This window comes from Pristiophorus japonicus, chromosome 19 (genome assembly GCF_044704955.1).
Source record: "Pristiophorus japonicus isolate sPriJap1 chromosome 19, sPriJap1.hap1, whole genome shotgun sequence".
Lineage (NCBI taxonomy): Eukaryota > Metazoa > Chordata > Chondrichthyes > Pristiophoridae > Pristiophorus > Pristiophorus japonicus.
Window position 1 is genome coordinate 11,170,847 of NC_091995.1, and position 70,649 is coordinate 11,241,495.

At 47.0% G+C, this 70,649-nt stretch overlaps 4 protein-coding genes across 4 annotated transcripts; all 4 read right to left on the bottom strand.

The window, feature by feature from the left end:
- Positions 1-3,080: 3,080 nt before the first annotated feature.
- On the bottom strand, positions 3,081-10,963 carry LOC139230112 (tumor necrosis factor-like). Its single transcript, XM_070861955.1, has 4 exons — positions 10,787-10,963; positions 8,721-8,802; positions 8,043-8,108; positions 3,081-3,493 (listed from the first exon to the last, which is right to left on the bottom strand). Exons 1-4 carry the CDS (start codon positions 10,961-10,963, stop codon positions 3,081-3,083), a joined length of 738 nt encoding a protein of 245 aa, XP_070718056.1.
- Positions 10,964-26,278: 15,315 nt separating this feature from the next.
- Positions 26,279-28,992, bottom strand: LOC139230113 (tumor necrosis factor-like). The gene is made up of 3 exons (XM_070861956.1): positions 28,759-28,992; positions 27,458-27,542; positions 26,279-26,868 (listed from the first exon to the last, which is right to left on the bottom strand). The coding sequence occupies exons 1-3, from the start codon at positions 28,990-28,992 to the stop codon at positions 26,456-26,458; spliced, it is 732 nt and encodes a 243-aa protein (XP_070718057.1). The 3' UTR covers positions 26,279-26,455.
- A 20,620-nt stretch (positions 28,993-49,612) lies between these two features.
- Positions 49,613-52,195, bottom strand: LOC139230353 (tumor necrosis factor-like). The gene is made up of 3 exons (XM_070862181.1): positions 51,962-52,195; positions 50,647-50,731; positions 49,613-50,058 (listed from the first exon to the last, which is right to left on the bottom strand). The coding sequence occupies exons 1-3, from the start codon at positions 52,193-52,195 to the stop codon at positions 49,646-49,648; spliced, it is 732 nt and encodes a 243-aa protein (XP_070718282.1). The 3' UTR covers positions 49,613-49,645.
- Positions 52,196-65,046: 12,851 nt separating this feature from the next.
- Positions 65,047-67,602, bottom strand: LOC139230114 (tumor necrosis factor-like). The gene is made up of 4 exons (XM_070861957.1): positions 67,426-67,602; positions 66,871-66,934; positions 66,037-66,102; positions 65,047-65,459 (listed from the first exon to the last, which is right to left on the bottom strand). The coding sequence occupies exons 1-4, from the start codon at positions 67,600-67,602 to the stop codon at positions 65,047-65,049; spliced, it is 720 nt and encodes a 239-aa protein (XP_070718058.1).
- Positions 67,603-70,649: the final 3,047 nt, after the last annotated feature.

Sequence of the window (70,649 nt, forward strand, 5' to 3'; positions counted from 1 at the left end):
CTCCTAGCCCAGGCCGAGTGGCCTCCAGGTGTGTTGTCCCACTCCTAGCCTAGGCCGAGTGGCCTCCCGGTGTGTTGTCCCACTCCTAGCCCAGGCCGAGTGGTCTCCAGGTGTGTTGTCCCACTCCTAGCCCAGGCCGAGTGGCCTCCCGGTGTGTTGTCCCACTCCTAGCCCAGGCCGAGTGGTCTCCAGGTGTGTTGTCCCACTCCTAGCCCAGGCCGAGTGGCCTCCAGGTGTGTTGTCCCACTCCTAGCCCAGGCCGAGTGGCCTCCCGGTGTGTTGTCCCACTCCTAGCCTAGGCCGAGTGGCCTCCCGGTGTGTTGTCCCACCCCTAGCCCAGGCCGAGTGGCCTCCAGGTGTGTTGTCCCACTCCTAGCCCAGGCCGAGTGGCCTCCCGGTGTGTTGTCCCACTCCTAGCCTAGGCCGAGTGGCCTCCCGGTGTGTTGTCCCACTCCTAGCCCAGGCCGAGTGGTCTCCAGGTGTGTTGTCCCACTCCTAGCCCAGGCCGAGTGGCCTCCCGGTGTGTTGTCCCACTCCTAGCCCAGGCCGAGTGGTCTCCAGGTGTGTTGTCCCACTACTAGCCCAGGCCGAGTGGTCTCCCAGTGTGTTGTCCCACTCCTAGCCCAGGCCGAGTGGCCTCCAGGTGTGTTGTCCCACTCCTAGCCCAGGCCGAGTGGCCTCCAGGTGTGTTGTCCCACTCCTAGCCCAGGCCGAGTGGCCTCCAGGTGTGTTGTCCCACTCCTAGCCCAGACCGAGTGGTCTCCAGGTGTGTTGTCCCACTACTAGCCCAGGCCGAGTGGTCTCCAGGTGTGTTGTCCCACTACTAGCCCAGGCCGAGTGGCCTCCAGGTGTGTTGTCCCACTCCTAGCCCAGGCTGAGTGGCCTCCCGCTCCGACCCGCTGCCTTCGCGAACTGAGTGCAGAAAGGTGAATTGCAGTTTTATGATGAAGGTAGGACTTCAAATGTTTATTTCTTATAGAATTGTTGGTAGTTTTTGTTTGCAAGTGTTGCTAAGGATAAGGCTTGGTTGGTTCAAGTCCAGGTCCCGCTCAGCTTCCCACCCCTATCCCAGGCTGAATGGCCTCCGATGTACCTACCTGCGCCAATTTCTTTAACTCTCTGCAAGGGTTTTCTCAAGTGGCCACATACACTGGCCTAAGTAGAAATGGAGCAACTATTAGCTGGCCAAAGTTGCCTAAATGGCCAGAACTGGTGTCGGTGGCTGGTAACACCCCCTTTTGAAAAAAAAAACTAATCTAAAAAAACATTTTCAAAACTGAGATTGATAGAGTTTTGTTAGATGAAGATGTTCAGCGTTACTGAACCAAGGAGTGAGCTCGAATAGGGATTGTCTGTGTTTACTCCCGCTGTGTTTCCAGAGGAGAAACTTAATCAAACCTTAAGCTCAATACGAAACATAGAAACAGGAGGGGGCCATTCAGCCCCTCGAGCCTGTTCTGCCATTCGATTACCATATGGGCTGAATGGCCTCTTTCTGTGCTGTAAATTTCTATGATTCTATGATCATGGCTGATCTGTATCGTAACTATCTCTCCGCCTTGGCTCCATATCCCTTAATACACTTGCCCAACATTCTCAGTGAAACTGACTCTATCAGTCAATTTTCAATTGACCCCCAACCTCATCGAGTTTTTGGGGAGAGAGTTCCAGATTTACACTACTGTGTGTGAAGAAGTGCTTCCTGACATCAACCCTGAATAGCCTGGCTCTAATTTTAAGGTGAGGCCCTCTTGTTCCAGACTCCCCCCACCCCCTCCCCTCACCCACCAGAAGAGTTTCTCTCTATGTACCCTATCAACTCCTGTTAGTCACCTTAAACACCTCAATTAGATCATCCTTGGATCTTTGATATTCGAGGGACTATCGATGCATTAGTATATGTGGTAGCTTTAGTTTTCCCATAACATGTATTTGCAAGCAATACCTAGAGAAAACAGCTGAACAGGTACCAACAGATAAATAACACATAAAACCATTCCAGATAAAGAATAATTTAAACACATAATTATAGTAAATGGTAATGTGAGGCACATAATTCTATGGGTGTAAAATAGTCAACAGCTTAACCAGTTTTGATAGCTTTTTGATTGATCTGTTCCCTGAGAAGGACCAGTTTAAATAACACTGGTCATAAATTAAATCGGGGTCTCCTTAAAGGAGAACAATCAGTTTATGCAGAGTGGGATTATCATCCCGGGGCCCCGTTAACATGCCGACCGCAGCACGTCCCAAAGTGCTTTACAGCCAATGTCTTATTAGGCTGGGGCCTAGGTGCAAATGGTGAATGAATAGTGTTGGATCCCCCTGCACTAACCCAATCAATTTTACATGTTCAATATCTGTATAGCCTTGAAATGACTGTTTACCATAAGCCTGCGTGAACATTCAATACCGCCACAGCACCTTACCCAACCTGCTCCCACAGAGGCCTAAACGGATTTATTTTGAGCCGGTTGATTCTTGCATTGAAAGCAAATAAAATAAAGCACTTGCATTTACGTAGCGCCTTTCACGACCTAAGGATGTCCCAAAGCACTTTACAGCCAATTAAGTACTTTTGAAATGTAGTCACTGTTGTAATGTGGGAAACGCGGCAGACAATTTGTGCACAGCAAGCTCCCGCAAACAACAATATGATAATGACCAGGTTATCTGTTCTTTAGTGACATTGGTTGAAGGATAAATATTGGCCTCAGGAGACTGGGGATAACTCCATTGCTTTTGTTCCAAACAGTGCCATGGGATCTTTTAGGTCCACCTGAGACAGCAGACAGGACCTCAGTTTAACATCTCATCCTAAAGACGTCACCTCCGACAGTGCAGTAAGGCAGTGCATGAAGCAATGTCATAAACTTTCATATACAAATGTCGCAAACAACAATATTTGGGTTGGATAGCATTTAAATAGCAAGACAGAGCTAAATTATTGGAGAGATTAGTCGCTTTGTCCACTTAGTGCCGGATGGACAATGTGCCCTGAACAGTTCCCACTGTATTTCAGTTTGAAATTCTCCATCAGTCATTGTTGTTGGCCATTCGCTGGAAGTAACTCGGGTTCCTCACAAAGCGAATATTCCAAAGAAGCTCTTTCCTTGGGAGGCGTCCACATATCCCACAGACTTCTCACTCACCCTGGAGAAGATCTGATCTCCTGCTTCAAACTCAAAGACAGCTCCCTGGTAGGAGGTCTTGTACCAGGTTTCTGTGCGTGGACCATATTGGCAGGCGGACTTGATGGCTTTCAGGAGCAAAGCTTCCTCCGGATAGCTCGGTGAGAACTTGACGAGTTCGTGGCTCAGGAAGATGCTGTTGCCCTGGCAGTCCCCGCTGTAGAAGACCACCTGGGTGTAGACAAAGTACTGACCGGGGGTCTTGATAATGAATCTGTTGTCCCTGAACTCCACCCTCTCGACGAAGGTGGAGTCTACCAGATCCTGCCAAATCACCTTCTCTCCTTTTAAGGTCTTAGATGCTGAGAGGAGGTGAGAGAGACAGAGGGAACATTGTAAGAATGGATTAAGTTACATGGTTGGTTAATATTCTTCCTGTTACAACATTTTCTCAAAGGATGTTGTCATGTATGCACCTGTGAATATGCTCATAGGTTTATGGAGCTGTTGCAGGTGGCCATTAACTGGTCTAGGTAGCGGGCGGTCGAGGGGGCCGTTCAGCATGAATGCCTACGTCTCTTCCACGGCTACGTTCGCGCCAGGGCGTCCCTGGAGATGGAGCACTCGGTGTCCACCGGTACGCTCGCGGCCTTCCGCGAGAGGTGATCGCCGGAGGGACTGGAGTGCATCATCACCCCCGGCAACCAAATTTGAATTTGATTTAATGTTTTAAAGTTTAATTTGTTTTAATTGCCGGGTTTTAGTGTCCCCCTCCCCTTTTATAGGGGGCACTTGTAAATTAGATGATTTTAATGCCCACAAAAAAAATCACAAAAAACCCCCCCAAATAAACCACAAAAAAAAACAAAATAAAAAGAGGGCAGTTAAAAGTGTCTGGAGTGTCCCCCAGATTGGGGGGCATTCGATCTAATGTTTATTGTGTGCCCCCCCCCCCCCAAAAGAGTTATAGAGCTGTTGCAGGTGGCCATTAACTGGTCCAGGTAGCGGGCGGTCGAGGGGGTCGTTCAGCACAAATGCCTACGTCTCTTCCACGGCTACTTTCGCGCCAGGGCGTCCCTGGAGATGGAGCATGCGGTGTCCACCGGTACACTTGTGGCCTTCTGCAAGAGGTGGTCGCAGGAGGGACTGGAGTGCTTCATCACCCCGGCAACCAAATTTTACTTTTAAGGTTCACTTGTTTAAGGTTCATAAGGTTTTATTGTTAATTTGTGTGTTCTAGTGCCCCTTTAATGAGGGGGCACTCGGCTTTATCCGTTAACCAAAATAGTTGTAGAGCAGTTGCATTGTGAGTGGCTTAGCCAGTCATGTGATGTTCACAAGCCTCAATAAAACCCCAATCAGTTGGGTCTAGGTCATCCATGATGAGGTATGCGGTTGTGAGCCTGGTGGATGAGCTGGTAATGTGTAGTGTGATTGTTAAACCTTTGTTAATAAAACCAATTAATTCTTGATAGCAATGTGTTGCTATGAATTCTTAAGCAAAGAACCCATGAAGCAAATACATTACAGATGTGCTGCCACATTTGTATCTGTTTTATATTAAGGTCTCTTTCATGGCTCTTTCGAAACTATTCTGGCCCCTACTGCCAAAATGCAAGAGCTTTCCATTTCCAATGCAAGCTATCTTAGGTCTCCTCAAAACAAAACTGGCAACTTGTGCTAAATAATGGGCTATTTTCTGCCACGAACAATTGGATTAAGGCCACCCAATCTCATTTCACATTGGTTCCTTAAAGGCAGCATAGGAAAAGAAAGAAAGACTTGGATTTATACAGTGCCTTTCATGAACATCGGATGTCCCAAAGTGATTTACAGCAAATGAAGTACTTTTTTGGAGTGTGGGAATGTGGGAAATGCGGCAGCAATTTGCGCACAGCAAGCTCCAAGCCGACAGCAATGCGATAATGACCAGATAATCTGATCTTGTTATATTAATTGAGGGATAAATATTGGCCAGGACACCGGTGATAATCCGATAATTATGAGGTAATTGCATTTGGTGAGGTCTAACAAGGCACAGGAATACACATTAAATGGTATGATGCTGAAAAATGTAGAGGAACAAAGGGTCCTTGGAGTACAGGTCCACAGATCCCTGAAGGTAGAAGGCCAGGTAGGTAAAGTGATTAAGAAGGCATGGAATGCTTGCCTTTATTAGTCGAGGCATGGAATACAAGAGCAAGGAGGTTATACTTCAACTACATAAAACACTGGTTAGGCCGCAGCTGGAGTACTGCGTGCAGATCTGGTCACCACGTTGCAGGAAAGATCTGATTGCACTGGAAAGGGTGCAGAGGAGATTTACAAGACTATTGCCTGGACTGGATAATTTTGGCTATGAGGAAAAATTGGAGATGCTGGGTCTGTTTTCTTTGGAACAGAGGAGGCTGAGGGGAGACCTGATTGAGGTGTATAAAATTATGAGGGGCCTGGATAGAGTGGATAGGACGGACCTGTTTCCCTTGGCAGAGGGGTCATTAACCAGGGAGCATCGATTTAAAGTAATTGGGGGGAGGTACAGAGGAGATATGGGGGGAAATTGCATTACCCAGAGGGTGGTGGGGGTCTGGAACTCACTGCCTGAAGGGGTGGTAGAGGCAGAAACCCTCACCACATTTATAAAATACTTGGATGTGCACTTGAAGTGCCGTAACCTACAGGGCTGTGGACCAAGAGCTGGAAAGTGAGATTAGGCTGGATAGCTGTTGGTCGGCTGGCGCGGACACAATGGGCCGAAATGACCTCCTTCCGTGCTGTAAATTTCTAATATGATTCTATGATAGCTCCCGCACTCTTCTTCAAAATAGTGCCATGGGATCCTTTACATCCACTTGAGAGAGCAGACGGGGCCTCGGTTTAACGTTTCATCCGAAAGACGGCACCTCCGACAGTGCAGCGCTCCCTCAGTCCTGCGCTGAAAGAGGAAATCAGAGTTGCACCCCAGACCTGACGCAACAATGCGTAAAACAGCGGGCCATCCAGCACCCCCAGGCTTTTCAGGGTATTTTCCCAACCCTGACCTCCCTTTCAGTATACCTCATCCATGTGCCATTTGTGGTCAATATACGAGTGCGGATAGGAAAATAGTTTGGAGACTGACGGGTAGATTTCCCTATTCCTACATCGTGGCTTATTGGGTTCCCTGGGCATAGAATATACAGGAGCTACATGGACAGAACTGTAGAGGTTCATAGCACTGAAGGGGACCATTCGGCCCATCGTTTCGGTGTCGGCTCTTTGCTAGAGTAAACTAACAACAATAAGTAGTATTTATATAGCGCCTTTCACAGGAGTATTATGAGATTACAAATTTGACACCGAGACGCATAAGTAGAAATTAGCGCAGGTGACCAACAGCTTGGTCAAAGAGGTAGGTTTTAAGGAGCGTCTTGAAGGAGGAAAGAGAGGTAGAGAGGCGGAGAGGTTTAGGCAGATAGTTCCACAGCTTGGGGCCCAGGCAACACCGATGGTTGAGTGATTATAATCAGGGATGCTCAAGAGGGCAGAATTAGAGGAGCGCAGACATCTCGGGGGAAGGGTTGTGGGAATGGAGGAGAATACAGAGATAGGGAGATGCGAGGCCTTGGAGGGATTTGAAAATAAGGATAAGAATTTTTAAATCGAGGCGTTGCTGAACCAGAATCCAATGTAGGTCAGAGAGCACAGGGGTGAGGGGTGAGCGGGACTTGGTGTGAGTTAGGACATGGGCAGCCAAGTTTTGGATCACCTGTAGTTTACATAGGGTAGAATGTGGGAGGCCGGCCAGGAGCGCATTGGACTTGTCATGTCCAGAGGTAACAAGGGTGTGGATGAGGGCTTCAGCAGCGGATGAGCTGAGGCAAGGGCGGAGACGGGCAATTTTATGGAGATGGAAGTAGGTGGTCTTAGTTATGCTGCGGATATGTGGTTGAAAGCTCATTTCAGGGTCAAATATGACACCAAGGTTATGAACCAAGCTAACTCCGTCCGCCCCATTCTCTCCCCATAGCTTCTGCACCAATTCCATTTTTTAATTAAGAGATGCAACGGTCTCTATTGCCTGTGGGAAATCATTCCATGCTCCATTGACCAATGGATTACAGAAGTTCTTCGAACCTCTCTCACTCAATGTCAATTTTACACTGATGATCCCTCATTTCTGACTTCCCATTTCGGCCTGTGAAAACCCTGCAGAATTTAATGATCTACAACCTCTAAATTAGCAGCTGACTTGTCCGGAGATGGTTCACCCTCTGATGTGCCCGAGCCTCCCAATGCAGTAGAGCTGGACCTCAGCTTCCCATGTGCCCCACAGTAACGAGACTGAGATAGGAAATGCAACCTGTGGCTAGCATTCCAATACACCATGTGACAAGCTGATGTTATCTGTGAGAAAAATCTTCCTTATATTCCTTCATCAGATAAGGACTTACATAGGAATAAGAGGAGGCCATTCAGCACGATGAGTCTGTCCCTTCAATTGGATCACGGTTGATCTGTACCTTAACTCCATCCACCAGTCTTGGTGCCATAACCCTTAATGCACTTGCCTAACAAAACTCTATCAATCTCAGTTTTGACATTTTTAATTGCCCCCACCCCAGCCTCAACAGGGTGGGTGGAGAGAGGCCCAGATTTCTGTTACCCTTTGTGTGAAGAAGTGCTTCCTGACATCACCCCCTGAACGGCCTGGCTCTCATTTTAAGGTTCTGCCCCCTTGTTCTGAACTCCGTTCTCCCCTCCACCCCACCCCCCACCTCACCAGAGGAAATAGTTTCTCTCTATCTACCCGATTTGCTTCAGTTCAAATACGTTGACGATTATTGGCTAAAATGCACACCTTAGCCAGCAAAATAAATCCTCCATTGATAACTTTTGAAAAGCCCATTAATATTAAGAATAGCCTCTTACCTGTCAGGTGAGCTGCTATTTTCCCCCTCGGGTCGTTTCCCAACTGCTTCATGAGACGAGGCAGACCTGGAAAAGAAAAGCCGGACTCTCAGTCGCTATCAAGGTGCACATGGACCGAAAATGACTGATAACGAGAGAGGGAGAGAGAGAGAGAGAGAGATAAAGAGAGATAGAGAGAGAAATGAATAGAGATAGAGATCGAAAAAGAAAGAGAGAGAGAGACAGAGGGAGAGAGAGAGAGACAGAGAGACAGAGAGAGAGAGAGAGAGTGAGAGCGATAGATAGATAGAGAGAGAGAGATAGAGCGACAGAGACAGAGAGAGAGAGACAGAGAGAGAGATAAAAATAGAGAGTAAGAGAGCGATAGAGAGAGAGACAGAAAGAGAGAGAGAGAAAAAGAGAGAGAGAGCAAGAGAGATTGTTAGAGAGCTAGAGAGAATTAGAAAGTGATTGATAAAGGGTGAGAGAGCAAGATCGATAGATAGAGATAGATAGATAGATAGATAGATAGATAGATAGATAGATAGATAGATAGATAGATAGATAGATAGAGAGAATTAGAGAGTGATTGATAGAGAAAGGGGGAGTGAGAGAAATAGATAGATAGATAGATGGAATTAGAGAATAATTGATAGAGAAAGGGGAAGAGAAAGATAGATTGATAGAGAGAGCACTCACTTGTGTTAACAGAAACTGTTGTTACAGTTGAATGATTCATTAAGTCCTGTGATTGGCTAATCTCTGAGTTCAATGATACTTCCTGAAGAGGAAAGAAATTAAAATGTGAAATTCACCGCAAATTTCCACGTAACACAAGGCGACCCTCTGTACAAGCTTTAAGCCAGATCTACAAGCAGATTATCTGCACCACACAGAGGGCCCAAGTTTCGGCCTCAGTTGCTCCTGATTTTTTAGAGCAACTGGTGTAGAACGGAGTATCTTAGAAATTCAAATTCTCAGCATTTAGTTTGCTCCAGTTCTAGTCAGTTAGAACAGTTTCACTTTGGAACAGAATTTTTTTTTCAAAAGGGGGCGTGTCCGGCCACTTAAGCCTGTTTTCAAAGTTTCGGCAGTGAAAACTTACTCCAAACTAACTTAGAATGGAGTAAGTGAAGATTTTTGTACGTTCGAAAAAACCTTGTCTACACTTTAGAAAATCAGGCGTAGGTTACAAATTAGGCGTAGGGAATGGGGGGGGTTTAAAGGGAAGTTTACAAACATTAAACACTTCAGTTTTACAAATAAAGAGCCATCATCAATAATAAATGATAAATACATCAATAAATCAACCAATAAATCAATCAAAAAAAATTAATAAAAAATATATTTTTTTAAATCAATAAATAAAATATTTTCTACTTACCGACTGCAGCACTGGGAGTCCTCCAACAGCATGCTGGGACGGTCCCCCCAATGTGTCTCTGTCAGTGTCTCTATCTCTCTATCTGTCTGTGTCTCTCACTCTCTGTCTGTCAGTGTCTGTGTTTCTGACAGCGAGGGGAGGGGCAGAAGGGTGGGGGAGGGGGAGAAGGGGAGGGTGGGGGAGGGGGAGAAGGGAGGGAGGGAGGGTGGAGGGGGTACAAGGGGGAGAGGGGGAGAAGGAGAGAGGATGTAGGGCGGGAGGGAAGGGGAGAGGATGTAGGGAGGGAGGGAAGGAGGGAGGGAACGAGGGAGGAGGGAGGGAGGGAGAGACGGAAGCAGAGAGGGAAGGAGAGGGGGGGAGGGAGGGAAGGAGAGGGAGGGAGGGAAGGGGAGGGAGGGAAGGAGAGGTGGGGGAGGGAGAGAAGGAGGCTGAACGGCCGGGCCCAAGACCTCGGGCTAGATTTACAGGTAGGTGGCATCGGGTCTCGGAGGTCCGGAGGAGGAAGGGTGAGAGAGAGTCGCGGAGGTCCGGGGGGGGGGGGCGGAGAGAGAGAGTCGCGGAGGTCCGGGGGAGAGAGAGAGTCGCGGAGGTCCCGGGGGGGGGGAAGGGAGAGAGTCGCGGAGGTCGGGTCGCCGGTGGGGGGGGGAAGAGTCGCGGAGGTCGGGTCGCCGGGGGGGGGGGGGGGGCCGGAGGGAAGCGGGAGTCGAGTCGGTGTCGGGAGGAAGCAGGAGCTGGGCGTGGGAGCCTTATTCACGCATCCCCAGTGAGGCCATTCAGCCAGGGCGAGGGGTTGCATGCTTCGGGCCCCTCCCACACAGTTTTGGGCGTCTGGAGCTACTGCACACGCGCGCCCACTGTAGCGTGCATGTGCAGAGGTCCCGGCACTGCTTTCAGCGCAGGGACCTGGCTCCGCCCCCAACAGCTCGTGCTGCGCCGCACCTGGCTGCAGAAGACCTGCAGGGAGCCGGAGAATCTGGAAGTTTTTTTTAGGCGCACTTTCTGGCGCGAAAAGTGGGCGTCCAGGTCCGGGCTGCGCCGTTATAGGCGCGTCCCGAAACTTGGGTCCAGAGACACTGGTGCATCCCAGACTCTGACTGACTCACATTATCATGATTGACAGTAGATAAAGAGTTCATCAGATAACCGACATCTGTTTTTTTTCCATTGTATCTGTAAATCAAATGTAAATCAAATGCCCCCTTATTAAAGGAGCACTAGCACTGACAGTTTAAACAAATTAAACTTTAAACCTTAAACGGTGAAATTAAAATTTGGTTGCCCGGGGTGATGATGCACTCCAGTCCCTCCGGCACCCGACTGCAGTTAGCTAACTCGCACGGAGACAGCTGAGTAATATCACGCCCTGAACACGGTTACACACCTGGTTTGAAGGTGGAACTCCCAGCTGACAGAGTAACAGGTAGGAAGATACAGCCAGCAAGCCCAGAACAGCCACCGCACACAGAGACTGCCAGAAACAGCTCCTCTTGGAGTCTGTCCGCCTGCCGACAGCCTCTCCTCCATTCTCAAGGTCCAGCGGCATCTTCTTAACACTCATGGTCTCAGGAGTCAGTTGCGGCTGTGTCAGGAGCAGATGTGTGTCTTATCCCCCAATCCTCTTGCTCTCACTTGTATGTGGGTCTGTGTCTGTATATACCACATGATTCTGGAAGAACCCATGAGTAGGTGTTAGGCAATCGGAAAAGAGAATACCAACCTAGCATTTGGAAAGTGTCGAGCTCCCCCACCTCCACATACAGGAAGTGAAAGCCCAGCCTCAGATCCCACACTGAATGAACAAGGCCCCCAAAATCTGCACTCTCGCACTTTTTGTATGGCAGGGAAACCCAGACATTGCAGGCTAGATGATAAACGAAACACTGCCACTTCAGCAATGTTCTGCTGGCAGACGGTACGGGGGTGTGTGTGGGGTAGAGGCAGAGTCTAACAACAGGAGAAAAAGGTGACAGGTCACCGCATGGTTGACAGCGTGTGACCAGATTGTGTGACGAGGCTACGGACCAAGAGCTGGAAAATGGAATCAGGCTGGATAGCTCTTTGTTGGCCGGCACGTATACGAAAGGCCGAAATGACCTCCTTCTGTGCAGGGCCGGAGGAAGGGCCTGGTGGGCCTGGCAAACTGATCCAAATGGGCCGATAGTTATGTTTGCTCATGTTCATTACATTACATATATGATTCTGATTCTGAGTATGAAAATATAGACCAGTATATTCAACAATGAAAGCATATATATCAAATGCATAAATTTAATAATAAATTACTACGGTGGACTTATACTATAATATATTATATATTAACATATATTTTATATATTAAACATACTATATAAAAACAGTTAACTAATAGCACAGATAAATAGTAAAGATCTTGGCCCCTAGTTTCACCACGATTATACGCCTTTTTGGGCGTCCAAACGTTTTTTGGCGTCAAATCCTCAGTTCCCAATTTTCACCAAAGTTTGCACATCGGCGTGGAACATGTGCGCCAGTTTGAAATTTTTTGGAGCAGACACGAGTGAAAACAGGCTCGGATACTGTTTTTGAGCAATTAGGCGATTTTGGCCGTCCACGATTTTATACAGTGAATGTAAGGAAATCGGCACGGCGCACAAAAGGATACTGGGGCCGGGCAAAAGAAGACAAAATAAAGTAAAAGTACATGGATTTTTTTTTAGAACAGGGTACTCTGAAAATAACTCAGAAAGTAACTTCTGAGTTTTTGGAGCGAGACAATTTAATAAAGAAGTTTTTCGGAGGGAGGGAATCTGAAATAATTTTGCTGGGTTAGGGTTTGGGTGGTTCTTTTTGACCCAAATCGCGACTGTCCATCCCGACACAATCATTGCTGGCTGGGCTCCAGGCACGGGTCGGGGGAGTGCCGGCTGTGCAGGGTCGCGGGCTCGGCCGGACACCAGCACCAGAGCCCGGGGAGAATCACTGTAATCAGCATCCGAAACGGAACGTTTTGTGCACAGGCAGGGCAGCAAGCTAGAAATCACCATTTGTCACAGGTGACCCAAGACAGTCACTGTACAAACAAACGCACCGCAGATCAGGGCGTAGTCCAATCTAGGGCGTCACCCAGCCTTGTGCAGCATAATGGAGAGGAGAGGTATCGGTGATTTATCTGCATAATAACAATAATAATGGGTGCAATTTTTAGCATGCCTGAGGTGATAAGGGTGTTGGCCATACATGGCATGCACATGCAGAGGCGACGCATAATTTGATGCAGATATCGGGGAGACAGTTTGATGGTGAGGAGGCTTTACCCTCAGCGAGTCTATAGGGAGAGGCGCTCATACCTGCAATTAAGTGAGGCAGACTGCGTTTGCAGGCTGTGATTCAGAAAGGAGGTCATCACGGAGATGTGCCAACTAATCAGGGCAGACATACGGGCAAGAAGTGGAAGGAGGACCGCCCTACGGGTAGAAGTAAAGGTAACAGCGGCACTTGCCTTCTATGCTACGGGATCATTTCAAGCTTCAACTGGGGACGTATGCTTGATCTCGCAACACGCCACACATTGCTGCATGCCCCAGGTGACTGCTGCACTGTATGCCAAAAGGGAACAGTTCTTCACTTTCCCTATGACCACGCAGGCAATGAGAGACATGGCTGTGGGGTTCTCCAGAATTGCTGTCTTCCCCCGGGTACAGGGTGCCATTGACTGTATCCACATCGTCTTCAGAGCACCCTTGCAAGATTCCGAAGTTTACCGCAACAGGAAAGGGTCCCACTCCCTAAAATGTGCAGCTGGTGTGTGCGACAATCTGCAGCGGATCATGGCAATGGATGACAAATATCCCGGTAGCATCCACGATGCTTTCACCCGCTGTGAGAGCGTTATATCTGCGATGTTTCAGGAGCTGCCAGAAGGGCAGAGCTGGTTGCTCGGAGACAAAGGTTACGGGCTCGCCACCTGACTTATGACCCCCCCCCCCCCCCCCCCCTGCCTTCGCAATCCCCGCACTGAGACAGAGCATCAGTACAATATGTCCCACATAACAACATGGGGCATCATAGAGCAGACAATTGGCGTTTTAAAGCAGTGTTTCCGATGCCTGGACCACTCTGCAGGCTACCTGCACTATTCCGCTCACCAGGTCGTTCAGTTCACTGTCATGTGCTGCATGCTGCACAACTTGGCCATTATGAGGGGACATTTGATGACCACGATGCAGTCGATAAGATTGTTGTTCAAAAGTACCACACCGTCAATGGGCACAACTGTGAAGTCAGGAAGGCACTGTCCCGCGAAGAGATGCAGAATTTTGAGAGGGAGAGGGAACTCTGGCAACTTTGGCCGAGGCAGATTTAATGCCGGAAGCGGTAACTTTGGCGGTCGCGGTGGTGGAGGAGGAAACTTCGGAAACAGAGGTACCTTTGGAGGTGGCTCACGAGGTGGTGGTGGCGGCAGAGGAGGTGATAATTACGGAGGGTGCGGTGACCGATACAACGGATTTGACGGTGGCTACGGCGGGGGCAGCAGCTATGGCGGTGGTAGCCGGGGGAGGCAGCCCGACCTACGGCAACCAGGGAGGCGGCGGCGGCGGATACGGTGGCGGTGGCGGAGGCGGCGGCTACAATGATGGCTACAACGGTGGATTTGGTGGTGGTGGTGGTGGCAACTTTGGAGGTGGCAACTACAATGACTTTGGAAACTATCCCAACCAGCAGTCCTCTAACTATGGACCGATGAAGAGCAGCGGCGGCAGTGGTGGTGGTGGGGGAGGCGGCTATGGAAGAGGCAGAGAGGTTGTTTCCACTGGTCGGGGAGACTAGAACTAGGGGGCACAGCCTCAAAATACAGGGGAGCCAATTTAAAACCGAGTTGAGAAGGAATTCCTTCTCCCAGAGGGTTGTGAATCTGTGGAATTCTCTGCCCAAGGAAGCAGTTGAGGCTAGCTCATTGAATGTATTCAAGTCACAGATAGATAGATTTTTAACCAATAAGGGAATTAAGGGTTACGGGGAGCGGGCGGGTAAGTGGAGCTGAGTCCACGGCCAGATCAGCCATGATCTTGTTGAATGGCGGAGCAGGCTCGAGGGGCTAGATGGCCGACTCCTGTTCCTAATTCTTATGTTCTTATGTAGGTACTGGATATTGAAGATCCTCCTGAGAGGAGAAGGAGGGATGAGGATTCGGAGGATGCTGACAATGAGGAGGAGGAGGAGGACCAGCAGCAGGAGAAGGAATCACCTCAAGCCGCAGGACGATGGCGGAGGAGGGGACCTCTAGCCATTGCTAGAGACTTGTGTCAGTGGCTAATCCGTGAGCGTTTTTCTGCCTGAAGGCTAAACGGCGGCACGTTTGATTATAGTGTCGCACCATGCTGACTATTTACACCTGTTTGCACTTTTAATAATGTTGTGTTGGTTTATGTTGGTTAAATTCACACAATAATTAACTGATTCTGGTTAAATTAAAAGAATAGGTTTATTTGACATTTGTACATTTATACTTAACTTTAATAAAACATTTAATTTTTCAATGAAGAAATATCAAACTTTAAAATTTTCCATTAACATGTATCAAACTTTAAACTTCTCGCAAACTTTAACATTTTCATTTAACAAAATTTGATTGTATCAAACTTTAACAAAACAAGTAGCAGCAAGATACAAGTATCTCTCCTCCCCCTTATTCAACGACCACTAGCGCGCAGTGCCCCTCTTGCCCACCCTGGTGCCTCCACCCTTAACCCCTTCTGTTAGCGCAGCAGACTTCCTCAGCCCCCTGGTGAGCCCAAAGTTATATTTTTTTATTTTTCGTTGGTGGGGTTGGACAAGGGCAGACCTAGTAGACACCTTTCTGGAAGGCCCAGGTTTGTCTTCGTCTTCTTTTTCAAGCTGTGGACTACCCTGTGGCACAGTCCCTGAGGGTGGTCTGAGGGTGATTTGAGTGGCACCAGTTGATGCTGTCAATTGGTGGTGTTGGATGACAACCTGGGTGTTGTTCCCTTATTGCAGCAGCGACCTGCAAATTTCCGTCGCATATGTCAGAAAATTTCCCCATCAGCTGTCCCGACAGTGCCTCAAGTGCATCCACCATTCCCTCCCTAATCTGCCCTGCCAGTGGTGATCCTATTCCTCCCGACAATGTTGCTACTTCTCCTGACAGTCCCACAATTTCTAGCCTCACCTCACCCATGGTGTCCAGGAGCGACCTGGTTCACTGCATACTCTCCCCACTCATCCCGATGAGCTGTACCGTGTCTACCTGTGCTTGTGGTTCAGCTCTCATTTTCACCCTCCTTCGCCATCTCCCACCTGTGCCTTGCTCCTTGACCCTATTGGGCATCCCTCTCACAGGTGTGTATTGCTGGACCACACTGGGACACACATCCTGATCCATGGGCTCCACCGACTGCAGGTCTAATATGACCATCTGATCAGTGTGGGGGGATCTTCATGCTGACCTTCATCCAGATCTTCCTGCCCAAAATCAGGAAACAATTCTGGACTCTCTCCTGGATGTCCTTTGGGTGCTACTTCTGCCGGTCCTTCTGGATCAACTTCTGCATCTTCCTGACGCGCAGCTGCTGTAAAAAAAAAAAAAATCGGAAAGATCCATTAAAGCCTAGCTAGTCCACGCAGTAATTAGCCAACCCACAGTGCAAATTGCAGGGCCTACCCCATCTCTTTGACCTGGGCCCGGTGTCCACTTTGGTGGTGGATCTTCTCCGGTGAGCTTTAATTGGATCAGAGATCCTCTGTTCCAGCTGGCTCAGTTGCAGCTTACTTGGTGGACCTCTACCAGGACGATCCCTGTGGTACCTGATCTTTGCATTCTTCAACTGTAAAGATGAAAATGGAACTTTTTAAGGGCGGGTCCTTCCGCTGTGGTGGCCACACACACACACATTTTCAAATATAATTGTTATGTATGTAAACATTACCAATGTTTAAGACTTGTCACCAGGGGACGCACCTGTGGGAGACCTAAGGGTCACCTGCACACCCTGGGCAAGCAGGTATAAAAGGCAGTCTACCATGCTGCTTCCTCAGTCTGGAGTTACATTAAAGAGACCAAGGTCACAACAGTTTGAGCTTACAATATACAGTCTTGTGGAGTTATTCTGAACATAACAGTAATTGCAGTGCATACTTGAACTAATTGTCCTAGGTCCTGCCATGTCTTTTTCAGCTGCCCGCCGATTCTCCGACTGATGGCGACGGCATTGTGCTCTACAGCAACATCATCCCAACATTGAGCCATTGCAGAAGCTTTGACTTTTTTTCGTTTTTCCCCGAGTTGCCAGCAAATCCCATTTCCTCTCAATCATATCTGCCAGGGATACCACTTCATGTGGGAGAAATCGAACGGCCCTTCCTTCTCCTCCTTCGAATTCCTCTTCCACTTCCCTCTCAGCCGTGTTTTGCAGGTTTTAATGCTCAAAATTGCAAAAAGATCTAGCCAGCAGGATCCGATCACAAAAGGAAAAACGATCGGATCACAAAGGGCTTTTTAAATATGTCTGATCCAGACCAGGAAGTTTCTTTTCTCGCGTATGCACAGAGAGTTTTTAGCACAGACTTGAAACTCCGCCCCATCGCCCCATCGCCCCCGCCACCCCCCCCCCCCACTCCCTCCGCCAGACAACTTTGGAGAGTGCGGCGCCAAATTCAAATATTTGTTTGCCGAAAGTCCTGATTTTGCTTTGTGGCGTAAACGTACAAAAAAAAATCGTACGTTAACATGTGCAGGCGCCAAAAATGCAGCAAGTGGAAAATAGGGGCCCTTGTCTCTGCAAAAATAGGTATGTACACGTTAGGCCAATAGACAATATTTTCCTCGGTCTTGTTTTTCCTCTCTTATTGTCTATCCTATTCAGCCTATTTGGGAGGCCTGATATTTTTTGTCCGACGTTTATTTGGTGGACTGATGTGCTTTTGTGCCTGGGGCTGCAGCCCCATCCGCCCCATGGTTAATCCACCCCTGGTTCCGTGCTGTAATTTCTATGATTCCATGATTCTATGAAGACAGCTGCCAGGCTTTGAGTGCGCTCCTCAAATGGTCTCAGGCCGGCCAGAATTAGAGGAGCGCAGAGATCTCGGAGGCTTATAGAATCATAGAATCATAGAAATTTACAGCACAGAAGGAGGTCATTTCGGTCCATCGTGTCCGTGCCGGCTGACCAAGAGCTATCCAGCCTAATCCCACTTCCCAGCTCTTGTTCGGTAGCCCTGTTATGGCACTTCAAGTGTACATCCAAGTATTTTTAAATGTGATGAGGATTTCTGTCTCTACCATCCTTTCAGGCAATGGGTTCCCTCTGGGTGAAGAAATTTCCCCTCAAATCTCCTCTAAACATTCTACCAAATACTTTAAAATCTATGCCCCCTGGTTTTGACCTCTCTACTAAGGGAAATAGGTCCTTCTTATCCACTCTATCCAGGCCCCTCTTAATTTTATACACCTCAATAAGGTTTTCCCTCAGCCTCCTCTGTTCCAAAGGAAACAAACCCAGCCTATCCAATCTGTCCTCATAGCTTAGATTCTCCACTCCCGACAACATCCTTGTAAATCTCCTCTGTACCCTCTTTAGTGCAATTACATCGTTCCTGTAATGTGGTGACCAGAACTGCATGCAGTACTTCAACTGTGGCCTAACTAGTGTTTTATACAGTTCAAGCATAACCTCCCTGTTCTTGTATTCTATGCCTCGGCTAATAAAGGCAATCATTCCATATGCCTTCTTAACCACCTTATCTACCTGGCCTGCTACCTTCAGGGATCTGTGGACATGCACTCCAAGGTCCCTTTGTTCATCTACACTTCTCAGCGTCCTACCATTTAATGTGTATTCCCTTTCCTTGTTAGCTCTCCCCAAATACATTACCTCACACTTCTCCAGACTGAATTTCATTTGCCACTGTTCTGCCCACCTGACCAGTTTATTGATATCTTCCTGCAGTCTACAGCTTTCTTCTTCATTATCAACCACATGGCTGATTGTAGTATCATCTGCAAACTTCTTAATCATACCCCTTACATTCTAGTCTCGTATTAGTATTAGGCAGTCTCTCGTATCAAGGATGACTTGCTTCCACACCAAAAAGGGATAAGTTCACAGGTGTTTCAATGAGGGCCCTGACATTCCAGATCCCGAACTACATCCTGAAGGGTGGAAGATGCCTGTGCATGGATTCTTTCAATGTGGGGTGGCCGTTGCACACCAGCCACCACACGGGCTTGATAGAGCTTGGTCTTGGTTCAGTGGCAAGGATTAACCAAGATGACTGGAGACCAGCTCTGCTGCATGGACCTAGTGTGCACACATACTCCTACTGTTCATAGATCGCAGTGTGGGCTGGCCCGTGCTGCCCCTGGGCCCTTGCCTCTTCTAAGCCCCTAGCCCTTGCCTCTCCTGGTCCCTGATCATTCAACGCACCTCCGCCACGATCTCTCGCTGCTCCTCCGCCCTGACCTCCCCGCTCCTCTGGATCCTGCACATGCTCCAATTGGCGAGCTGGGTTTCAGTGATGTCACCCAGTTGCCCTCCTCAAAGCTGTCACCTTCCTGGAAAGGCTCTCACTGCCATCACCATTCTAGTCTAGATCATTGATTTATACCACAAAAAGCAAGGGACTAGTACTGAGCCCTGTGGAACCACATTGGAAATAGCCTTCCAGTCACAAAAACACCCAGCAACCATTATCCTTTGCTTCATGCCTCTGAGCCAATTTTGGATCCAACTTGCCACTTCAAACTGGATCCCATGTGCTTTTATTTTCATGACCAGTCTGCCATGTGGGACCTTATTAAAAACCTTGCTAAAATCCATATACACTACATCAAATGCTTTACCCTCATCGATCCTCCTCCAAAAATTCAATCAAGTCAGATATTACACAGGCTTGTATGGCTGGCAGGAGTTAAAGGGACAGGGAGGGGCGAGGCCATGGAGGGATTTGAAAACCAGGATGAGAATTTCAAAATCAAGGCATTGCCAGACCGGGAGCCAATGTAGGTCGGCGAGCACAGGGTTGATGTGTGACCGGGACTTGGTGCGAGTTAGGACATGGGCAGCCGAGTTTTGGATGAGCTCCATTTAGAGAGGGTGCAAGGTGGGATTACGGCCAGGTGCTTTGTAATAATCATGTCTTGAGGTAACAAAGGTATGGATGAGAGTTTCAGGAGCAGATGAGCTGAGATAGATGCGGAGACGGGCGATGTTACAGAGCTGGATGGAAATAGTTTTGGTGATGAAGTGGAAATGCGGTCGGAAGCTCATCTCGTGACACCAAGATTGCAAACGGTCTAGCAAGCTTCCGATGGTGGCCAGGAAGATGGATGGAGTCAATGGCCCGGGAATGGAGTTTGTGGAGGGGACCGAAGGCCGTGGTTTTCCTACAATTTAGTTGGAGGGAATTTACTTTTTCAGGAGCGTCTTAAAGGAGGAGAGAGAAGGAGCGAGGCGGAGAGGTTTAGGGAGGGAGTTCCAGAGCTTAGATCCTAGGCAGTTGAAGGCACGGCCGCCGATGATGGAAGGATGCTGCTACCTCTGTATGATGGGAAAAACTTATTATGGGATGTCTAGTTTGGCTATCCATTCGACGGCCTCCTGAGACGCCGAGTGGAGAAATGAGGTGCCTCCCGCTACAGATCTCAGTGGACAAGTTGACGTGATGTATTCCGTGGTCTGGGACTCATGGCCAAAGTCTCCCTTCCGGTTGTCCCTCATCCTCCACTCGCGAACAGGTAGCCGCCTCGTCCATGCCCTGTGCAGATTGAGTCGAGCGCTGCCCACTGTCCTCGAGGGAGGTCAGAGCCAGGGACCTCACTGTTGGGTCAGTAATGAGGTGCAGGTTATTTATGTTGCAAGCATCCCACGCTTCCTCCATCTGGATAGTGGGTTGACAGCAGCTGCATCAACATTGATGCCATTCCGCAAAATGTCCGGCGCAAATTTAAAAGCTGTCGTGGTGGGTTTTTCTAGTTTTCCTGAAAGGGAAAGTCGATGTTAGTCATGACTTTTTCCATCCCGCTGTAAAGGGTTAATATTTCCACAGAAACCAATCGTCACAAAAGCCACCTCTATTAATGGCTTCGTTTCTGTAAAACGCAGGATATCTTCAAACAAAGGCCTCGCTCTCGAAGCCAGACTTGTCAAGGGTTGCACGGAATCGGACGGTTAATTGTGTTCGATAGTTAATGGCTTCTTTCCTGTAAAACACAGAGACCAGTTTCTGGGATGGCTTCTTTCCTGTAAAACGCAGGATATCTTCAAACAAAGGCCTCGCTCTCGAAGCCAGACTTGTCAAGGGTTGCACGGAATCAACTGGTTAATTGTGTTCGAGAGTTAATCGATTCTTTCCTGTAAAACATGGATACCAGTTTCTGTAAACGGCACTATACAGAGACCTTAGGCACGAACTTAGTGGCCTTACCACTTGCTGCCGCCGGCTGCCACCGAGTTTTTTCGGCACTCTCCCCTCGGTGCCAGTTTCCATTCGGCCTCCCGCTGGCGGGAGGGGGGAAACCCCTGCCGACGGCCGCTGGCACGCAAGCTGGGTAAGTGACCTCCCGCCCGCCGAGCTGATAGGTTCCTCCGGGCGGGAGTCAGTGGCAGCAGGAGGCAGGTCTAACCCTGACGGTAAGTAAGAAGACCTGCAAAAAAAGGTTAGTGAACCTCTTTTATTTTTTTTCCGGCAATTTATGTGTATGGGGTCCCCTGAAGGTGTTCCAGTGGGGGGGGGGGGGTGTTTGTATCATTTTTTATCTTATTGTGTTCCCCCCCTCGCTGGGCCCGACTCAATCCTCAGCGGAACTTTGGCGAGGATCGCATTTGCCGCCGAGATTGGGAGCTCCCGCCCGCTGCCGCCCAGATTCGCGGCGTAAGTCGGTTTTTTGCCACCGGGCGGTATTTCAAGGACTTTTTTTTCGCGAAACTCCTGCCCAAAGTACCGTCAGGTATCACGGCGGTCTTTTGGGCAGCACTTGGGTGGAACTTGGCTTCCACCAAGCTCAGGCCCTCGTCTTTAGTGTCAGATATGTTAATGAGCTTAAGAAAATGGCGATTTGTAATTATGCTCGCTGGTTAATGCTCCCTGACTGGGAGACAGTCACAAAAGACAGAGGAGATGGGAACAGATCATAAGATTGGAACACGATAATTCAATCATCAGTAGAACGAGGCAAAGCTCAGAGGGTTAAAGATTAAGAATGAGACGAGTGTATATTGAAGGAAGGTATAAGAACATTAACTTCCAAACCCCTCGTCACACAGAGGAGGCAATGTCAAGGAAGGAAGGGTGTCCAGCGAAGCATCACACGTCAACGCGTCCTTGGTTGTATGGGAAGTAAAGCCTGTATTTTGACCATATCTGCACTGTCCAAGTTTATGTAATGTCTTTGTGTGTGTGTGTGTGTGTGTGTTCTTTAAACTGTTCTAGTTTACTAAAGCGAGTAACCTTGTCCTCACCATTTTCTGCCAGTCGAATCCAAGTAAATAAGGGCATTTAAAATAGCCTACACCACGGAGCACGTGGCGTCGCGGTGAATGGCAGGCAGTGCAATGTGGGACAGCACCGGGAGCCACTCAGTTAGTGTTGACTTGAGCATCCTGCATGCTGCACATCCATGATCTGCGGGCTCAATTTTCCCCAATGCCATTTTTTGGCGTATTGCCAGAGTTTCGCCCGTTTTTTTTCTGGCCCCGACCACTCCAAAAAGATAAGTACAGGCAACTCTCGATTATCCGCACACAGATGCAACGGGAAACCGTTGTAATGGCATTTAAAATTCCATGTGTGTGTGCGCGCTGCTACAGCCGCTGTCTCTCGCAGCCGCCGCTGACGTCAGAGTCCTTTCTCGGGCCGCTGACGTCAGGGTCCATTCGGCCTGGGAAGGCAGCGCGCTCCAGAACCCCGGAGCTAGACAATCTCCTCCTCGAGGCCACCTGCGTGCATGCTGGTAATGTCCATACTGAACTGCCTTGTTACTGTTTGCAGCTGATTGCACAGTATTTATTCATTGAAGTTTTAACTTTATAATGTCAACTCGCTTGAAAAGAGAAATCGTTTAGGACATAGCCCAATCCCCGAGGGACACGGATAATCAAGAGTTTCCTGTACAAGTTTCCACGTTTTATTTTTTGAAATTGGCGTCCCTGTAGCTTCGGGAGGGTGGAGCCTAATGCCTGCACCAAAAAAACGATACCTCCCCTTCTGCATATGCGCGCAAAAAAAAGAACGTTTTTGACGTGATTGCTATGGGCGCGCATTCCCAGTATAGCTCCTGTTCTGCATTTGGCCATTTTTAAAGAGCCAGTTGTGTGTGAGAACTTTAATTCCCATTGGAAAAATCAGAGCAGCAATACAAGATGCAACGTGGCTCAAGGATCAAGAATTTCTTACAGGATGAAGTGGAGGCACTGGTTACTGTGATTGAGGGCAGGTGGCAGGAGCTGGACACCAGCAGAGGTCACATAAATGTTTCACCTAAACAAATGAAGGAATGCTGGGACCAACTTGCAGAAGATTACTGTGCAATGGTGACCACCCCGAGGTCTGGAGGCCAGTGCAAAAAGAAGTGGCAGGACCTTAGTCAAGTAGTTAGTGTAAGTAATATTTTCATTTATTCACTGGAATTGTAAATGTGACCAGCTGTATATGTCCCACCCCGCAGAAAGACACCCTCTCTAAAAAGTTATGTTTTCATCTTTGCAGAGGAAGGTGGCACACAACAAAAGGGAAAGAACTTGAACAGGAGGAGGCCGGCCAAATCTGCACCCACTGACACCCTTGGAAGACAGGGTCGCTGCTTTGATGGGTCCTGCCTGGAGAAAAGCAACCACCACTGCACAAGCTGGGCCCACACTCGAGGGAGAGGGTAGGTCCTGCAAATTCCACAGTCTGGCTTTGCTAAATGTTAAGTACTGCGCAGGCGAGCCATGCTTCGGTTCATGGGGATGTCTCCGTCAGCTACACTTTGGTTGATGCAATGTGCTATCCTACATTGTGGTCCTTCAAATCAGCCTGTTGCCTGCACTGTGTGACCCTACTCATGCCACCTACCCTGCCCCCTCCTCTTCTGCTGCTAACCATTTGTCTGTTGTGTTATATTTTGCAGAACTTGAGGCCAACCCGGACGATGCAGAAGAAGGTTCAGACGCCGATGGGCCTGAAGAGGAGAACATCTTCCAATCCCATCTTCCAGACCATGGGAGTGAGGGGGAGGGGGAGAGGATGGATGAAGCCCCCACTGTTATACTCACTTTGGAGGAGGTGCAGGTGCCGCCCATTTAGGTGAAAGCCTCTTTCCTGAGTGGTACGAGTATTAATAAATTCCATGGTTTATCACAGTCCAAGGTTGGGGATTCTAGTGGGATGCAGCGAGTCACAACCAGGGCCCCACCTTCCGAGGCTGCGGGTCCCAGTGGGATGCAGCGAGTCACACCCAGGGTGAGGAGGGTTCAAAACATCTCCCTCCCCAAGGTAGACGCCCTAGTATGGACTACACCCAGGTCTGAGCATGTGCAATGGGCTTGCTTAGATCGGGAACCCTCTGCCTGCCCCCACCCCCTCACCCCTCCCCACCGGGCTTCATTTGATGCTGCTTGCTGCATAGTGGCATAGTGTAAAGGTTCTTATCCCTTCAGTTCAGCTTCCAAACCCACCCACCCCCCCGCCACCCAACCCCCTGGGCTTCATTTGATGCTGCTTGCTGAATAGTGTAAGGCTTCTCATGCCTTCAGTTCGGCTTCCACCCAGCAAACCACCCCCCACAAACCCCAAGCCCGCACAAACCCCAAGCCCTCCGGGTTTTTTTGATGCATAGTGGCATAGCGTAAGGAGTCTCATCAGTTCGGCTTCCACACACCCCCACCTGCACCCACCCCGGGCTTCTTTTCAAGCTGAGATCCGAGGCCCTGTGTTCGGCCAAGGGACCGATTCTTCTGGCTCGAGCTCGGTTTGGAGCCGTTCGATGGTGGCATGGCGCTTTTTTTAAAAAGCCAAACTTCAAGAATTGCACGAAACTTCCATTTTTAGTTGAAAAAATTGAAGCTTGATGATGCATATTTATGCGTTCTTGACTCCCTCCAAAACTTCGCCTGAAAACAGTGGCGTCCTTCAGCTCCGATTTTTTGATGTGCGCTGGTTTTTCTTAAATGCCCAGGTTTTCCGGGAGGGATCACATACGTCATCCTAGGAGATTTGTAAGTTGGCCAAACTTGCATAATTGTGAAAAACTGGCAGAGGCATCAGATTACACCCCCTATGACGCAAAAAAAAAACGAACCTAAAAAAATCGTATCTAACTGAGTTACGCTGGCGCACAATGTTTGGGGAAATTTAGATTTTTAAATTTAGACCAAAAAAATCGGCGCACACCAAAAAAACGGCGCAACTCACTGAGGAAAATTGAGCCCTTTGTGTGGTGGCTGAAGGAGCATTAGGCAGAGCAGTATTCTGCAGTAGAGTAGACTAGGACCAATGTTGCAGCGTGAAATGTTCTGGCTGTGCTTCCCCCATGATGTTCCAGCCAGTTTACGATGGAGGGATAAAAATTGGGAATGCGCAAGAGGCCATAATTAGAGGAACGCCGGAAGCTCGAAGGGTTGTGGGGGCTGGAGGAGGTTACAGAGACAGAAAGAGGTGCCTGCTAAAATTGCAAAGATTCAAGTTCACTTCACTGAATTGCAGGTGTGAAAGTTAGGAGAGAATTGAATGTGGTAACTTTGGTCAGATATATGAGACACAGAGTGATGAGTGGAATGGGGAGCTTGCACACAAAATGCACGGGTGAAACGTCAGTGAGATATCCGGAAGTATCTCCTTTCTCTCAGGGTTGTGACCCACTGGAAACATGTTTGTCAAAGAATGTGGTCAGTGTGGGTACACTACAATCCTTTAAAAAAGGATATGACATGTTCCTGAGGGGCGACGGGGGGGCGGTCAGTCAACGGCGGATTTGGGGTTAGTTAGACATGCCAAGTTCTTTGACACAGTTCATTTCCCATGGAAAGCAATGAATGGAAACCGAAGGGCAATATTCAGAAAAATCATTTCATGTCATTGAAATATTTTATTAATTCCCGTCCATCTGCTCAGCAGTAAATAATCATATAAATAAATAATGTAAATAAATAACATAAATAAATAATATAAATACAACAATTAATGAACCTATTTAAGTAATAGGTTAAGTTCGCCAGAAAAATCCTGAACATGACATTAATTATGCCACTGAAAGACATCTTTAAAACAGATGTCATAGAGTTACATGAAACAAATATTTTTGTCAATCTCTACGATTAATATTCAACAGTCGAATATTCGAGGTACTATATTATGGGATGATTTCGGTAGTACTTGTTGAATACTCTTTATTTTTAATTGGATAAGTTTCGACCAATCACGCTCCAGGAAAGTGGCATCCCGCGAAAAGACAACCAATCGCTTTGTAGAGATGGAAAGCCAGTTGACTGCTTGGAGCTTGGCTGGCCATCATCACCAGACAGAAAGCTCAGGGTCTTTCCATGAACACCATCACTGAAGGTCCACGGAGACATTGGAGAAATATTGGAACACAAATAGATGGCAGGGCAGAGCCCATACTCTTCAAAGACCAATAACTGGTCACACGGGCTAACCAGTCTGAATATCAGACCCGATACCCCACTTGCTCGCTCTTGGGATTGTTTAATTACTCTCTCCCAGAGGAGTACCAGTTGAAATAACATGACTAACAATAAATATTGATTAAATATGAATATTAAATATTAAGGAGATGCACAGACTCCCTCCAATCAGTAATGATCTGTGCTGCATTTGAACTGGACTGGCAGAGAGGAAAGGTCAGTGTGATAACCCTCCACACTACCCAATCCTCCAACCTCAATACATTTGATATTTTCTGTCTCTACAAATCTTTAAATAAAATGGTGGAGAGATTAGTCCCTTTGTCCACTTAGTGCCAGATAGGACAATGTGCCCTGAACAGTTCCCACTGTATTTCAGTTTGAAATTCTCCATCAGTCATTGTTGTTGGCCATTCGCTGGAAGTAACTCGGGCTCCTCACAAAGCGAATATTCCAAAGAAGCTCTTTCCTTCGGAGGCGTCCACATATCCCACAGCCTTCTCACTCACCCTGGAGAAGATCTGATCTCCTGCTTCAAACTCAAAGACAGCTCCCTGGTAGGAGGTCTTGTACCAGGTTTCTGCCCGTGGACCATATGGGCAGGCGGACTTGGTGGCTTTCAGGAGCAAGAATTCCTCCGGATAACTCGGTGAGAGCTTGGTGAGTTCATGGCTCAGGAAGATGGTGTTACCCTGGCAGTCCCCACTGTAGAAGACCACCTGGGTGTAGACAAAGTACTGACCGGGGGTCTTGATGATGAAACGGTTGTCCCTGAACTCCACTCCCTCGACAAAGGTGGAGTCTGCCACATCCTGCCATATCACCTTCTCTCCTTTTAAGGTTTGTGAAGCTGAAGGAACAGAGAGAGGGAACAACATAAGGATGGAATAAAGAGAAGACTTGCATTTATATAGTGCCTTTCACAACCACAAGACATTCCTCAGTGCTTTACAGCGACTGAAGTACTTTTGGAGTGTAGTCACTGTTGTAATGTGGGAATTGCGACACAGCAAGCTCCCACATACAGCAATGTGATAATGGCCAGACCATCTGTTTTAGTGATGAAGATTGAGGGATGTATATTGGCCCAGGACTGATTACTATCCAGTGAATCTTGTGCCATGTGAGAACAAGATTGGGTTTGGGTCACATGCTTACTGCAATTAAATAGCCCACTGCCACTCTCAGCTCACACATCTAGAATGACCACTTCAGTGAAGCATTGAGCTCTCCTGCCGCACAGGAAATCATAGAATGATACAGCACAGAAGGAGGCCATTCGGCCCATCATGCCCATGCCGGCTCTTGGGTCGAGCTATCCAATTTCTCCCACTGCCCCTGCTTTTCCCCCATAGACCTGCAAATGTTTCCCGTGCTACAGTGGGAGTGGCTACCTTCAGGACATGGGGTTATTAATACCATTAAGAATAGCCTCTTACCTGTCAGGTGAGCTGCGATTTTCCCCCTCGGGTCATTTCCCAACTGCTTCATGAGACGAGGCAGACCTGGAAAAGAAAAGCCAGACTCTCAGTCGCTATCGAAATACACATGGATCGAAAATGACATAACGAGAGAGGGAGAGAGAGTGAGAGAGAGAGATTGATAGAGAGAGAGATTGATAGAGTGTGAGATTGATAGAGAGTGAGAGACAGATAGAGATAGATAGAGCATGAGATTGATATATAGATAGAGAGGGGGAGAAATCTAGAGAGAGAGATGGAGAAGGAGATTGATAGAGATATTGATAGAGCGAGAGATTGATAGAGTGAGAGAGATTGATAGAGAGACAGATAATGATGGATTGATAGTGAGATTGATAAAGAGAGATAGGAAGATAGTGAGAGAGATGGAGGGAGAGAGATCGATAGAGAGAGAGAGATAGATAGAAATACATAGATAATGAGATTCATAGTGATAGATAGAGTGAGATGCAGAGAGAGAGACAGAGGCAGTAAGAGAGAGACAGAGAGAAAGGTAGAGAATGATAGCGATTGATTGATATATCGAGTTTGAGAGAGAGTTTGATGGAGAGACCATGGGATGTACTGAGGGAGAGATACAGATAAAGAGAGAGTTGTTGATAGAGGTTGATAGGGAGCGATTGATAGAGTGATAGGGATAGATTGTTAGAGACAGATGTTGTCAGAGAGAGAGATTGACAGAGAGAGAGAGATTGATAGACACATTGTTAGCGAGACAGATCGGTGGAGGAGATGGACAGAGATTGTCAGAGAGCACTCACCACTGTTAACAGCGACTTTTGCCAGAGGCGAATGATTCCCTGAATCCTGTAATCGGGCTGTTTCCTTCAGAAATAGAACAAGGAAAGAGATTAAAATGTGAAATTCGCCCCAACTTTCCATGAAACACACCGCGACCCTCTGTACAAAGGTTCAGGCCGGATCTGCCGGCAGCTTATGTGCATTACACATAGACACAGGGCGACCCAGACCCTGACTGACTCTCACACTCCGGACTGACAGCAGACAGAGGCTTTGTCAGACAGTGAACTGCTGCTCACTAACTCGCTGGGCTGAAGCTGGATAAAATGCAGCATTGGTGACTGAGTCGCTGCATCTCTCCGATATAGAGCCGCCGAGATGTGGACAGCAGCAAAAGGCAACACCAGGATTGACTGGGTGAACACAGATTGTGGCTTCACAGGAGGCGGAGCAGCTCAGGCAAACACTGCCATAACCCCACAGCTTCACAGCACACTTGGAGAAGCCTCTCCCAGGGCTGAGAGCAGCCGAGAAAAGGCAACAAGAGACCACTTGCTCTGGCGTTTCCAACGTACCTTGTTTGAAGGTAGAACTCCCAGCTGACAGAGTAACAGGTAGGAAGATACAGCCAGCAAGCCCAGAACAGCCACCGCACACAGAGACTGCCAGAAACAGCTCCTCTTGGAGTCTGCCCGCCAACCGACAGCCTCTCCTCCATTCTCAAGGTCCAGCGGCATCTTCTCAACACTCATGGTCTCAGGAGTCAGTTGTGGCTGTGTCAGGAGCAGATGTGTGTCTCCTCTCTCTCAGCTCTCTGAGTGCTTTGTGTGTCTGCTGTAGCTCCACACCAGCTCTATATAAAGATCAGCCCAGCACCACCGGAACTCTGATGTAATGGGGCAGGAAATCCCCAAAACCAAGCGATTGGAAGAAAGACACAAGTTTTCCTGAGCCGAAAGTAGCAATGATGTGAGGCTGCAACTCCCGAACTTTCACTGTGTCCGTTTTCCAAAGTTCAACTAAAACGTTAAACTAAACCAAAAGTGAACACGAAACTCCGCCCCATCTAAATGTATTTTCACTGTACTTAAACATGAATGAAAGGAAACAAGCAGGAAGCTTGTAAAGAGATTAAAAACCAAGGAAACACTAAAGAACTGTTATGTCTAGAAACATAGAAACATAGAAAATAGGTGCAGGAGTAGGCCATTCGGTCCTTCGAGCCTGCACCACCATTCAATAAGATCATGGCTGATCATTCCCTCAGTACACTTTTCCTGCTTTCTCTCCATACCCCTTGATCCCTTTAGCCGTAAGGGCCATATCTAACTCTCTTAAATATATCGAACGAACTGTCATCAACAACTCTCTGTGGTAGAGAATTCCACAGGTTAACAACTCTCTGAGTGAAGAAGTGTATCCTCATCTCGGTCCCTTATGCTTAGTCTGTGTCCCCTGGTTCTGGACTTCCCCAACATCGGGAACATTCTTCCTGCATCTAACCTGTCCAGTCCCGTCAGAATTTTACATGTTTCTATGAGATCCCCTCTCATTCTTCTAAACTCCAGTGAATACAGACCCAGTTGATCCAGTCTTTCTTCATATTTCAGTCCTGCCATCCCTGGAATCAGTCTGGTGAACGTTCACTGCACTCCCTCAATAGCAAGAATGTTCTTCCTTCTACAGTGCCTTTCGCCGCCTTCTGTTGTCTCAAAGCACTTTATAGTCAATGAATATGTTTTGAAGTGTAGTCACTGTTGTTATGTAGAAAACGGGCCAACAATTTGCGCACAGCAAGATCCCAGAAACAGCAATGCGATACATGAGCAGATTATCTGTTTTGGTGATTTGGGTTGAGGGATCAATATTGATAGGCCACAGGTTGACCAATGTTGAGTAAGCACTTTTTCACACAAAGATTATTGGAGCTCTGGAACTCACATCCCCCAAGAGGCTGTGGATCCTGGAGGAAAATTGGAGCTTTCAAGACTGAATTGGATGTCTTTTTATTGGGTTAGAGTGTCAAGCGATATGGAGAAAAAGCATCTAAATGGAGTTGAGATACAGATCAGCCATGATCTAACTGAATGACAGAACTGTCTCGACGGGCTAAATAGCCTCCTCCTGTTCCTGTGTTCTCGGTGATCTTCACCAGGCAGTGTTATTCTACATCTAACCCGTGTTACACCTGACCTGGGACACTGCTGACTTTTTTTCATTCATTCCGGATGTGGGCATCGCTGGCAATGCCTACATTTATTGCCCATTCCTTATTGCCCTTGAGAAGGTGGTGGTGAGCTGCCTTCTTGAACTGCTGCAGTCTGTGTGCTGAAGATTCTCCCACAGTGCTGTTAGGGAGGGAGCTCCAGGATTTTGACCCAGCGATGATGAAGGAATGGTGATATACTTCCAAGTCAGGATGGTGTGTAACTTGGAGGGGTACTTGGAGATGGTGGTGTTTCCATCCGTCTGCTGCCCATGGTGTGCCGGTGGTGGAGGGAGTGAATGTTGAAGGTGGTGGATGGGGTGCCAATCAAGCGGGCTGCTTTGTCCTGGATGGTGTCGACCTTCTTGTGTGCTGTTGGAGCTGCACTCATCCAGGCATGTGGAGAATATTCCATCACACTCCTGACTTGTGCCTTGTAGATGATGGAAAAGCTTTGGCGAGACAGGAGGTGAGACACTTGCTACAGAATACCTAGCCTCTGACCTGGCTACAGAAACATAGAAACATAGAAAATAAGTGCAGGAGTAGGCCCTTCGAGCCTGCACCACCATTCAATAAGATCATGACTGATCATTCACCTCAGTACCCCTTTCCTGCTTTCTCTCCATACCTCTTGATCTCTTTAGCCATAAGGACCATATCTAACTCCCTCTTCAATATATCCAATGAACTGGCATCTACAACTCTCTGCGGTAGGGAATTCCACAGGTTAACACCTCTCTGAGAGAAGGAGTTTCTCCTCATCTCAGTCCTAAATGGCTTACCCCTTATTCTTAGACTTTGTCCACTGGTTTTGGACTTCCCCAACATCGGGAACATTCTTCCTGCATCTAACCTGTCCAGTCCTGTCAGAATCTTATATGTTTCTATGAGATCCCCTCTCATTCTTCTAAACTCCAGGAAATGCAGGCCCAGTCGATCCAGTCTCTCCTCATATGTCAGTCCTGCCATCCCCCGCGCGAATCAGTCTGGTGATTCGCTGCACTCCCTAAATAGCAAGAATGTCCTTCCTCAGATTAGGAAACCAAAACTGAACACAAAATGCTAGATGAGGCCTCACTAAGGCCCTGTACTAATGCAGTAAGACCTCCCTACTCCTATACTCAAATCCCCTAGCTATGAAGGCCAACGTACCATTTGCTTTCTTCACCGTCTGCTGTACCTGCATTCCAGCTTTCAATGACTGATGTACCATGACACCCAGGACTCACTGCACCTCCCCTTTTCCTAATCTGCCACCATTCAGATCATATTCAGTCTTTGCGTTTTTGCCACCAAAGTGGATAACCTCACATTTATCCACATTATACTGCATCTGCCACGTGTTTGCCCACTCACCTAACCTGTCCAAGTCACCCTGCAGCCTCTTAGCGTCCTCCTCACAGATCACACTGTCACGCAGCTTGGTGTCATCTGCAAACTTGGAGATATTACAGTCAATTCCCTCATCCAAATCATTGATGTATATTGTAAGTAGCTGGGGTCCCAGCACTGAGCCCTGCGGTACCCCACTAGTCACTGCCTGCCATTCTGAAAAGGAGCCATTTATCCCAACTCTCTGCTTCCTGTCTGCCAACCAGTTCTCTATCCATGTCAGTACATTACCCCCAATACCATGTGCTTTAATTTTGTAAACCAATCTCTTGTGTGGGACCTTGTCAAAAACCTTTTGAAAGTCCAAATACACCACATCCACTGGTCCTCCCTTGTCCACTCTACCAGTTACATCCTCAAAAAATTGCAGAAAATTTGTCAAGCAGGAATTCCCTTTCATAAATCCGTGCTGACTTGGACCGATTCCCGCCACTGCTTTCCAAATGTGCTGCTATTTCACCTTTATTAATTGATTCCAACATTTTCCCCCGACTGATGTCAGGCTAACCGGTCTATAATTACCCGTTTTCTCTCTCCCTTCTTTCTTAAAAAGTGGTGTTACATTAGCTACCCTCGAGTCCATTGGAACCGATCCAGAGTCGATTGACTGTTGGAAAATGATCACCAATGCATCCACTATTTCTAGGGCTACCTCCTTAAGTACTCTGGGATGCACTATCCGGCCCTGGGGATTTATCAGACTTCAATTCCATCAATTTCCCGAACACTATTTCCCGCCTAATAAGGATTTGCTTCAGTTCCTCCTTCTAATTAGACCCTCGGTTCCCCAGTATTTCCGGAAGTTTATTTGTGTCTTCCTTCGTGAAGACAGAACCAAAATATTTGTTAAACTGGTCCGCCATTTCTTTGTTCCCCATTGTAAATTCACCTGAATCTGACTGCAAGGGACCTACATTTGTTTTCACTAATCTTTTTCTTTTTCTCTTCACATATCTATAGAAGCTTTTGCAGTCAGTTTTTATGTTCCCAGCAAGCTTCCTCTCATACTCTATTTCCCCTTCCTAATTAAACCCTTTGTCCTCCTCTGCTGCATTACAAAATTCTCCCAGTCCTCAGCTTTGCTGCTTTTTCTGTCCTATTTATATGTCTCTTCCTTGGATTTAACACTATCTTTAATTTCCCTTGTTAGCCACGATTGAGCCACCTTCCCTGTTTTATTTTTACTCCAGACAGGGATGTACAATTGTTGAAGTTCATCCATGTGATCTTTCAATGTTTGCCATTGCCTATCCACCGTCAACCCTTTAAGTATCACTCACCAGTCTATTCTAGCCAATTCATGTCTCATACCATCGAAGTTACCTTTCCTTAAGTTCAGGACCCTAGTCTCTGAATTAACTGTGTCACTCTCCATCTTAATAAAGAATTCTACCATATTATGGTCACTCTCCCCCAAGGGGCCTCGCACAACAAGATTGCTAATTAGTCCTTTTTCATTACACATCACCCAGCCGAGGATGGCCAGCCCACTAATTGGTTCCGCGACATATTGGTCTAAAAAAAAACATCTCTAATACACTCCAGAAAATCCTCCTCCACCACATTGCTACCAGTTTGGTTAGCCCAGTCAATATGTAGATTAAAGTCGCCCATGATAACTGCCATACCTTTATTGCATGCATCACTAATTTCTTGTTTGATGCTATCCACAACCTCACTACTACTGTTTGGTGATCTGTACACCAACAGCAAAAAGCCTACTACGCACCAAGAATATAGTTGGCACCGAGTTTTTGTCCAACAAATAAGATATAACATGGAAAGGATGGTGAAGGCCCTGGAACTGGTAGCCAGGAAGACTGGTGGCAGAGGGCTCCCAGTGGTCCCGGAGCATGGCACTGCATGCCATTGCCAACCACCTCTGGACCGTCCACTCCCGTATCCATCCAAGCAGTGTTTCAGCCGTCATTCCCCCCGCCCCCCGCAATGAAGCATCACCTGAGGAGCTCCTTGGCCAGGTGGCTTGGAGTCAGGAGGGGAAGGGGAAGGGGTAGAGGTGAGGAGGAGAAGTGACGGAGGGGGCCAACAGTTGTTTTTTACAGAAATAGTGATGATTTCAGACAAATGTTCGGTTTAAATGGTTTTTATTTCACAAAACCTTGTTGCGCATTGGCTCAGATAGTTGCACCGTTACACGTTGGTGAATCCTCAACATCAAAGGTTATAATGATACTTAACTTCAATCAACTTAAACTTTAACTGGCACCAAGGTGATGGCCACCATTGATGTATCACCTACACACACAGCAGTGTGTCAGCCTTGTCAAGATCACCAACGTTCTTTCAGGCAAAGTGATCATTGATGAGCTCCTGACATAAAGTTCTTGCAGCTATCATGCCACCTTGGGCCCATTCATGCGGTCTACAGCGGGGTGGGGGTATGTCTTCAGCATCAGCCTGATTGTCTTGGCCGATGTCAGCATCCGCCTTCTTGTCCTCCTCTACCTCTCTCTGGTTAGGTGGACTATCAGACTCATCAGGCAACTCTTGTCCCTCGTGATAGCCAAGTTGTGCAGTATGGAACACACCACCACGAATTGAGCTACCTGCTCAGGCTGGTATTGGAGCTCACCTCCTGAGTGGTCCAAGCATCTAAAGCACTGCTTAAGCACTCCAATGGTTTTCTCCACGATATTGTGAATGGCTCTGTGGCTCTTGTTGTATCGCCTCTTGGCTTCGGTGTAGGTGTCACGCAGGGTGGGTCATCAGCCAGGTGGCAAGGCCATATCCTTTTGTCACCAGCCATCCAACATTGACCTTGTGGCTGATTGTTGAACAAGTCAGATACAGTGCTGTCACACAGGATGTGAGCATCATGGATGCTGCCCGGAAATTGAGCGTTCACTGCCAACATGATTTGCTGGTGGTCGACAACCAGCATTCAGGGAGTGGACATTCAGGGAGTGGATTCCATTGCGGTTCCTGAAAACCTCTGCATCCTGAAAAGCTGCCAACTTCACGATGTGCATGCAGTCTATTGCTCCCTAAACCTTAGGGAAGTTTACAATTCTGGACAATCCTCGAGCCCTCTCACTCTGTGCCTCCCTGGAAGCTGATCACGTCCCTTCTGTGTGCACACAGGGCTTCTAATGTTGCAATGTGTGGCATGCTGAGAAAGTCTGCATATGTCTCCAGCTGTGGCCTCTAAAGGACCCGACGCGTAGAACGACAGTGCGTGGTGACTTTGACCTCCACAGACAGTGCGGTACTGATGGTGCTGGCAGGCTGCAGATCTCCCCTTATGAGCTGGCATACCTCAGTGATAACCTCTTTGTGGAAGCGCAGTCCCCGAAGGCAGGTGGTGTGGCAAATCAAGGTAAGAATGCTTCTCCCTGTATTTGCGGGGAGTGTAATGTCTGGTCCTTCGCATCTGTCCGTCACGTCTTACATTGGGCACATAATGCTGTGGAGCGTAACTTCGGGTCTGAGTCTGCTGCATGTAATTGGGCATCAAGAGAGGGTGAAAAAGGACAGGCCCCATTGCAGTAGCTCTCTGTTTTCACCGATTGGTCACAAACAATGAATGTCCCGACGAATGCACCTATTCAATTCCAATTGGTCACAGTATGGCCAAGATGTTTGTAGAGATGTTCACATCAACTCCAACAACCTCCAGAGTACATCCAAACTCTCCCGAGGTTGAAGCAAAGCAGCCTTTTAAAGGATGCGACATGTGATGTAGAACATGGCGTCCAAAACGCGGTGATTAGTTCCAGTTCGTTCCACATTTTCTGGTCTTTTTTTTGGATGAGCGATATTGTGGGTGATATGTGTGTGAGGTCGTGAAAGTGATGTTGGGCGATCTCATGACCGCTAGTTTCGGTAAATGTTCTCTTTACGATTAAAAAAAGTGGGTGGGTGGTATTATTGAATCTTGCTGTTAAATCAGTGCGGTAATTAACGCTGGCCGATATTATGGCCATTGATTTCGCCCATTCTGATGATTCCGCCCGAAAAAAGTGGGCGGGTGGTATTATTTTGTCACAGCATTAAGAATATGGGGAAAGTAATGCTCAGTGATAAGTTTATGAAAAAAGGGCATCAGTTTCCATTTTGTGGCTAAATGAGTGATTGTATCGGCGTTGTTCGTCATTTCAGCGGTAAAATGGGCATTAAGTGGGTGTTCAGCATGCAAATAAAGTAGAGGTTTTAGCCCCTAATGTCTGGGAATTAAATGGACAGAAATCAAGCAATGCATTCTTGCAAGATATGCCTCTGTTTCAAAATAGCACCATGGAGTCTTTCACAATGGCCTGAAAATAGGAGGGCTTTGGTTTAACGTCTCATCTCAACTCCGACAGTGCAGCACTCCATCGCGACTGCACTGGAGTGTTAGTCAAGATTTTCTGCTCAAATCTGGAGTGAGGATTAAACCCACGACCTTCTGACTCAGAGGTAAAAATCCTACCATTGAGCTAAGCTAACACTTGTATCCGTTGCATCCAGGTGATCCGACAGGTACAGGAACAACCCATCCCTCAGCCCCCTTACAGACAATTCTTCTCAAGTTTAGATCTGGATTGAATGAGTATGAAAAGGAATTGCATTTATATAGCACCTTTCACAACTTCAGGACAACCCAAAGCGCTTTACAGCCAATGAAGTACTTTGAAGTGTAACCACCGTTGTAATTGATGTAGGAAATGCGGCAGCCAATTTGCGCACAGCAAGCTCCCATAAACAGGAATGTGGTAATGACCGGATTATCTGTTTAGGTGATGTGGATTGAGGGATAAATATTGGTCAGGACACCGGGGATAACTCCCCTGCTCTTCTGCAAAACATTGCCATGGGATCTTTTACGCCCCAGTTTGGAAGGGGGCATCAGAGAATGAGACATTTAAAGGAGAGGCGAGAGGGGTGGAATAAGATGAAATGCTCGAAGGAGGAGATGGTGCCTAAGGAATACGACAAGGGACCGAAGTGTGGTTGGGTGATGAGGGCCACACCGTCAACAAATATCTTTAAATGGGGCAGATGGTGGAACGTATAGCCATGCGGGAAGGGCTCAGTAAGGGGTAAGGTGGCGTCACCCATGAGCCAAGTTTCAGTCAAAGAAATGTTGTCGATGGAACCATCAAAAATAATGAGGTGGGACTTGGTTGCAGGTGGAGGGATATTCTGGAGGGAATTGTGGAGCAGGCCACTGATTGTTGAGTCACTGGCAGAGCCCAAGGAGACAGATGTGGGTGGAGTAAGCGGGATGGCCAATGAGGTTGGCGACATTAACCATCACCATTCCCCTCCCGTGCAGAGATGCCTATTGGGTGAGAAGGTTGGTAATTGAGGCAATTGAGGCAGGGATTGCCCAAAAGGAGGCAGCGATGGGTGCCTCAATGGGCCCTTCATAAGAACATAAGAACTTGAGAAACATGAGCAGGAGTAGGCCATTTGGACCCTCGAGCCTGCTCCGCCATTCAATAAAATCATGGCTGATCTGATCCTGGCCTCAACTCCATTTCCCTGCCTGTTCCCCATAACCCTTGACTCCCTTATAGCTCAAAAATCTGTCTATCTCCACCTTAAATATATTCAGTGACCCAGCCTCCACAGCTCTCTGGGGCAGAGAATTCCACAGATTTACAACTCTCTGAGAGAAGAAATTCTTCATCATCTCCATTTTCAATGGGCGACCCCTTATTTTGACACTTTTCCCCCTAGTTCTCGATCCACCACGAGGGGAAACATCCTCTCTGCATCTACCTTGCCGAGCCCCCTCAGAATATTATACGTTTCAATAAGATCACCTCTCATGCTTCTAAACTCCAATGTATAGGTCCAACCTGCTCAAGCTTTCTTCATAAGACAACTTCCTCATCTCAGGAATCAACCTCGTGAACCTTCTCTGACTGCCTCCAATGCAAATATATCCGTCCTTAAATAAGGAGACCAAAAGTGTATGCAGTACTCCAGATGTGGTCTCACCAACATAACATACAGTTGTAGCAAGACTTTTATACTCCATCCCCTTTGCAATAAAGGCCAATGTTCACAGAATACCGAGAACGACACTGTGGGCTTCTCCAAGGGGCTTTGAAGCCATGGGACAGCGGCAGGAGAGTGGGAAGGCAGAACAGTAATGGGGTTGTGGAAGGGTGGGCGAGGAAAGTACCGGAGAGAGGGGGATTAAGCGGCACTCGACGAGAGGCGGGTGCAACGTAGTGAGGCCTATAAAGACCCAGCGGATGTTCCACAGGCAGCGGCAGTCGGCTAGAGGTGGGAGCAACGTGGTGAGGCCTAAAAAGGCCCAGCGGGTGTTCCACAGGCAGCGGCAGTCGGCGAGAGGTGGGAGCAGCGTTGTGAGGCCTATAAAGGCCCAGCGGGTGTTCCACAGGCAGCGGCAGTCGGCTAGAGGTGGGAGCAACGTGGTGAGGCCTATAAAGGCCCAGCGGGTGTTCCACAGGCAGCTCCAGCCGGGAGAAAAAGCAGAAAAGAAGTAGAAAGGAATGAAAAGGTGACGTCACAGCCAAAGGGGCAAATGATTGGCTGGTGATTGGTAAGTAGTTTTTCTTTTTCTTTTTTATACCAGTAAGTAACCTGTAACAGTGTTGTCACCAATTTAAGGGTGTCTAAGGGTTAAGGCATGGCAGGAGAGCTCGGTCACATCATATGCTCCTCCTGTACCATGTGGGAACTCAGGGACACTTCCGGTGTCCCTGACGACTACATCTGCGGGTAGTGTATCTGCCTCCAGCTCCTGACGGAGCGCGTTGCGGAATTGGAGCTGAGGATAGATTCACTCTGGAGCATCCACGATGCTGAGAATGACGTGAGAAGCACATGTAGCGAGTTGGTCTTACCGCAGGAGAAGGGTCCACAGCCAGCTAGGGAATGGAAGACCAGCAGGAAGAGTAGTGCAAGGAAGGTAGTGCAGGGGTCCCCTGTGGTCATCCCCCTGCAAAACAGATACACTGCTTTGAGTGCTGTTGAGGGGGATGACTCATCAGAGCAGCAGCAGCCAAGTTCATGGCACCGTGGCTGGCTCTGTTGCACAGGAGGGCAGGAAAAAGAGTGGGAGAGCGATAGTGATAGGGGATTCAATGGTGAGGGGAATAGATAGGCATTTCTGCGGCCGCAACCGAGACTCCAGGATGGTATGTTGCCTCCCTGGTGCAAGGGTCATGGATGTCTCGGAGCGGGTGCAGGACATTCTGAAAAGGGAGGGTGAACAGCCAGTTGTCATGGTGCACATTGGTGCCAACGACATAGGTAAAAAAAGGGATGAGGTCCTACGAAACGAATTTAAGGAGCTAGGAGCTAAATTAACAAGTAGGACCTCAAAAGTAGTAATATCGGGATTGCTACCAGTGCCACGTGCTAGTCAGAGTAGGAATCGCAGGATAGCGCAGATGAATACGTGGCTTGAGCAGTGGTGCAGCAGGGAGGGATTCAAATTCCTGGGGCATTGGAACCGGTTCTGGGGGAGGTGGGACCAGTACAAACCGGACGGTCTGCACCTGGGCAGGACCGGAACCAATGTCCTAGGGGGAGTGTTTGCTAGTGCTGCTGGGGAGGAGTTAAACTAATATGGCAGGGGGATGGGAACCAATGAAGGGAGACAGAGGGAAACAAAAAGGAGACAAAAGCAAAAGACAGAAAGGAGATGAGGAAAAGTGGAGGGCAGAGAAACCCAAGGCAAAGAACAAAAAGGGCCACTGTACAGCAAAATTCTAAAAGGAAAAAGGGTGTAAAAAAAACAAGCCTGAAGGCTTTATGTCTTAATGCAAGGAGCATCCGTAATAAGGTGGATGAATTAACTGTGCAAATAGATGTTAACAAATATGATGTGATTGGGATTACAGAGACATGGCTCCAGGATGATCAGGGCTGGGAACTCAACATCCAGGGGTACTCAACATTCAGGAAGGATAGAATAAAAGGAAAAGGAGGTGGGGTAGCATTGCTGTTTAAAGAGGAGATTAATGCAATAGTTAGGAAGGACATTAGCTTGGATGATGTGGAATCTATATGGGTACAGCTGCAGAACACCAAAGGGCAAAAAACGTCAGTGGGAGTTGTGTACAGACCTCCAAACAGTAGTAGTGATGTTGGGGAGGGCATCAAACAGGAAATTAGGGGTGCATGCAATAAAGGTGCAGCAGTTATAATGGGTGACTTTAATATGCACATAGATTGGGCTAACCAAACTGGAAGCAATACGGTGGAGGAGGATTTCCTGGAGTGCATAAGGGATGGTTTTCGAGACCAATATGTTGAGGAACCAACTAGGGGGGAGGCCATCTTAGACTGGGTGTTGTGTAATGAGAGAGGATTAATTAGCAATCTCGTTGTGCGAGGCCCCTTGGGGAAGAGTGACCATAATATGATGGAATTCTGCATTAGGATGGAGAATGAAACAGTTAATTCAGAGACCATGGTCCAGAACTTAAAGAAGGGTAACTTTGAAGGTATGAGGCATGAATTGGCTAGGATAGATTGGCGAATGACACTTAAGGGGTTGACAGTGGATGGGCAATGGTAGACATTTAGAGACCGCATGGATGAACTACAACAATTGTACATTCCTGTCTGGCGTAAAAATAAAAAAGGGAAGGTGGCTCAACCGTGGCTATCAAGGGAAATCAGGGATAGTATTAAAGCCAAGGAAGTGGCATACAAATTGGCCAGAAATAGCAGCGAACCCGGGGACTGGGAGAAATTTAGAACTCAGCAGAGGAGAACAAAGGGTTTGATTAGGGTCGAGAAGAAGCTTGCAGGGAACATTAAGACGGATTGCAAAAGTTTCTATAGATAGGTAAAGAGAAAAAGGTTAGTAAAGATAAACATAGGTCGCCTGCAGTCAGAATCAGGGGAAGTCATAACGGGGAACAAAGAAATGGTGGATCAATTGAACAAGTACTTCGGTTCGGTATTCACTAAGGAGGACACAAACAACCTTCCGGATATAAAAGGGGTCAGAGGGTCTAGTAAGGAGGAGGAATGAGGGAAATCCTTATTAGTCGGGAAATTGTGTTGGGGAAATTGATGGGATTGAAGGCCGATAAATCCCCAGGGCCTGATGGATTGCATCCCAGAGTACTTAAGGAGGTGGCCTTGGAAATAGCGGATGCGTTGACAGTCATTTTCCATCATTCTATTGACTCTGGATCAGTTCCTATGGAGTGGAGGGTAGCCAATGTAACCCCACATTTTAAAAAAGGAGGGAGAGAGAAAACAGGGAATTATAGATCGGTCAGCCTGACCTCAAGGTGGGTAAAATTATGGAATCAATTATTAAGGATGTCATAGCAGCGCATTTGGAAAGAGGTGACATGATAGGTCCAAGTCAGCATGGATTTGTGAAAGGGAAATCATGCTTGACAAATCTTCTGGAATTTTTGAGGATGTTTCCAGTAGAGTGGACAAGGGAGAACCAGTTGATGTGGTATATTTCGACTTTCAGAAGGCTTTCGACAAAGTCCCACACAAGAGATTAATGTGCAAAGTTAAAGCACATGGGATTGGGGGTAGTGTGCTGACATGGATTGAGAACTGGTTGTCAGACAGGAAGCAAAGAGTAGGAGTAAATGGGTACTTTTCAGAATGGCAGGCAGTGACTCGTGGGGTACCGCAAGGTTCTGTGCTGGTGCCCCAGCTGTTTACATTGTATATTAATGATTTAGACGAGGGGATTAAATGTAGTATCTCCAAATTTGCGGATGACACTAAGTTGGGTGGCAGTGTGAGATGCGAGGAGGATGCTGTGAGGCTGCAGAGCGACTTGGATAGGTTAGGTGAGTGGGCAAATGCATGGCAGATGAAGTATAATGTGGATAAATGTGAGGTTATCCACTTTGGTGGTAAAAACAGAGAGACAGACTATTATCTGAATGGTGACAGATTAGGAAAAGGGGAGGTGCAACGAGACCTGGGTGTCATGGTACATCAGTCATTGAAGGTTGGCATGCAGGTGCAGCAGGCGGTTAAGAAAGCAAATGGCATGTTGGCCTTCATAGCGAGGGGATTTGAGTATAGGGGCAGGGAGGTGTTACTACAGTTGTACAGGGCCTTGGTAAAGCCACACCTGGAGTATTGTGTACAGTTTTGGTCTCCTTACTTGAGGAAGGACATTCTTGCTATTGAGGGAGTGCAGCGAAGGTTCACCAGACTGATTCCCGGGATGGCGAGACTGACCTATCAAGAAAGACTGGAACAACTGGCTTGTATTTTCTGGAGTTCAGAAGAATGAGAGGGGATCTCATAGAAACGTTTAAAATTCTGATGGGTTTAGACAGGTTAGATGCAGGAAGAATGTTCCCAATGTTGGGGAAGTCCCGAACCAGAGGTCACAGTCAAAGGATAAGGGGTAAGCCATTTAGGACCGAGATGAGGAGAAACTTCTTCACCCAGAGAGTGGTGAACCTGTGGAATTCTCTACCACAGAAAGTTGTTGAGGCCAATTCACTAAATATATTCAAAAAGGAGTTAGATGATGTCCTTACTACTAGGGGGATCAAGGGGTATGGCGAGAAAGCAGGAATGGGGTACTGAAGTTACATGTTCAGCCATGAACTCATTGAATGGCGGTGCAGGCTAGAAGGACCGAATGGCCTACTCCTGCACCTATTTTCTATGTTTCTATGTTTCTATGATTGAAAGTTAGTATGACTGGGCGACAGGAAAGCGAGCAGACAGGAGAGAAGTGCCTGCGACAGGCCGAGGGTTAAAGGAAGAACGGAGATGGAAGTCATGGTCTTGGGTGAAGCCAAAGTGTACGAGTGAATGGACACAGAGGGAAACCCAGGTTAGATCGGCAGGGCAGAGATTGGAAGAAATGTCCTTGTTGTAATGAGGGGATAATGAGTAGATTGAAACCTGAGACGGTTCTAACCCTGAGAGTGTTGTTGTGTGTTGAATGGTGACGAAGGAAGTGATCACATTACACCAGCCTCTGAGAATTCCAGTTTCTCCTGCGGGACTGTCCGTTCTCTGAGTAAAGCGGGTTTTACCCACTCTGAAGTAACAGTTTCAAACGATTTCCTCGACTGCCCCTCAAAATCAAAGCTGGACATCTTCTTGGTTTCTTGACTATTCCTTTAATCGGTCTCCGATTTTTAAACATTTATACGCCGGGCCTTATATGAACCGATGTTATTATGAATTTATTCAAGGCGCTTGGCTTGAAATACATTTTTCTGGATTCCTGGGGTTGAATGTGCCCCAGAACAGGGGAAGCTGCTTGAGCTGCTAAAAAGAAAGGTGTACGGGATCCTGGGCTTTATAAATAGAGGAATGCAGTACAAACACGAGGATTACATAGGATTATATACAGCACAGAAACAGACCATTCAGCCCAATCAGTCCACGCCGGCGTGTATGCTCCACTCGAGCCTCCTCCCATCTTTCCTCATCTTAATCATCAGCATAACCCTCTATTCCCTTCTCCCTCAGATGCTTTACTGGCCTCCCCTTAAATACATCTGTACCATTCACTTCAACCATTCCCATTGGTAGTGAGTTCCACATTCTCACCACTTCCTGGGTAAAGAAGTTTCTTCTGAATTCCCGATTGGATTTCTCGGTGACTATCTTATTTATGGCCTTGTTTAGGGTCTTGTTCCCCTGTGTCGCTACGTTTAGTGATCTGTGTATTTATACTCCAAGATCCCTTTGCTCTTCTACCTCACTTAGGAAGTTATGTTAATCCTTTATAAATCGTTCATTAGGCCTCAGCTGGAGTATTGTGTCCAATTCTGGACACTGCACTTTAGGAAGGATGTGAATGCTGGGAGAAGGTGCTGAGGACATTTAGGAGAAAGGTCCCAGGGATGTGGGACTTCAGTTTTGTGGAGAGACTGAAGAAAATAATGTTGTACTCCATTTATACATTTAAATAGCGCCATTCACGACCAACGGACCTCCCAAAGCACTTAACAGCCAATGAAGTACATTTTGCAGTGTAGTCACTGTTATAATGTGGGAAATGCAGCAGCCCATTTGCGCACAGCAAGTTCCCCAAATAGCAATGTGATAATGACCAGATAATCTGTTTTAGTGATGTTGGTTGAAGGATACATATTGGCCAGGGCACAGCGGATATCGCCCCTACTCTTCTTCGAAATAATGCCATGGGATCTTTTCCATTCACCTGCGAGAGCAGACGTAGCCTCAGTTTAATATCTCACCTGAAAGACGGCACCTCCAACAGTGCAGAGCTCCCTTAGAGCTGAGAAGTTTATAAGGACATTTGATAGAGGTGTTCAAAACCATGAATGCTTTTGGCAGAGTAAATAAGGATAAACTGTTTCCAGTGTCTGAAGGTCAGTAACCAGAGGACACAGATCAAAGGTGATTGGCAAAAGAACCAGTGAGGACGATGAGAAGACAATTTTTCTACACAGCGCGTTGTTGTGATCTGGAATACACTGGCTGAAAAGGTGGTGGAGGATTGGCCGGGACACCGGGGATAACTCCCCTGCTCTTCTCCAAAGCAGTGCCGTGGGATCCTTTACATCCACCTGAATGGGCAGACGGCCTCCTTAACAGTGTAGCGCTCCCTCAGTACTGGCACTGGATTATGGACTCCCTTCTCTGGAGAGGTGCTTCAACCCACACCCTTCTGACTCAGAGTCGAGAGATGCGACACACTGACGAGACTGCACTGTCCAGGTCACAGCGACAGCAGAAGTGTCAAGGTGGCAAGTGTGTAAATTCCAAAAGCAGCCTTCAGTACTGAGCTATTTCGGTCCGATCAGTGAGTGATGGTGAGCTCATCGGGGCAGCTGAGCTGGAGGAGTAATGAGCGAGTGAGCTGAGTTGGCCAAGAGTAAAGCAACGTGTGGGTGGTGACGTTATGATGACTATCAGTCCCTTCCTGTTCCAAACGGAGTGTCCCCCTCTTTATTCGGATGTCTGCTCATTTTAGCCTCTGTTTTATTTTGATCTACAAGGGCTCATGATATCATCAGTCCTCATGTTTATTCCCCTTCAGTTCCCTCCTCTCCTGAAGGTGCAAATGGACAGTGGACAGGGGATGCAGAGCGGGCAGGTGTCACAGCGGACCCCTGTTGTACGCCCGGCCCCATATTCGGTTCCGTTGACTTGCGTAGATTCGAATATCGGGCCATCTGGTCTAACAGCCGGCAAGGGCAATTCTGTCTGTTTCACCTCCCCCGCCCAATGTTCAATTTCACTCCCATGTCTCTGGCTTGAAAGACACTTCCAACAGTGGCACCTCCCCACCCAAGCAACCATTGTTCGTGTGCGAGCCGAAACAGTGAGAGTCAGTCCATCATTCAACCGCACGGAGCACATTTTGTCCTCACCCAATGTCGAGACACACGTACAGTTCACATCAGGGCGACAATCAGATATAAACATGAGGGTGAAGATTTTATAAGAACATAAGAAATAGGAGCAGAAGTAGGCCATACGGCGCCTCAACCTTGCTCCGCCATTTAGTACGACCTTGGCTGATCCGATCATGGACTCGGGTCCACTTCGCTGCCCGCTCCTCATAACTCCTTATTCCCTTATCGGTGAAGAAACTGTCTATCTCTGTCTTAAATTTATTCAATGTCCCAGCTTCCACAGCTCTCTGAGGCAGTGAATTCCACAGATTTACTGTTATGTTCAGAATAAATCCACAGGACTATATCGCAAGCTCAATCTGTTGTGACCTTGGTCTCTTTATTCAGGCTCCAGAGTGAGGAAGCAGCATGTTAAATCATTTTTTATACCTGCTTGCCCCAGGGTTCACAGGTGACCCTTAGATCTCCCACAGGTGTGCCCCCTAGTGGCAAGTCTTACATTTTGGTAAGGTTCACGTACATGCATAACATTTACAACCCTCTGAGAAAACAAATTTCTCCTCATCGCAGTTTTAAATGGGCGGCCCCTTGGTCTAAGATTATGCCCCCTAGTTCTAGTCTCCCCCATCAGTTGCAACATTCTCTCTGCATCCACCTTGCCAAGCCCCATCATAATCTTATACGTTTTGATAATATCACGTCTCAATCTTCTGAATTCCAATGAGTCGAGGCCCAACCTACTCAACCTTTCCTCATAAGTCATCCCCCTCATCTTCGAAATCAACCGAGTAAACCTTCTCTGAACTTTCTCCAAAGCAAGTATATCCTTTCGTAAATATGGAAACCAAAACTGCACGCAGTATTCCAGGTGTGGCCTCACCAATACCCTGTATAACTGTAGCAAGAATTCCCTGCTTTTATACACCATCCCCTTTGCAGTAAAGGCCAAGATTCCATTGGCCTTCCTGATCACTTGCTCTACCTGCATACAAACCTTTTGTGTTTTATGTACAAGTACCCCCAGATCCGGCTGTACTGCGGCACTTTGCAATCTTTCTCCATTTAAATAATAACTTGCACTTTGATTATTTTTCTGCCAAAGTGCATGACCTTACACTTTCCAACATTATACTCCATCTGCCAAATTTTTGCCCACTCACTTAACTTGTCTATGTCCTTTTGCAGATTTTTTGTGTCCTCCTCATACATTGCTTTTCCTCCCATCTTTGTATCATCAGCAAACTTGGCTACGTTTTACTCAGTCCCTTCTTCCAAGTCGTTAATACAACTTGTAAATAGTTGGGGTCCCAGCACTGATCCCTGTGGCACCCCACTAGTTAATGATTGCCAACCGCAGAATGAACCATTTATCCCGACTCTGTTTTCTGTTTTTGGTCTTCACAATCTTTAATTGGAGGCATTAGAAGACCGGGAGCCAATGTAGGTCAGCAAGCATTAGCCGTGATATGTGAATGGGTCTTGGTATTGGGTAGGATAGAGCTCGGGGAGTTTTGGATGAGTTCCAGTTTACAGAGTGTGGAAGGTGGGAGGCTGGCCAGGAGAACGTTGGAATAGTCAAGTCTAGAGGTGATGGATCAGAGATTCAGGAGCAGATGAGCTGAGGCAAGGGTGGAGATGGACGATGTTTACGGAGGTGGAAGTTGATGGTCTTCAGGTCTTTTTGATTGAGAGAATCAGGTGTCAGAAACTCAGCTCCAATTGTAGATCGAGGTTGTTAACAATCTGGTACAACCTAAGACACTGGCCAGGGATGGAACCAGTGGCGAGGGTACAGCGTTTGTGGCAGGGGCCGAAGGTCATTGGCTTTGGACTTCCCAATCTTTAACTGGAGGAAATTGTGCTCGATCGAGGATTGGCTGTCGGGCAAGCAATCGGACGTGACAGGGTCAGTGCATGGGTCGAGTGAGGTGATGGAGAGATATAGCTGCTGTCACCAGCGTACAAGTGGATCCTGACGTCATGGCTTTGGATGATGTTGCTGAGTGTCAGCATGTAGATGAGGAAGAGGAAGGGACCAAGAACAGATTCTTGGTGAACGTTGGAGGTAACAGTGCAGGGACTAGACGAGAAGCCATTGCTGGAATTGCGCTGGCTATAATTGAATAGATTAGTGTGGAATCAAGTGAAGGCAGATCCACTGAGCTGGACAATAAGTGAGAGGTGTTGAAGGAGAATGGTGTGATCGAACGTGTCAAAGGCTGCAGAGACGTCGAGGAGGATGAGGTAGAAAATGCACCAAAGTCACAATCATAAAGGATACAATTTGTGACTTTGATAAGGGCCACTTCAGTGTTGTGGTGGGGCTGAAACCTGATTGGACAGATTCAAACATGGAGTTGCAGGAAAGATGAACACGAACTTGGGAAGGAACAACATAATCAAGTGCTTTGGAGAGGGAAGGGAGGTTGGAGATATGGCGGTAAGATGGCAGGACAGAGGGGTCAAGGGCAGTTTTTTTGAGAAGAAGGTAATGGGGCAGATTTGAAAGGGAGCTGGGACAGACCCTGAGGAGGGGGACCCATTTGCCATGTCAGCTAACGTGCGGGCCAGGATGGGAAGTTGGATGGTCAGCAGTTCAGTGAGAATGAGATCAAGGGAACAGGAGGGACAGGTGAACAGAATGAGCTTGGAGAAAGCGGGAGGGAAGATCAGAGAGAAACATGAGAATGACGTGGGATCAGGACCAGCACGGGGTGTGCAGTGGGGGGAGCCTGAAGAATGGCTTGGCTTGACGGGGAATGGGAACAGTTCAAGAAGACATGGACAGGCTGATGGAATGGGTGGGCACCGGGCAGCTGAAATTCAACGCAGAGAAGTGAGGGCTGATACGTTTGGTGGGAAGAATGAGCAGAGACCATACACACTAAAAGTCCAATATTAAAGGGGCTGCAAGAGCAGAGAGATCTGGGGTCTGGAAGTATCTCCTTTTTCTCAGGGTTCTGACCCACTGCAAACATGTTTATCAAAAGGTGTGGTCAGTGTGGGTACACTACAATCCTTTTTAAAAGGATATGACATGTTGCTGAGAGCCAGGGGGTAGGGTCATCGAGGGATTTGGGGTTAGATAGACTTGCCGAGATCTTTAACATGGTTAAGCACATATCTCCTGCATCATTCTTCATCGACTGATGGAGTACGGGAGGAATTTCCTACAGCTGGTTCCGCAATGGGAAACTTACCAGGACCTCGCACTCTCACAGAGACAACCCAGGCCTTGTAAAATTACACAGATTCCCGATCACTGATCCCTTTCTCAGATTCCCAATCACTGATCCCACTCTCAGATTCCCAATCACTGATCCCACTCTCAGATTCCCAATCACTGATCCCACTCTCAGATTCCCAATCACTGATCCCACTCTCAGATTCCCAATCACTGATCCCACTCTCAGATTCCCAATCTACTGGTACTCTATCTGAATTGCAGGTTTGTAAACTTGTAAAATTCCTTCCCTCATCTGGAATCATTTCCCATGGAAAGCACTGAACAGAAACCAATGGGCAATACTCAGAAAGATTCATTTCATGTCATTGAAATATTTTATTTATTCCCGTCCATCAGCTCAGCAGTAAATAATCATATAAATAAATAACATAAATAAATAATATAAATACATCAAATAATAAATATATTTAAATAATAAGTTAAAGCCACCAGAATTATCCTGAACATGACACTATCCACTGAATTTATGCGACTGAAAGACATCTTTTAAACAGATATCATATATTTACATGAAACAAATATTTTTGTCAATCTCTGCAATTAATATTCAAAGTCGAACATTCATGGTTCTTTCTTATGGGATGATTTCGGTAGTGCTTGTTGAATAATTGAATAAGTGTCGACCAATCACGCTCTAGAACAGTAGCATCCCAGCAAAAGACAACCAATTGCTTTGTAGAGGTGGAAAGCCAGTTGACTGCTGGGAGCTTGGCTGGCCATCATCACCAGACAGAAAGCTCAGGGTCTTTCCATGAACACCATCACTGAAGGTCCACGGAGACACTGGAGAAATATTGGAACACAAATAGATGGCAGGGCAGAGCCCATACTCTTCAAAGACCAATAACTGGTCACACGGGCTAACCAGTCTGAATATCAGACCTGATACCCCACTTGCTCGCTCTTGGGATTGTCTAATTACTCTCTCCCAGAGGAGTACCAGTTGAAATAACATTACTAACAATAAATACTGATTAAATATGAATTAAATTAAGGAGATGCACAGACTCCCTCCAATCAGTAATGATCTGTGCTTCATTTGAACTGGACTGGCAGAGATGAAAGGTCAGTGTGATAACCCTCCACACTACTCAATCCTCCAACCTCAATACATTTTATATTTTCTGTCTCTACAAATGTTTAAATAAAATGGTGGAGAGATTAGTCCCTTTGTCCACTTAGTGCCGGATAGGACAATGTGCCCTGAACAGTTCCCACTGTATTTCAGTTTGAAATTCTCCATCAGTCATTGTTGTTGGCCATTCGCTGGAAGTAACTCGGGCTCCTCACAAAGCGAATATTCCAAAGAAGCTCTTTCCTTGGGAGGCGTCCACATATCCCACAGCCTTCTCACTCACCCTGGAGAAGATCTGATCTCCCGCATCAAACTCAAAGACAGCTCCCTGGTAGGAGGTCTTGTACCAGGTTTCTGCGCGTGGACCATATTGGCAGGCGGACTTGGTGGCTTTCAGGAGCAAGAATTCCTTCGGATAGCTCGGTGAGAGCTTGGTGAGTTCATGGCTCAGGAAGATGCTGTTGCCCTGGCAGTCCCCGCTATAGAAGACCACCTGGGTGTAGACAAAGTACTGACCGGGGGTCTTGATGATGAAACGGTTGTCCCTGAACTCCAGCCCCTCGACAAAGGTGGAATCTGCCTCATCCTGCCAAATCACCTTCTCTCCTTTTAAGGTTTGTGAAGCTGAAGGAAAAGAGAGAGGAAACAACATAAGGATGGAATAAAGAGAAGAATTGCATTTATATAACGTCTTTCACAACCACAAGTAATTCCTCAGTGCTTCACAGCCAATGAAGTACTTTTGGAGTGTCGCCACAGTTGTAACGTGGGATTTGCGACACAGCAAGCTCCCACATACAGCAATGTGATAATGGCCAGACCATCTGTTTTAGTGACAATGATTGAGGGATGTATATTGGCCAGGACTGATTACTATCCAGTGAATCTTGTGCCATGTGAGAACAAGATTGGGTTTGGGGCATATACTCACTGCAATTAAATAGCCCACTGCCACTCTCAGCTCACACATCTAGAATGACCACTTCAGTGAAGCATTGAGCTCTCCTGCCACAGGGGAAATCATAGAATGATACAGCACAGAAGGAGGCCATTTGGCCCATCATGCCAGTGCCGGGTCTTGGGTCGAGCTATCCAATTTCTCCCACTGCCCCTGCTTTTCCTCCACAGACCTGCAAATGTTTCCTGTGCTACAGTGGGAGTGGCTACCTTCAGGGCACAGAGTTATTAATACCGTTAAGAATAGCCTCTTACCTGTCAGGTGAGCTGCCATTTTCCCCCTCGGGTCGTTACCCAACTGCTTCATCAGACGAGGCAGACCTGGAAAAGAAAAGCCGGACTCTCAGTTGCTATCGGGATATACATGGACCGAAAATGACTGATAACGGGAGAGAGAGAGAGAGGGAGAGAGAGAGAGATTGAAAGAGAGAGAGATTGATAGAGAGTGAGAGACAGATAGAGATAGATAGAGAGACAGTGAGATCAATATATAGAGAGGGGGAGAAATCTAGAGAGAGAGAGATGAAGAGGGGTATTGATAGGGAGATTGATAGAGAGAGAGATTGATAGAGTGAGAGAGATTGAGAGTGAAAGAGAGATAATGATGGATAGATAGTGTGATTGATAGAGAGATTGAAAGATAGTGAGAGAGATGGAGAGAGAGAGATCGATAGAGACAGACAGAAATACATAGATAATGAGATTCATAGTGACAGATGGAGAGAGTGAGATAGAGAGAGAGACAGAGGTAGAGAGGTAGAGCGAGAGAAAGGGAGATAATGATAGAGATTGATAGATATATAGAGTTTGAGAGAGAGGATGATGGAGAGACCATGAGATGTACTGAGGGAGAGATACAGAGAAAGAGAGAGATGGTGATAGAGGGTGATAGGGAGCGATTGATAGAGAGAGAGATCGGGATAGATTGATAGAGACAGATGTTGTTAGAGAGAGAGATTAATACAGAGATTGATAGTGAGAGAGAGATTGACAGAGAGAGAGGTTGATAGACACATTGTTAGCGAGAGAGATCGGTGGAGGAGATGGACAGAGATTGTCAGAGAGCACTCACCACTGTTAACAGCGACTTTTGCCAGAGGCGAATGATTCCCTGAATCCTGTAATCGGGCTGTTTCCTTCAGAAATAAAACAAGGAAAGAGATTAAAATGTGAAATTCGCCCCAACTTTCCATGAAACACACCGCGACCCTCTGTACAAAGGTTCAGGCCGGATCTGCCGGCAGCTTATGTGCATTACACAGAGACACAGGGCGACCCAGACCCTGACTGACTCTCACACTCCGGACTGACAGCAGACAGAGGCTTTGTCAGACAGTGAACTGCTGCTCACTAACTCGCTGGGCTAAAGCTGGATAAAATGCAGCATTGGTGACTGAGTCGCTGCATCTCTCCGATATAGAGCCGCCGAGATGTGGACAGCAGCAAAAGGCAACACCTGGATTGACTGGGTGAACACAGATTGTGGCTTCACAGGAGGCGGAGCAGCTCAGGCAAACACTGCCATAACCCCACAGCTTCACAGCACACTTGGAGAAGCCTCTCCCAGGGCTGAGAGCAGTCGAGTAAAGGCAACAAGAGACCACTTGCTCTGGCGTTTCCAACATACCTGGTTTGAAGGTAGAACTCCCAGCTGACAGAGTAACAGGTAGGAAGATACAGCCAGCAAGCCCAGAACAGCCACCGCACACAGAGACTGCCAGAAACAGTTCCTCTTGGAGTCTGCCCGCCTGCCGACAGCCTCTCCTCCATTCTCAAGGTCCAGCGGCATCTTCTCAACACTCATGGTCTCAGGGGTCAGTCGCGGCTGTGTCAGGAGCAGATGTGTATCTCCTCTCTCTCAGCTCTCTGAGTGCTTTGTGTGTCTGCTGTAGCTCCACACCAGCTCTATATAAAGATCAGCCCAGCACCACCCGCAACTCTGATGTAATGGGGCAGGAAATCCCCAACACCAAGCGATTGGAAGAAAGACACAAGTTTTCCTGAGCCGAAAGTAACAATGATGTGAGGTTGCAACTCCCGAACTTTCACTGTGTCCGTTTTCCAAAGTTCAACTAAAACGTTAAACTAAACCAAAAGTGGACACGAAACTCCGCCCCATCTAAATGTATTTTCACTGTACGGCAAACATGAACGAGTTGAAACAAGCAGGAAGCTTGTAAAGAGATTAAAAACCACGGAAACACGAAAGAACTGTCATGTCTAGAAACGTAGAAACATAGAAAATAGGTGCAGGAGTCGGCCATTCGGCCCTTCGAGCCTGCACCGCCATTCAATAAGATCATGGCTGATCATTCACCTCAGTACCCCTTTCCTGCTTTCTCTCCATACCCCTTGATCCCTTTCGTCATAAGGGCCATATCTAACTCTCTCTTGACTATATCCAATGAAGTGGCATCTGCAACTCTCTGCGGTAGGGAATTCCACAGGTTAACAACTCTCTGAGTGAAGTAGTTTCTCCTCATCTCAGTTCTAAATGGCTTACCCCTTATCCTTAGACTATGTCCACTGGTTCTGGACTTCCCCAACATCAGGAACATTCGTCCTGCATCTAACCTGTCCAGTCCGGTCAGAATTTTATATGTTTCTATGAGATCCCCTCTCATCCTTCTCAACTCCAATGAATACAGGCCCAGTCGATCCAGTCTCTCCTCATATGTCAGTCCTGCCATCCCTGGAATCAGTCTGGTGAACCTTCGCTGCACGCCCTCAATAGCAAGAACGTGCTTCCTCAGATTAGGAAACCAAAACTGAACACAATATTCCAGATGAGACCTCACTACTGCAGTAAGACCTCCCTGCTCCTATACTCAAATTCCCTAGCTATGAAAGTCAACATACCATTTGCCTTCTTCACCGTCTGCTGAACCTGCATGCCAGCTTTCAATGACTGATGTACCATGACACCCAGGTCTCGCTGCATCTCCCCTTTTCCTAATCTGCCACCATTCAGATAATATCCTGCCTTCGTGTTTTTGCCACCAAAGTGGATAACCTCACATTTATCCACATTATACTGCATCTGCCACAGGTTTGCCCACACACCTAACCTGTCCAAGTCACCCTGCAGCCCCTTAGCGTCCTCCTCACAACTCACACTGTCGCCCTGCTTAGTTTCATCTGCAAACTTGGAGATATTACACTCAATTCCCTCATCCAAATCATTGATGTATATTGTAAATAGCTGGGGACCCAGCACTGAGCCCTGAGGTACCCCACTAGTCACTGCCTGCCATTCTGAAAAGGACCCGTTTATCCCGACTCTCTGCTTCCTGTCTGCCAACCAGTTCTCTATCCATGTCAGTACATTATCCCCAATACCATGTGCTTTAATTTTGTAAACCAATCTCTTGTATGGGACCTTGTCAGAAGCTTTTTGAAAGTCCAAATACACCACATCCACTGGTTCTCCCTTGTCCACTCTACCAGTAACATCCTCAAAAAATTCTAGAAGATTTGTCAAGCAGGATTTCCCTTTCATAAATCCGTGTTGACTTGGACCGATCCCGTCACTGCTTTCCAAATGTGCTACTATTTCACCTTTATTAATTGATTCCAACATTTTCCCCACCACTGATATCAGACTAACTGGTCTATAATTACCTGTTTTCTCTCCCGCTCCTTTTTTAAAAAGTGATGTTACATTAGCTACCCTCCAGTCCATAGGAACCGATCCAGAGTTGATCGACTGTTGGAAAATGATCACCAATGCATCCACTATTTCTAGGGCTACCTCCTTAAGTACTCTGGGATGCAGACTATCAGGCCCTGGGGATTTATCGGCCTTCAATCCAATCCATTTCCCGAACACTATTTCCCACCTAATAAGGATTTGCTTTAGTTCCTCCTTCTCACTAGACCCTCGGTCCCCTATTATTTCCGGAAGGTTATTTGTGTCTTCCTTCCTTAAGACAGAACCAAAGTATTTGTTTAACTGGTCCGCCATTTCTTTGTTCCCCATTATAAATTCACCTGAATCTGACTGCAAGGAACCTACGTTTGTTTTCACTAATCTTTTTCTCTTCCCATATCTATCGACGCTTTTGCAGTCATTTTTTATGTTCCCAGCAAGCTTCTCTCATACTCTATTTTCTTCTTCCAAATTAAACCCTTTGTCCTCCTCTGCTATATTACAAAATTATCCCAGTCCTCAGATTTGTTGCTTTTTCTGGCCAATTTATATGCCTCTTCCTTAGATTTAACACTATCTTTAATTTCCCTTGTTATCCACGGTTGAGCCACCTTCCCCATTTTATTTTTACTCCAGACAGGAATGTACAATTGTTGAAGTTCATCCATGTGATCTTTAAATGTTTCTCCATTGCCTATCCACCATTAACCCTTTAAGTATCACTCACCAGTCTATTCTAGCCAATTCACAAATCATACCATCGAAGTTACCTTTCCTTAAGTTCAGGACCCTAGTCTCTGAATTAACTGTGTCACTCTCCATCTTAATAAAGAATTCTACCATATTATGGTCACTCTCCCCCAAGGGGCCTCGCACAACAAGATTGCTAATTAGTCCTTTCTCATTACACATCACACAGTCTAGGATGGCCAGCCCTCTAGTTGGTTCCTCGACATATTGGTCTAAAAAAAACTATCCCTAATAATCTCCAGGAAATCCTCCTCCATTACATTGCTGCCAGTTTAGTTAGCCCAATCAATATGTAGATTAAAGTCACCCATGATAACTGCCGTACCTTTATTGCATACATCCCTAATTTCTTGTTTGATGTTGTCCCCAACCTCACTACTACTATTTGGTGGTCTGTAGTCCCACTAGTGTTTTCTGCCCTATAATGGACTAGTTTCAGAAGGACTTTATCTGCACTTTACCGATATAATAATTCCCTGGCATTTGAAAGACTTTTCATCCCAACTATGGCCTGCTTCACCTCAATGATTGCAAGTTTCCTGTATCTGACTCTCCCTGCTCCACAAACAATGTTCTCCAATCTGCTTTCGAGAAAAGTGGAAGTAAGTTATTAACATTGTGAACATTTAATTCCAAGAAAGGGAAGGAGTTAGTATGAAGCCTCTTAAAGTTAATCTAACACCACTAATTCCTCTTGCTCTGGAGGTCCAGAACAAGGAGACATGATTAAAATTAGAGCCAGGCCATTCCTGAGTGAAATCTGGAGGCACTTCTTCAGACAAAGGGGAGTGGAATTCAGTCAAAGGGGTGTGGAAATCTGCAATGCTCTTCCCCAAAAGGCTGTGAATGTTGGGTCAATTAAAACTTGCAGTACTGGGGTCGATAGATTTAGCTAGTTCTGGTTATCAAGGGATATGGAGCAAAGGTGGGTAAATGGAGCTAAGATACAGATCAGCCATTATCTCTTTGAATGGCGGAACAGTTTCAAGTGGCTGAATGGCCTTCTCCTGTTCTCATGCACCTCGGGCTAGATTTTCCACTTTTGTGCTTATCGCCCAAAAATGGGCGTTATTTCTGGCATGGGTGATAAAAAAGGGTTTTCAGATCACCGACTTCTCGCCCATTCTCAAAGCACCTAGTCTCCATTTTTTTAAAAATGGGCGTTACTGCGAGCGACATGAAATGGGCGGTAGCATTAAATCTTGCTGACCTTCTGCCGTAAAATGACACCATCCTTAGCAACAGCATGGCAATGCTCGATTCCTGTGATTCAGGAGGTCAAGGGTCACCATGACATGCGCAAAAGAGGAGACAGAGAGAGAGGGAGCTCAGAGGGACTGAAAGCATGTGTGGCTGTGGTGTGTGCTTGTTTGGCTGTTGTGGGAGGCAAGATGGAGATTCACCAGCAGCAAAAAGCCTACTACGCACCAAGAACATAGTTGGCACCAAGTTTTTGTCCAACAAATAAGATATAACATGGAAGGGATGGTGAAGGCCCTGGAGCTGGTAGCCAGGAAGACTGGTGGCAGAGGGCTCCCAGTGGTCCCAGAGCACCGCACTGCATGCCATTGCCAACCACTTCGGGACCGTCCACTCCCGTATCCGTCCAAGCAGTTTTTCAGCCGTCATCTGCCCCCGCCCCAGCAATGAAGCATCACCTGAGGAGCTCCTCGGCCAAGCAGCTTGGAGTCAGGAGGGGAAGGGGAAGGGGAAGGGGCAGAGGTGAAGAGGAGAAGCGACGGAGGGGGCCGAGGGTTGCTTTTTACAGAAATAATGATGATTTCAGACAAATGTTCAGTTCAAATGTTTTTTATTTAACAAATAAAGTGGAGGTTCTAGCCCTTAATGTCTGGGAATTAAATGGACAGAAATCAAGCAATGCACTCTTGCAAGATAAATTTCAACCCCCATGTCTCTGTTTCAAAATAGCTCCATGGGATCTTTCACAGTGGCCTGAAAATACTGGGGGCTTTAGTTTAACATCTCATCTCAGCTCTGAGTACAGCACTCCATCGCTACTGCACTAGAGTGTTAGTCTAGATTATATGCTCAAATCTGGAGTGAGGATTGAACCCACAACCTTCTGACTCAAAGGTAAAGATCCTACCACTGAGCTAAGCTAAGACTTGTATCCATTGTATCCAGGTGATCCGACAGGTACAGGAACAACCAATCCCTCAGCCCCCTTACAGACAATCCTTCTCAAGTTTAGATCTGGATTGAATGAGTATAAAAAGTATTGCATTTATATAGCACCTTTCACAGCCTCACGAGAGTGCAAAGGCAGAACAGTAATGGGGTTGTGGGCGGATGGGTGGGTAAAGTACCCGAGAGAGGGGGATTGAAAGTTAGTGTGACTGGGCGACAGGAAAGCGAGGAGACAGGAGAGAGGTGCCTGAGACAGGCCGAGGATTAAAGGAAGAACGGAGATGGAAGTCATGGTCTTGGGTGAAGCCAAAGTGTGCGAGTGAATGGACACAGAGAGAAACCCAGGTTAGATCGGCAGGGCGGAGATTAGAAGAAATGTCCTTGTTGTAACGAGGGGATAACGAGTAGATTGAAACCTGAGACGGTTCTAACCCTGAGAGTGTTGTTGTGTGTTGAATGGTGACGAAGGAAGTGATCACATCACACAGGATCCAACCAGCCTCTGAGAATTCCAGTTTCTCCTGCGGGACTGCCTGTTCTCTGAGTAAAGCGGGTTTTCCCCACTCTGAAGTAATAGTTTCAAACGATTTGCTCGACTGCCCCTCACAAGCAAAGCTGGACATCTTCATGGTTTCTTGACTATTCCTTAAATCGGTCTCTGGTTTTTGAGCATTTAATCGCCGGGCCGTATATGAACCGATGTTATTTTGAATTTATTCAAGGCGCTGATTGGAAATAAATTTTTCTGGATTCCTGGGGGTTGAATGTGCCCCAGAACAGGGGAAGCTGCTTGAGCTGCTAAAAAGAAAGGCGTACGGGATCCTGGGCTTTATAAATAGAGGAATGCAGTACAAACACGAGGATTACATAGGATTATATACAGCACAGAAACAGACCATTCAGCCCAATCAGTCCACGCCGGCGTGTATGCTCCACTCGAGCCTCCTCCCATCTTTCCTCATCTTAATCTATCAGCATAACCCTCTATTCCCTTCTCCCTCAAATGCTTTACTGGCCTCCCCTTAAATACATCTGTACCATTCACTTCAACCATTCCCTGTGGTAGTGAGTTCCACATTCTCACCACTCCCTGGGTAAAGAAGTTTCTTCTGAATTCCCGATTGGATTTCTCAGTGACTATCTTATATTGATGGACTTTAGTTATGCTCTTCCCCACAAATCGATGCTCTCTCTCTGTATCCACTCTATCAAAATCTTTCATGACTTTAAAGCCCTCTATTCGGTCACCTCTCAGTCTTTGCTTTTCAAGAGAAAACAGACCCATCCTGTTCATCCTTTCCTGATAGGTATACCCTCGCATTTCTGGTAAATCTTCTCTGCACTCTCTCCAGTGCCTCTATATCCTTTTTATAATATCACGACCAGAACTGTACCCAGTACTCTAAGTATGGTCTAACCAAGGATCCAAACAGGTTTAGAATAACGTCCCTACTTTCAATTCTATCCCTCTATAAATAAACCGAGTGCTTGGTTTGCCTTGTTTAGGGTCTTGTTCCCCTGTGTCACTACGTTTAGCGATCTGTGTATTTATACTCCAAGATCCCTTTGCTCTTCTACCTCACTTAGGAAGTTATGTTAATCCTTTATAAATCGTTCATTAGGCCTCAGCTGGAGTATTGTGTCCAATTCTGGACACTGCACTTTAGGAAGGATGTGAATGCTGGGAGAAGGTGCTGAGGACATTTAGGAGAAAGGTCCCAGGGATGTGGGACTTCAGTTATGTGGAGAGACTGAAGAAAATAGTACAGTACTCCATTTATACAAAAAGAAAGACTTGCATTTAGGGTTAGGGTTAGGGTTAGGGTTAGGGTTAGGACCTCCCAAAGCGCTTAAAAGCCAATGAAGTACTTTTTGAATTGTAGTCACTGATGTAATGTGGGAACTGCAGCAGCCCATTTCCTTACAGCAAGTTCCCACAAATAGCAATGTAATAATGACCAGATAATCTGTTTTAGTGATGTTGGTTGAAGGATACATATTGGCCAGGGCACCGGGGATATCTCCCCTACTCTTCTTCGAAATAATGCCAAGGGATCTTTTACATTCATCTTAGAGAGCAGACAGGGCCTCAGTTTAATGTCTCACCTGAAAGATGGCACCTCCAACAGTGCAGAGCTCCCTTAGAGCAGAGAAGTTTATAAGGAGATTTGATAGAGGTGTTCAAAACCATGAATGCTTTTGACAGAGTAAATAAGGATAAACTGTTTCCCGTGGCAGAAGGTCGGTAACCAGAGGACACAGATTAAAGGTGATTGGCAAAAGAACCAGTGAGGACGATGAGAAGACAATTTTTCTACACACCGCGTTGTTGTGATCTGGAATACACTGGCTGAAAAGGTGGTGGAGGATTGGCTGGGACACCGGGGATAACTCCCCTGCTCTTCTGCGAAGCAGTGCCGTGGGATCCTTTACATCCACCTGAATGGGCAGACGGCCTCCTTAACAGTGTAGCGCTCCCTCAGTACTGGCACTGGATTATGGACTCTCTTCTCTGGAGAGGAGCTTCAACCCACACCCTTCTGACTCAGAGTCGAGAGATGCGACCCACTGACGAGACTGCACTGTCCAGGTCACAGCGACAGCAGAAGTGTGAAGGTGGCAAGTGTGTAAATTCCAAAAGCAGCCTTTAGTACTGAGCTATTTCGGTCTGATCAGTGAGTGATGGTGAGCTCATCGGGGCAGCTGAGCTGGAGGAGTAATGAGCGAGTGAGCTGAGTTGGCCAAGAGTAAAGCAACGTGTGGGTGGTGATGTTATGATGACTATCAGTCCCTTCCTGTTCCAAAAGGAGTTTGTCCCCTCTTTATTCGGATGTCTGCTTATTTTAGCCTCTGTTTTATTTTGATCTACAAGGGCTCATGATATCATCAGTCCTCATGTTTATTCCCCTTCAGTTCCCTCCTCTCCTGAAGGTGCAAATGGACAGTGGACGGGGGACACAGAGCGGGCAGTGTCACAGCGGACCCCCGTTGTAAGCCCGGCCCTATATTCGGTTCCGTCGACTTGCGTAGATTCGAATATCGGGCCGTGTGGTCTAACAGCCGGCAAGGGCAATTCTGTCTGTTTCACCTCCCCCGCCCAATGTTCAATTTCACTCCCATGTCTCTGGCTTGAAAGACACTTCCAACAGTGGCACCTCCCCACCCAAGCAACCATTGTTTGTGTGCGAGCCGAAACAGTGAGAGTCAGTCCATCATTCAACCGCACGGAGCACATTTTGTCCTCACCCAATGTCGAGACACACGTACAGTTCACATCAGGGCGACAATCAGATATAAACATGAGGGTGAAGATTTTATAATAACATAAGAAATAGGAGCAGAAGTAGGCCATACGGCGCCTCAACCATGCTCTGCCATTTAGTACGACCTTGGCTGATCCGATCATGGACTCAGGTCCACTTCGCTGCCCGCTCCTCATAACTCCTTATTCCCTTAACGGTGAAGAAACTGTCTATCTCTGTCTTAAATTTATTCAATGTCCCAGCTTCCACAGCTCTCTGAGGCAGTGAATTCCACAGATTTACTGTTATGTTCAGAATAAATCCACAGGACTATATCGCAAGCTCAATCTGTTGTGACCTTGGTCTCTTTATTCAGACGCCAGATTGAGGAAGCAGCATGGTGAATCATCTTTTATACCTGCTTGCCCCAGGGTTCACAGGTGACCCTTAGATCTCCCACAGGTGTGCCCCCTAGTGGCAAGTCTTACATTTTGGTCAGGTTTACGTACATACACAACATTTACAACCCTCTGAGAAAATAAATTTCTCCTCATCGCAGTTTTAAAAGGGCGGCCCCTTGTCTAAGATTATGCCCCCTAGTTCTAGTCTCCCCCATCAGTTGCAACATTCTCTCTGCATCCACCTTGCCATGCCCCATCATAATCTTATACGTTTCGATAATATCACGTCTCAATCTTTTGAATTCCAATGAGTCGAGGCCCAACCTACTCAACCTTTCCTCATAAGTCATCCCCCTCATCTCCGGAATCAACCTCATGAACCTTCCCTGAACTGCCTCCAAAGCAAGTATATCCTTTCGTCAATATGGAAACCAAAACTGCACGCAGTATTCCAGGTGTGGCCTGACCAATACCCTGTATAGATGTAGCAAGACTTCCCTGCTTTTATACTCCATCCCCTTTGCAGTAAAGGCCAAGATTCCATTGGCTTTTCTGATCACTTGCTCTACCTGCATACAAACCTTTTGTGTTTTATGTACAAGTACCCCCAGGTCCCGCTGTACTGCGGCACTTTGCAATCTTTCTCCATTTAAATAATAACTTGCACTTTGATTTTTTTCTGCCAAAGTGCATGACCTTACACTTTCCAACATTATACTCCATCTGCCAAATTTTTGCCCACTTATTCTTATGGAGTTAACATGTCTATGTCCTTTTGCAGATTTTTTGTGTCCTCCTCACACATTGCTTTTCCTCCCATCTTTGTATCATCAGCAAACTTGGCTATGTTACACTCAGTCCCTTCTTCCAAGTCGTTAATACAACTTGTAAATAGTTGGAGTCCCAGTACTGATCCCTGTGGCACCCCACTAGTTAATGATTGCAAACCGCAGAATGAACCATTTATCCCGACTCTGTTTTCTGTTTTTGGTCTTCACAATCTTTAATTGGAGGCATTAGAAGACCGGGAGCCAATGTAGGTCAGCAAGCATTAGCCGTGATATGTGAATGGGTCTTGGTATTGGGTAGGATAGGGCTCGGGGAGTTTTGGATGAGTTCCAGTTTACAGAGTGTGGAAGGTGGGAGGCTGGCCAGGAGAATGTTGGAATAGTCAAGTCTAGAGGTGATGGATCAGAGATTCAGGAGCAGATGAGCTGAGGCAAGGGTGGAGATGGACCATGTTTACGGAGGTGGAAGTTGATGGTCTTCAGGTCTTTTTGATTGGGAGAATCAGGTGTCAGAAACTCAGCTCCAATTGTAGATCGAGGTTGTTAACAATCTGGTACAACCTGAGACACTGGCCAGGGATGGAACCAGTGGTGAGGGTACAGCGTTTGTGGCAGGGGCCGAAGGTCATTGGCTTTGGACTTCCCAATCTTTAACTGGAGGAAATTGTGCTCGATCGAGGATTGGATGTCGGGCAAGCAATCGGACGTGACAGGGTCAGTGGATGGGTCGAGTGAGGTGATGGAGAGATAGAGCTGCTGTCACCAGCGTACAAGTGGATCCTTTGGATGATGTTGCCAAGTGTCAGCGTGTAGATAAGGAAGAGGAAGGGACCAAGAACAGATTCTTGGTGAACGTTGGAGGTAACAGTACAGGGACGAGAAGAGAAGCCATTGCTGGAATTGCGCTGGCAATTCAACCATTTATTGTGTATGGATTATTGAATAGATTAGAGTGGAATCAAGTGAAGGCAGATCCACTGAGCTGGACAATAAGTGAGAGGTGTTGAAGAAGAATGGTGTGATCGAACGTGTCAAAGGCTGCAGAGACGTCGAGGAAGATGAGGTAGAAAATGCACCAAAGTCACAGTCATAATGGATACAATTTGTAAATTTGATAAGGGCCACTTCAGTGCTGTGATGGGGCTGAAACCTGATTGGACAGATTCAAACATGGAGTAGCAGGAAAGATGGGCACGAACATGGGAAGGAACAACATACTCAAGTGCTTTGGAGAGGAGAGGGAGGTTGGAGATATGGCGGTAAGATGGCAGGACAGAGGGGTCAAGGGCAGGTTATTTGAGAAGAAGGTAATGGGGGAAGATTTGAAAGGGAGCTGGGACAGGACCTGAGGAGGGGGACCCATTTGCCATGTCAGCTAACGTGCGGGCCAGGATGGGAAGTTGGATGGTCAGCAGTTCAGTGAGAATGGGATCAAGGGAGCAGGAGGGACAGGCGAACAGAATGAGCTTGGAGAAAGCGGGAGGGAAGATCAGAGAGAAACATGAGAATGACGTGGGATCGGGACCAGCACGGGGTGTGCAGTGGGGGGAGCCTGAAGAATGGCTTGGCTTGACGGGTAATGGGAAGAGATCAAGAAGACATGGACAGGCTGATGGAATGGGCGGGCACCGGGCAGCTGAAATTCAACACAGAGAAGTGAGGGCTGATACGTTTGGTGGGAAGAATGAGCCGAGACCATACACAATAAATGGTCCAATATTAAAGGGGCTGCAAGAGCAGAGAGACCTGGGGTCCGGAAGTATCTCCTTTTTCTCAGGGTTCTGACACACTGCAAACATATTTATCAAAGGGTGTGGTCAGTGTGGGTACACTACAATCCTTTTTAAAAGGATATGACATGTTGCTGAGAGCCGGGGGTAGGGTCATCGAGGGATTTGGTGTTCGATAGACTTGCCTAGATCTTTAACATGGTTAAGCACATATCTCCTGCATCACTCTTCATCGACTGATGGAGTCCGGGAGGAATTTCCTATAGCTGGTTCCGCAATGGGAAACTTACCAAGACCTCGCACTCTCACAGAGACAACCCAGGCCTTGTAAAATTACACAGATTCCCAATCTACTGATCCCACTCTCAGATTCCCAATCACTGATCCCACTCTCCGATTCCCAATCACTGATCCCACTCTCAGATTCCCAATCACTGATCCCACTCTCAGATTCCCAATCACTGATCTCTCTCTCAGATTTCCAATCACTGATCCCTCTCTCAGATTCCCAATCACTGATCTCTCTCTCAGATTCCCAATCACTGATCCCTCTCTCAGATTCCCAATCTACTGATCCCTCTCTCAGATTCCCAATCTATGATCCCTCTCTCAGATTCCCAATTACTGATCCCACTCTCAGATTCAAAATCACTGATCCCACTCTCAGATTCCCAATCACTGATCCCTCTCTCAGATTCCCAATCACTGATCCCACTCTCAGATTCCCAATCACTGATCCCACTCTTAGATTCCCAATCACTGATCCCACTCTCAGATTCCCAATCACTGATTCCTCTCTCAGATTGCCAATCACTGATCCCTATCTCAGATTCCCAATCACTGATCCTCTATCTGAATTGCAGGTTTGTAAACTTGTAAACTTCCCTCTCTCATCTGGAATCGTTTCCCATGGAAAGCACTGAACAGAAACCAATGGGCAACAATCAGAAAGATTCACTTCATATCTTTGAAATATTTTATTTATTCCCATCCATCAGCTGAACAGTAAATAATCATACAAATAAATAACATAAATAAATAATATAAATACATCAAATAATAAGTATATTTAAATAATAAGTTAAATCCACCAGAAATATCCTGAACATGACAGTATTTATGCCACTGAAAGACATCTTTAAAACAGATGTCATATATTTACATGAAAGAAACATTTTTTCAATCGCTACAATTAATATTGAAACAGTCGAATATTCGAGGTTCTATATTATGGGACGATTTCGGTAGTGCTTGTTGAATATTCTTTCTGTAATTGGATAAGTGTCGACCAATCACGCACTAGAAAAGTGGCATCCCGCGAAAAGACAACCAATCGCTTTGTGGAGGTGCAAAGCCAGTTGACTGCTGGGAGCTTGGCTGGCCATCATCACCAGACAGAAAGCTCAGGGTCTTTCCATGAACACCATCACTGAAGGTCCACGGAGACATTAGAGAAATATTGGAACACAAATAGATGGCAGGGCAGAGCCCATACTCTTCAAAGGCCAATAACTGGTCACACAGGCTAACCAGTCTGAATATCAGACCCGATACCCCACTTGCTCGCTCTTGGAGTTGTCTAATTACTCTCTCCCGGAGGAGTACCAGTGGAAATAACATTACTAACAATAAATATTGATTAAATATGAATTAAATATGAGATGCACAGACTCCCTCCAATCAGTAATGATCTGTGCTGAATTTGAACTGGACTGGCAGAGGTGAAAGGTCAGTGTGATAACCCACCACACGACCCAATCCTCCAACCTCAATACATTTAATATTTTCTGTCTCTACAAATGTTTAATAAAATGGTGGAGAGATTAGTCCCTTTGTCCAATTAGTGCCGGATAGGACAATGTGCCCTGAACAGTTCCACTGTATTTCAGTTTGAAATTCTCCATCAGTCATTGTTTTTGGCCATTTGCTGGAAGTAACTCGGACTCCTCACAAAGCGAATATTCCAAAGAAACTCTTTCCTTGGGAGGCGTCCACATATCCCACAGACTTCTTACTCACCCTGGAGAAGATCTGATCTCCTGCTTCAAACTCAAAGACAGCTCCCTGGTAGGAGGTCTTGTACCAGGTTTCTGTGCGTGGACCATATTGGCAGGCGGACTTGGTGGCTTTCAGGAGCAAGAATTTCTCCGGATAGCTCGGTGAGAGCTTGGTGAGTTCATGGCTCAGGAAGATGGTGTTACCCTGGCAGTCCCCGCTGTAGAAGACCACCTGGGTGTAGACAAAGTACTGACCGGGGGTCTTGATGATGAAACGGTTGTCCCTGAACTCCACTCCCTCGACGAAGGTGGAATCTGCCACATCCTGCCAAATCACCTTCTCTCCTTTTAAGGTTTGTGAAGCTGAAGGAACAGAGAGAGGAAACAACATAAGGATGGAATAAAGAGAAGACATGCATTTATATAGCGCCTTTTAAAACCGCAGGACATTCATCAGCGCGTTACAGCAAATGAAGTAGTTTTGGAGTGTAGTCACTGTTGTAACGTGGGAAATGCGACAGCTACTTTGTGCAATGTGATAATGGCCAGACCATCTGTTTTAGTGACGATGATTGAGGGATGTATATTGGCGGACTGATTGCTATCCAGTGAATCTTGTGCCATATGAGAAGAAGATTGGGTTTGGGGCATATACTCACTGCAATTAAATAGTCCACTGCCACTCTCAGCTCACACATCTAGAATGACCACTTCAGTGAAGCATTGAGCTCTCCTGCCACATGGGAAATCATAGAATGATACAGCACAGAAGGAGGCCATTCGGCCCATCGTGCCCGTGCCGGCTCTTGGGTCGAGCTATCCAATTTCTCCCACTGTCCCTGCTTTGCCCCCATAGACCTGCAAATGTTTCCCGTGCTACAGTGGGAGTGGCTACCTTCAGGACACGGGGTTATTAATACCGTTAAGAATAGTCTCTTACCTGTCAGGTGAGCTGCGATTTTCCCCCTCGGGTCGTTTCCCAACTGCTTCATGAGACGAGGCAGACCTGGAAAAGAAAAGCCGGACTCTCAGTCGCAATCGGGAAGCACATGGACCGAAAATGACTGATAACGGAGAGAGAGAGAGAGAGAGAGAGAGAGATTGATAGAGAGAGAGATTGATAGACAGAGAGATTGATAGAGAGATAGACAGATAATGAAGGATAGATAGTGAGATTGGTAGAGATAGAAAGATAGTGAGAGAGATGCAGAGAGAAAGATAATGAGAGAGATGCAGAGAGAGAGCTATCGATAAAGACAGATAGAGAGAGAGAGACAGATCATGACGGATTGATAGTGAGATTGATAAAGAGAGATAGGAAGATAGTGAGAGAGATGGAGGGAGAGAGATCGATAGAGAGAGACAGATAGAAATACATAGATAATGAGATTCATAACGACAGAGATAGAGTGAGTGAGATGCAGAGAGAGAGACAGTGGTAGAGAGGTAGAGAGAGAGAAAGGGAGTGAATGATAGAGATTGATATAGATCGATAGAGTTTGAGAGAAAGGTTGATGGAGAGACCATGAGACGTACTGAGGGAGAGATACAGAGAGAGAGATGGTGATAGAGGTTGATCGGGAGCGATTGATAGAGAGAGAGATAGGGATAGATTGATAGAGACAGATGTTGTTAGAGAGAGAGATTAATAGAGATATTGACAAAGTGAGAGATTGACAGAGAGAGAGATTGACAGAGAGAGGGATTGATAGACACATTGTTAGCGAGACAGATCGGTGGAGGAGATGGACAGAGATTGTCAGAGAGCACTCACCACTGTTAACAGCGACTTTTGCCAGAGGCGAATGATTCCCTGAATCCTGTAATCGGGCTGTTTCCTTCAGAAATAAAACAAGGAAAGAGATTAAAATGTGAAATTCGCCCCAACTTTCCATGAAACACAACGCGACCCTCTGTACAAAGGTTCAGGCCGGATCTGCCGGCAGCTTATGTGCATTACACAGAGACACAGAACGACCCAGACCCTGACTGTCTCTCACACTCCGGACTGACAGCAGACAGAGGCTTTGTCAGACAGTGAACTGCTGCTCACTAACTCGCTGGGCTGAAGCTGGATAAAATGCAGCATTGGTGACTGAGTCGCTGCATCTCTCCGATATAGAGCCGCCGAGATGTGGACAGCAGCAAAAGGCAACACCTGGATTGACTGGGTGAACACAGATTGTGGCTTCACAGGAGGCGGAGCAGCTCAGGCAAACACTGCCATAACCCCACAGCTTCACAGCACACTTGGAGAAGCCTCTCCCAGGGCTCAGAGCAGCCGAGAAAAGGCAACAAGAGACCACTTGCTCTGGCGTTTCCAACATACCTTGTTTGAAGGTAGAACTCCCAGCTGACAGAGTAACAGGTAGGAAGATACAGACAGCAAGCCCAGAACAGCCACCGCACACAGAGACTGCCAGAAACAGTTCCTCTTGGAGTCTGCCCGCCTGCCGACAGCCTCTCCTCCATTCTCAAGGTCCAGCGGCATCTTCTCAACACTCATGGTCTCAGGGGTCAGTCGCGGCTGTGTCAGGAGCAGATGTGTATCTCCTCTCTCTCAGCTATCTGAGTACTTTGTGTGTCTGCTGCAGCTCCACACCAGCTCTATATAAAGATCAGCCCAGCATCACCCGCAACTCTGATGCAATGGGGCAGGAAATCCCCAACACCAAGCGATTGGAAGAAAGACACAAGTTTTCCTGAGCCGAAAGTAACAATGATGTGAGGCTGTAACTCCCGAACTTTCATTGTGTCCGTTTTCCAAAGTTCTACTGAAACTTGAAACTAAACCAAAATTGGACACGAAACTCCGTCCCATCTAAATGTATTTACACTGTACTTAAACATGAAAGAAAGGAAACAAGCAGGAAGCTTGCAAAGAGATTAAAAAACAAGAAAAACACTAAAGAACTGTCATGTCATAAGTGCCTTTCGCCAACCTCTGTTGTCCCAAAGCGCTATGCAGCCAATCAATATGTTATTGAAGTGTAGTCACTGTTGTTATGTCGAAAACATGCCGATAATATGCGCACAGCAAGATCCCAGAAACAGCACTGAGATAACTGAGCAGATAATCTGTTTTGGTGATTTGGATTGAGGGATCAATATTGATAGGCCACAGTTTGACCAATGATACAACGACCTTGGAGGGGTTGCAGCACAGACTGGCCAGAGGGAGATCAGGGTTTGCAGGGTAAAATTGCGAGGATAAACCAGGCTTGTGTTCCATTAAGTCCAACAGATTGAAGGGCGATCTGATCAAGGTGTTTAAAATCTAAAAGGATTTGATGGGGTTGACACAGAGAAACTATTTTCACTGGTGGGTGTTTCAAGAACAAGGGGATGTCATCTTAACATTCGAGCCTGGGGCGATGTGAGTAAGCACTTTTTCACATAAAGGGTATTGGCACTCTGGAACTCACTTCCCCCAACAGGCTGTGGATCCTGGGGGACAATTGGAGATGGGTAGTTTTTATTGCGTTGGGGTGTCAAGGGAAATGGAATAAAGGCTGGTCAATGGAGTTGAGATACAGATCAGCCATGATCTAACTGAATGGCAGAACAGGCTGGATGGGCTAAATGGCCTCCTCCTGTTCCTATGTTCCAGGAGATCTTGACCAGGCAGTGTTACCTAACTGGTGTTGCACCTGACCTGGGACAGTACGGACTTTCTTACAATTTATTCCGGGATGTTTGCGTCTCTGACAAGGCTCCAATTGCCCTTGAGAAGGTGGTGGTGAGCTGCCTTCTTGAACCGCTGCAGACTGTGTGCTGAAGATACTACTACAGTGCTGTTAGTGAGGGAGTTCCAGGATATTTGACACAGCGACGATGAAGGAACGGCGATATATTTCCAAGTCAGGATGCTGTGTAAATTGGAGGGAAACTTGCCTGAGATGGTGCTGTTTCCAGGCCCCTGCTGCCCTTGTCCTTAGGTCGTGGGTTTGGGAGGTGCTGCCAAAATAAGCCTTAATGATCACTGCAGTGCCTCTTGTAGATGGTACTCACTGCAGCCACGGTGCGCCGATGGTAGTGGGAGTGAATGTTTAAGGTGGTGGATGGGGTACCAATCAAGTGGGCTGCTTTGTCCTGGATGGTGTCGAGCTTCTTGAGTGTTGTTGGAGCTGCACACATCCAAGTAAGTGGAGGGTATTCCATCACACTCCTGACTTGTGCCTTGTAGATGGTGGAAAAGCTTTGGGGAGTCAGGAGGTGAGACACTTGCTGCAGAATACCCAGCCTCTCACCTGGCTATAATGGACTAGCATCAGAAGCACTTTATCTGCACTTAACCGTATAATAATTCCCTGGGATTTGAAAGACTTTTCATCCCAACTATGGCCTGCTTCACCTCAATGATTGCAAGTTACTTTTCTCTGACTCTCCCTGCTCCGCAAACAATGTTCTCCAATCCGCTTGCGAGAAATGTGGAAGTAAGTTATTAACATTGTGAACATTTAATTCCCAGAAAGAGAAGGAGTTAGTATGAAGCCTCTCAGAGTTAATCTGACAGTGACAATTCCTCTTGCTGGGGGGTCCAGAACAAGGAGACACCACTAAAATTAGAGCCAGGCCATTCCTGAGTGAAATCTGGAGGCACTTCTTCAGACAAAGGGGAGTGGAAGGTGGGAAGGTTAGAAGTGTGCAAATTCTAAAAGCAGCCTTCAGTACTGAGCTATTTCAGTCTGATCAGTGAGTGATGCTGAGCTCATCGGGGGAGCTGAGCTGGAGGAGTAATGAGTGAGCGAGCTGAGTTGGCCAAGAGTAAAGCAACTTGTGGGCGCTGATGTTGTGATGACTATCAGTCCCTTCCTGTTCCAGTCAGAGTTTCCCCCCATTTTTATGCGGATGTCTGCTCACTTTTTCCTCTGTTTTATTTTGATCTATAAGGGCTCATGATATCATCGGTCCTCGTCCTTATTCCTCTTCAGTTCCCTCCTCTCCTGATGGTGACATAAGAACATAAGAACATAAGAAATAGGAATAGGAGTAGGTCATATGGCACCTCGTGCCTGCTCTGCCAATCAATAAGATCATGGCCGATCTGATCGTGGTCTCAGCTCCACTTCCCTGCCCGCTCCCCATAACCTCTTATCCCCTTACCGTTTAAAAAACTGTCTATTTCTGTCTTCAATTTATTCAATGTCCCGGCTTCTCTGAGGCAGCAAATTCCACAGATTTACAACCCTCTGAGAGAAGAAATTTCTCCTCATCTCTGTTTTAAATGGCGGCCTCTTATTCGAAGATCATGCCCTCTAGTTCTAGTCTACCCCATCAGTGGAAACATCCTCTCAGCATCCACCTTGTCAAGCCCCCTTATAATCTTATACATTTCGATAAGATCACCTCTCATTCTTCTGAATTCCAATGAGTAGAGGCCCAACCTACTCAACCTTTCCTCATAAGTCAATCCCCTCATCTCCGGAATCAATCTAGTGAACCTTCACTGAACTGCCTCCAAAGCAAGTATGCCCTTTCGTAAACATAGAAACCAAAAATGCATGCAGTATTCCAGGTGTGGCCTCGCCAATACCCTGTATAGCTGTAGCA

What these genes read in the sequence shown, in the direction of transcription:
- LOC139230112 (XM_070861955.1), bottom strand. Translation starts at nt 10,963, where the DNA reads ATGAGTGTTAAGAAGATGCCGCTGGACCTTGAGAATGGAGGAGAGGCT. An exon ending in AACAGTTTCTGTTAACACAA is followed by an intron (nt 8,109 to 8,720) that starts GTGAGTGCTCTC and finishes TTTCTTTTCCAG; the next exon opens with GTCTGCCTCGTCTCATGAAG. An exon ending in AATAGCAGCTCACCTGACAG is followed by an intron (nt 3,494 to 8,042) that starts GTAAGAGGCTAT and finishes ACCTCCTCTCAG; the next exon opens with CATCTAAGACCTTAAAAGGA.
- LOC139230113 (XM_070861956.1), bottom strand. Translation starts at nt 28,992, where the DNA reads ATGAGTGTTGAGAAGATGCCGCTGGACCTTGAGAATGGAGGAGAGGCT. An exon ending in CCTTTTCTCGGCTGCTCTCA is followed by an intron (nt 27,543 to 28,758) that starts GCCCTGGGAGAG and finishes AGCGACTGAGAG; the next exon opens with TCTGGCTTTTCTTTTCCAGG. An exon ending in AATCGCAGCTCACCTGACAG is followed by an intron (nt 26,869 to 27,457) that starts GTAAGAGGCTAT and finishes CTGTTCCTTCAG; the next exon opens with CTTCACAAACCTTAAAAGGA.
- LOC139230353 (XM_070862181.1), bottom strand. Translation starts at nt 52,195, where the DNA reads ATGAGTGTTGAGAAGATGCCGCTGGACCTTGAGAATGGAGGAGAGGCT. An exon ending in CCTTTACTCGACTGCTCTCA is followed by an intron (nt 50,732 to 51,961) that starts GCCCTGGGAGAG and finishes AGCAACTGAGAG; the next exon opens with TCCGGCTTTTCTTTTCCAGG. An exon ending in AATGGCAGCTCACCTGACAG is followed by an intron (nt 50,059 to 50,646) that starts GTAAGAGGCTAT and finishes CTTTTCCTTCAG; the next exon opens with CTTCACAAACCTTAAAAGGA.
- LOC139230114 (XM_070861957.1), bottom strand. Translation starts at nt 67,602, where the DNA reads ATGAGTGTTGAGAAGATGCCGCTGGACCTTGAGAATGGAGGAGAGGCT. An exon ending in GAGTTCTACCTTCAAACAAG is followed by an intron (nt 66,935 to 67,425) that starts GTATGTTGGAAA and finishes TTATTTCTGAAG; the next exon opens with GAAACAGCCCGATTACAGGA. An exon ending in AAAAGTCGCTGTTAACAGTG is followed by an intron (nt 66,103 to 66,870) that starts GTGAGTGCTCTC and finishes TTTCTTTTCCAG; the next exon opens with GTCTGCCTCGTCTCATGAAG.